Genomic DNA, 57,718 nt, shown 5'->3' on the forward strand with positions numbered 1-57,718 from the left:
GTACTGAATGCAGTTGGCAGCCTCAACAAAGATGGCAGCAGACAATGACTTTCCCACAACCAAGATGGCTGCCAGTCATGTGACTGCCCATGGCTCCACCCTCTTTATCCTTGACTCTACATGGTGGCCAGCCATGTGTTGTTACAGGCCTAGTTGGGCAATTTAAAAGCAGAGCCATTAGGTGTTGCGGCTTTTTACGGTATAGCACTATGGAACCCATTTTCAGAGTCAGCAACACAGTGGCTTGGTAATCTGAATCAATCTTTATAACCTTAAAAATTTACCAGCATATATATATATAGTATGTTGTAAGAATATAAATTTGAATTTATATATTAAAAAACCCATACAAATTTAAAGTGAGACTTGTTCTTTCTTAGTCTAAAAGGAGATAGGATGACAAAAAGAATTCATTATGACCAAGAGGTTTTGTAATTGTTGCCCTGTACCATGTGGCTGTCTCAGGATGGTAGGCTGCCATCTCACGTGACCAAGACACATGGAGTACAGTAAACTTGTGCATTTAGGCCCGGTCAGAAATGAACATGTAGTGGTCATGCACACGTTTAGAAGACAGAACTCTCCTTCCTTTCTCAGCTGTAATTTCGAGGGAAGAGCACTTGTTCTCTGTTGACTCCAGGCAGGGGTTGGGGCTTGCCAGCCGTGTTGCTCCCTTGCAGTGGACATGGCAGCCGCCGCCCCTGGCCTCTGTCCTCCCACGCCTGCCTTGGGAGCACGTGTTGACCCTGGGAAGAGAAGTAGGCACCAACACAGTGGAAGTTCGCCAGCTCCCCGGCCTGGCCGGGCTTGCCGAGGGCGGTGCACACTCAGTGCCAGTTCAGCCTGGAGCTCCCGTCCCCTCCCGAGGCCAGGGCCGCCAGGTGCACAAGTGTCACAGCCGCACAACCCTCCCCCTCAGCATGTGCCGTTCATTAGGGGTCTCCACACCCCAAGGGCATGCCTGGGGTGCCCTTGGCCCGGGGTTAGGACACGGCACCTAGGAGAGTGCCCACTCCAGCCCCTGCCACCACCGCACCCGCACTCTTAGCCTCCGTGCTGCCCAGGCCCCCATCAGGGGTGTGGGTCACATCCAGGGGTGAGGGAACACAGACGGCATAAGGGATAGATGAAGTCTGACCCATGACAGAATGAAAATTAATCTGACAACCGCAACAGTGAGACAGTTAAAACAGTTAAGACAACTATGGACAGAAACAACAAGACATTCCCGGGAAACTGAACCTGATGCCAAACCGGATGAGAATTATCCACTTCTCCCAGAACCTGACAAGGCCCTCAGAGCCCTCTCCGGGGACTGGGACCATCTTCCTTCGCCCCTGAATGCCGGACTGTGTGCATGTCTGCTGAGGCCCTTTTTGGCCTCTAGATTGGTCTTCCAGACCAGAGACACAACAGGCCTCAGGCCAGTTACCAAAACAGAGAGACAGCAGACCAGACACAGGGTGCCTAAAATCTTACTGATCAGTCGGGTAGAAAAGGGGGTCTCCGCAAATGCTCAAGCAGTCTGGGTAAGGGTCCTCAGCAATCCCAACCCCACACTCAGACGGTATGCAAAAACAAAACGTGTTTATTCTGTAGAGAATGCCAGCATGCTGGGGTCACCAACTTCACAAAATGCAGTGATCCTAAGGGGAGCTCACAGGCCCCTTTAAAGCTAAAGAGGGGCATTCCTACTGTGGCTAGGTGACCGAGATTGGGATTGGCTGGTGCCCATGGAGGCTACGTGACTTGACTCCACTTCGGACTACCTGGCTCTTTGGAATTAGGTCCTCTCACTCTGGCCAGCTCTCTTAACTACTGAGCCATCACTCCAGCTCCTGTGGCACCTCGTTGAATCTTTTATTTTGTAATCTGAGGCATAAGAGTAAGAAAATTTATCTTCTATCCAAATTCTAAGGATCAGCAATGAATACATACAAAGGCATAACTCCAGGGTATGATTCATTAAGTACTGGATAAATAATGCCGGGCGGGGGGCTGGAGGGATGGCTCAGTGGTTAAGAGCATGTCTTGTTCCTCCAGAGCATCTAGATTCAATTCCCAGCACCCACATAGCTGCTTACAACTGTCTGTAACTTTTTTTTTTTTTTTTTTTTTTTTTGAGACAGGGTTTCTATGTGTAGCCTTGGCTGTCCTGGAAGTCATTCTGTAGACCAGGCTGGCCTTGAACTCATAGAAATCCTCCTGCCTCTGCTTCCTGAGTGTTGGGATCACAGGTGTACACCACCTTGCTTAGTTCTGTCTGTAACTCCAAGTTCCTTCCATGGGTACCAAGCACATATATTACACACACTTATATACATGCAAGCTTATATACACATGTGCATACACACACACACACACACACACACACACACACACATACACACATACACATATACACACACAAATAAAATTAATAAATCTTTTTTTAAATTGTTGCCGTGCAGCTAGACATGGCGATGCCTTCTGACAAACTATCTCTTAGGTTCTAAGACTGGAAGTCTTGCTAATCCTCAGAGCCATCGTTAGCATTACAGCTTGAGGCCACTCAAGATTACAACAGCTGTCCTACTGTGTGCTCCGCCCATCTGTTTGCCTTTAAGAGAACAGTGTAAAAAAACAACCTTACATGTACCTTAGATTTTCTGCCTAAACAACTTTTACAACCTAGGCTAACTTACAAATACGATCTTATTTATCCTTCCATGCCCTTGACCCAGGAGTAGGTGTTCTAACAGTCATTTGCTGAAACCATCGAACAAGGTTGCAAGTAATCTTACAAAATGAACGCCTGTAGATGTTGTATGCAACATACGGATATTATTTGATAGTAGTGGTTCATTTGTTGTCTGAGTCAGTTGGGTGCTTTGGAGTCAGTGCCTTAATCCTTTGTAAAACTGGTAAAGTTTCTGTAGAGTGTCCCTCATTCTTTCCCCATGTGATGCGTTCTGTGCTGTTCAAGAAATATAAAGCAAAAGGCCTTTGTTAGGAAGGACAGAAGATAAATCATTGATGACTCTGGGCTTTATTAGTGGGTCAAACTGATGCACCGGGACTGTGTTTTTAAATGACACATGCATATGCATATATGCACATGGCACACATGGTCATGGCCACACATGCATGTATATGGCTTGCCAAATTTCTCATGAACATTTAACGCAAATTACCTTTTCTGCATAGTCATTCTCAAACAGACTTGGATTGTTGGAAAGAGTAATCTTTATACAAATTATATACCATTTATATAGACTCTTAATAAAATATCGTACATCATGAGATGTTTCAGTGCTGTACTTCCTTAGAGGGCACATTCCTCCCGAGGTTGGTGCTTGTACTGCCTTTTGCTTTCTGGGTCCTGTTTGTTTTCTGGCATTGACGCAGTGGCTGTAGATGTTACTGGCCTTTCACCCTACAGAATTGCAAAGCCAACTAAGTGCATTGCTTGAAGCTCTGTTGTCAGTAAAGTCCATTCCTGCTGTCTGGACTTTATTCGTTCATATGTATAATTATCTGGCGCATATAAAATTGAGTATTAAAGCCAAGCAGAGACTCCTCAAAGCAGGAGAATTGAAAGTTTCAGACTAGCGTGGGCTGCATAAGACTTTGTATCAAGAAAAAAAAACTGAGTGTTAATGCTACAATTTTTTTCACTCATACATCTTAGTGATTTTTGGTGTTTTCTGATCTGTTTGGTTTTTGGGTTTTGCAGTGTTGGGAATTGAGTACAAAGCTTTGTGTGTCCCAGCACGCATTTACCCTGAACTAGTCCCCGTACTCTAAACTTTAAATTGGATAAAAGTTCCAGAAAAACTTTTATAATTCTGATTATTTTTTTTTATGTAAATGTCAATTATATGAAATCATTACATGGTGTCAGACTTAAACATGATGTCACACACCAACGGCTCCAGCAGGGGGAGGTGGAGACAGGATCAGAAGGAATTTGAGGCCAGTCTAACTTGAAACCCTTTCTCAGCAGACCAAAAAGAGAAAGATTTTTACAAGTTAATATCTTCATACAAGTAAATTATCTTTTTGCCACCTTTTCTGCTAGTTACTTCCTGAAACTACATGCAAGAATATGAAATGGGAAGTAGTGATAACGAGATACAGTTAGAGGTTGAATGTCTTGGAAGCTTGAAAAAAAGAAAGTAACAGAAAGAGGTGACTGCAGAAACGAATTAGGGTTGCCAGGTCCTCTTGGCCCATTTCAGATAGCTGTTTATGTTGCCATGAAGGGACAGTGTTTCCTGGCAGCACTCATCTCTGTTAATACAAAGAACAAACTGTTGGTTAAACACTGGCACTGTGGTTAAAAGCCACAGCTCTCGGCTCAACTTTTCCCCTGGGCCTCTGCCTCAGCAACTGCAGCTTCACCAGTAGTTTCTCATGATTGACACACCACGTTTATCAGTTGTTTGTTTCCTTCACACATGGATCTTTTGAGTTCCTAGTGTGTTTATTGTTCAAATGAACTTTATATCTGCAGGAATTATTATACCGCCCCCCAAAAACCCACAAACCTGAAGAATTGTAAGGGAATTTCCAGTTAATGAGTTGTTAGTCAACACAACAGCAGCATCTCCATAGCTGGGAGGTGGCAATGGAAGGAGGGTGCCTGCTAACTGCTAACATTTCCTAAATTTTAAAACAGTGTTTGAAAATAGTGAAAGAAATCAGAGGAGCACAAGTTACTAGCTTTCCAGGCAGTGCAGAGACTCTCTAGGTGAAAATGTTGTGGAGAAGCAGTCAGATAAGGGGAGTCCTCCCAAGAGTCCAAGAAGGAGCTGGACTGACACCTCCACTATCTGTCCACTCTTTTCACTTCAGTTTTGATCTTGGGGGAGTGAACGTAACCCTCTCCTCCTGCCATGGTCTCAGTGTTGTTTCTAGAAAATGAACTACTTCTGGAGAGAGCAAAGCCATCACGCTTTTAAAACTACTATTTTAAAATCTGACAAGGAGACTTGTATCTCGGCATTTTTTCTTGTCTTTAGCCAGGTCTCACCATGTGGTCTAGGCTGGCCTGTAACTCAAGATGCCCTTGCCTCAGGCTCCCAAATGCAGGGACCAAGGGATTTGCCATCTTCCCTGCTTCTGCAGTACTTCCTGTTTATGAAATAGGGTGACATAGCCAAGGACACCCCCCCCCATACATCACCCCCTCTCCATGCACACCTCCTCACACACACCTTTTGCCTATGCTGGGCAGGGACTTTCTTCACTTCTTTTGGCTTTATTTTATGGTAGTGTTGGCCAGAAATCCTAGCCAGAGTCCGTAATTCTGAACCTTAACCAGATTGTCCATCTCTCTCCTCTTAAAAGGCAGGGGTACTTGACTGCCAGGCAACTCCTCACAATACAGGGGAAGCATGTAGGCTTCAGAGGTATGCTCACCTCAAACTTTTAAACTGAGGTATGGAGATCCAGTTTTCTAAGGATATTCCAAGCCACAGGAAAAATATAATCCATTAATCCTTGACTTTAATAGATTAAAAATATTAAGCAATCACTTTTTTATTAACCAGTAGACATCAAAGCAAAATGCAAAATGTGCTTTGTTTTCTTTTTGCCAGACTGGGGACTAGACCCAGGGCCTCATCATGCCCACCACTGACCTACCTCCTCAACCCCGCTGTGTTACTTTTATATATAGATGAGGAATCTGGAAAGAAATCGTTTAATCTTTGGGAAAGTCACCTTAATAATCCTCCTGGTACATAGTTTCTTAGGCGGGAAGCTAATACCTTCTCATATAAAGTTTGCTCACACAACAAATACACTAGGAACTAAAGAGATAACTGCAGAAGGACATAAAGGCCAGAGCACCCTCTACTTTTGCTTTGTGTTCTTGGAAGTGCCTGTTTGCATCTTATTATTCATTTACAGTCTATGCTGGTAAGGATTGTCTATGAGTATTATGAAACAAAGCTATACAGCTATTCCCTGCTAACCAGTTAAGTGATAGCAAGAGGAATTTTTTTGGTCTTAAAGCATTTCAGTCTCTTTGGGTTGTTTTAATAGTTTAAATATTGAATGTAAGTAAGTACAGATATAGGGAGAAACTGTACTTTAGCGTGGTTGACCTCCAGAATAAGGAAATCCTCATTTCAGGTGAACTGTGGTTCTTCTTTTTCATGTGAGTTACTTTGTTATGAATGAACTTGAAACCATAGAATTATTTGAGTGAAGATTATGGATTTTCTGAGACAGAGTGTCACTTTGTAGTTCAGGCTAGCCTCAGATTTACTTCCTTCAAGTACATCTGTGAACTTGTGGGTGGCTTAGGGTTGTAGAATTTTTTTTTTAATTGCCATTTAAGAATATTTCATGTTTTTTTTTTTTAACTAATAAAAATACAGTTCCTTGCTAATACAAAAGAAGTTGTTGTTCCACAGTGTGAACACTAGAGGGAGTTCATTTATTTTTGTGGTTTTTTATCGAAAGGAAAAAATAGCTTATAGCTTGAAATAATATCTATTGAGTCAATGTAACACAGTTTCCTTACCTGAAATTTGATCATGTGAAGTTTTAAATAAATGTTTATTCATGGTTAAGCCCTCCACAGAGCAGATGTGGTGTACACCTTTAATCCCAGCACCAGGGAAGTAAGGGATATGAGGATCTCTGTGAGTTTAAGGTGAGCCTATTCTACATACCAGGACAGCCAGAGCTACACAGTGAAACTCTGTCTTTAAAAAAAGAAAAGAGGGGGTGGACATATGGAGCCACGGAAGCGGCCTGTTACCCTTGAAGAATGGTGGAGGCAGTCTTCCATGTGCCAGAGAGGAAAAGAAGAGTGTTTGAGAGTTACAAATCACCACTGCTGATCTCCCTTTGCTTAGGACTAAGGTCACAGGAAGGAATTCCAACTCTTTCCAGCTGAAATGCTTAGCAGTAGCGTGGTGGTGAGTGGTACTGAAGACACAGAGCCGCTGTAGGAGAAGGGTTATTTTGGAAAAGGCATTCTTTCTAGAAGCTGTCCAAACTGGCTGGTGGAAAGGTGAACAGACCTCAAGAGAAGTATCAGCTTGGAGTGGCATGGGTGTGGACTCCATGTAGACAGGGCCAGGATGAGAGCTCTCTGCAGAAGACCTTACAGACAGCAAAGAACCACCAAGCTTCCTTGCAGAAGGTGAAAAGAAGGGATCTCACAGCATGACCACTGAACCCTGAGGCCTGCTCCTCCCTGGAAGGCAGAGTGGGAGAGGACAAGTCCATGACCACTGGAAGTGCTGGACAGTCAGATAGCCTGCAGGGTCCAGCACACACTCTGCCTGCCTGCAGCATCGGACCTGGCCATACACACTCGCTGTGGCTAGTCCATCTAGACATGTGGTAAAGGACACCACAGTTCTTCCCAGGTCCCTTGCCACAGCCAGGAAGCCTTCATTCCCCCAGGGTGGCCTTTGGCCTGACGGCAGTAGCCAGGCAACAGGAGAGAAAAGGGCTGCTCATGAATATGTGCTCAGAGGAAGAACTGTGTCATGTCCAGGAGGAGGTGGTGGCCCCGTATAAAAAGCTGCTGCAAAGAAAGAGACTGGTATGCAGGCCTTTGAGGTGGCCCACCTAAACATCCACCCCACCTGTGAACTGCTGGAGCACATGAAGGGGTCGGTCCTACAGATCCAAGCTGCAGGCTCTCCATGACACAGGGCAACAGCAGGATATCCAAGAGGAGTCCCAGTGAGGACCCAGTATTGATGGTGTAGCAGAAGCCGGAGGCCTTGAACCAGACCAATGACTCGTTGCAATGAACATTTGCAAGCAGAGATATTTGGACAACTTTTCTTTTTGTTTGTTTTCTTGGGAAGTTTGCAGGGGTGGAGAGCAGATACAAAGGGATGGGGATTTGAGTGGGATTGGGATGCATGATGTGAAATTCATAAAGAATCAATAAAAAGTTTTTTAAAAGAGAAGAGGAAGAAGGAAGAGAGAAGAAGAGGAAGAAGAAGCCTTTCACACCCAGCGTCCCATGGACTTCTGGGGTTAATAATGAAACATCAACAAAGGATGTGTATACGTTACTGAGCATCATTATCACTTGTGGAATCTGAATACAATTCTGATTCTCTAGACGTCACTTTTTGTTTCTTGAAGCTAGATGCTCTTTTGAAAAGTTAAATCTTGGAGACTTTATTTCTGTCCATCTTTCCCGTTCCATAACCAAGACAGTCTCATTTTATAACCCAGGTTCACCTCCCTCCTATCAACCTCTTGGGTACTGGGGTTGCAGACATACACCGCCACATCCTGCCCCCTACTTTTCTTGTTTTAAAAATCACTAAAGAGCCAACATAGTGCTATTTTCCTATGGTCCCAGCACTTAGGAGGCCAAGATGGTAGAATTGGTTGAGCACAGCTTGGGAAAAATAGGGAGACATGCTCCCACAGGAAAAACAAAATAAAACAAAACCAACTCATTTCACCCAAGCTGGCCTTACTAACTTCCTACTTGAGGATAACATTGGCCTGCCTGCTTCCCTTCCCATCACCTTCTGAGTGCGGAGACTGCAGCCATGTACCATCACGCCTGCTGTACGGCTGCTAGGGACGAACCCAGGGCTTTCTGAAGGCTAAGTGAGCACTCCTAAACTGTGCTACTTCCACAGCCCTCAGGACTGTTAACCATGCTTTTCTTTGACAATTATGGAGCACATTGAGAATCGCTGGCTGTGGTTTTACTGTGAATTGGACATGATGGAAAGTGTCACTGGGTTGGCCGTAGGAGGGAGGTGTAGGTGTGTGCCTTGCGGTGACATAGGTTCAGATGAGCTCATCTCTGCTTGGGTCCATGGTACACGTTCCTTTGCCCACAGGACGTTCTGTGAGTTACTCATCAAAACAGTGACACAATACCTAGGCGGGCAGGAAACCTGATGGCTGGGCTGTTATGTAAGAGGCCTTTGGAGGTGGCCCTTGCCCACAGAGTTTACTCCGCCGTCATCGCCCTGCCAAGTCCCTGCACTCTTCATTTGTTGAGCCTTCACTTCTGGGTCTTGTCAGCTGCTTTCCCCTTGCCCCTGCATGTTCTCTCTGGGTCTCAGCTTGGCAAAATGAAAACACAAAACCAAACAAACAAGGGGAGGCTTGTTCGGTGCCTGTTCCTTCTTCAGTGAGAGGCCTCTTCTGGGCCTTAGTGTCCTCACATTAAAGTAGATGAGTTTTCTCTTTCCATCTACCCTCCCGCTTAGCCACTTCTTCTCTTTCCATCCACCCTCCCGCTTAGCCACTGCCTTTGGTGCGCTCTACATACTTTCTTACCAATATTCTATTCCCTCTGCCTCCAGCTTTTCATCTTCTTAGGCCATTTCTCCTTGATCCCCTGTTCCTTTTTCTCCCATTCTTCTCTCCTGGCCTCTGATTTCTTCCTCACCTGGGAGTGAGGTTTTATTACTCTGTCTGATGCCACGGGCCTGGAGCTGCTGCAGGCCATGAAGGAGAGACTGGAATTTTTGTACATGCATAGTGTTTCAGCCATCAAAGCTCTTTAGTTCTCTTGTCAAGGGAGGAAGTTGTGTGTGTGATATGTAATTAAATGGCAAATGAGTGTGGGTGCTTTGTTAATCTGCCCTCTGACAGCTGGGGAAATGAGGTGACTATGATGGGTTTTCCTGTTTTTAATGTTGGTAAGATTGATTTTTTTACATTTCTTTTGGGGGTAGAGAGCCTCAGCACACGTGTAAAGGCCCGAGGACAGTATGTGTGAGAAAATTTCTCTACTTACACCATGTGAGCTCTGGGGACAGAACTCAAGTTGTTGGGCTTGGTAAGTGCCTTTACCCACTGAGACGCCTCCATCACTCAACAGTTTTATTGCATGAATCTTGATGGAGTCTTGCTGTAGTTAGCATTTCCGTCCCCTCTTGGTCAAATATTTGTCTTTGTGAAGGTTCAAGGTAAAAGAAAAGGTTTAATAATGTGAAGCTCATTAAATGTAAGATGATCAGCTAGTTGATAAATCCTTGTATAGAATAATTAAAATTCCTCATTAGGAAAACATGTTGCCTCTCAAGACTGTCTTTTGGCCCTAACAACAGTGGCATGCAGCAGAAATGGAGTGAGAAATTTCAGTTTCTGATCAGTCACATTATAGAAAGAAGTGTAGGGGCTAGAGAGCTGACTGAGGAAGAGCACCTGCTGTGCAAGCATAGGATCTCAGTTTGGATTCCACACACAGGAAAAGCTGTGTGTGCATACCTGTAGTGCTAGCACCGTCCAGGGCTGAAGCAGTGGGCTCACTGGGGCTTGTTGGCTGTCAGACTAGCCCTAAGTTTAGTGAGAGACACTGACTCAGAGAAATAAGGAAGAGCAGGGTAATAAAGCAGGGTAGGTGACTTAGTCTGTCTTCTGCATGTGTGCACATCTAATCATGTGCACCTGTTCCATGCTTAAACACACACAAGATGTAGGAAAAACCCATATCAGTCAATATATTTTAGAATATAGACTGTCATTTTGGCACATACATAACATCACAATTTCTTAACCTTTTTTCATAGCAGTCTTCCAAATCCAGTGGCTGTCTTCACTTACAGCTTGTAGCATGTAGGACTGACCTGCTTGCAAGCTCAGAAAGCACAGACGGCTTGAGGCTATTTGAAGTAAACTGCAAAATGTTTGAAATTGGCTTTAATAAGTGTTTTAACTGAGAAAACAAGTATATTTTACATGTGTCTCACCCACGTGTCTTAAGTGTTTCAGGGTTTTAGAAAATTTTGAGCTTACTGCCTAGTGACATCCTGAAAGTGGCAAGGAAATACTACGGAATTAAATGTTGCTTTGTCATACTCTTGAAGTCTGGTTTCGTTGTTCATAGAGTGCCAAGCTAGGTTAGACCCCAGATTTTTGAGAAGTACTGGGTCATGCCAATATAATGAAGTAAAAGTATTTAGTAGTTGGACTATAGAAACAGTGATGCCATCTAAGCATATGGAAATCTTTGCCTTCACATGATTACATGAGTTTTTCCTCCCTGTGTAGAGCTGTTTTCATTTCCACAAAAGAAGATGTGATTGGCTTAAGGAATCATTAACTCAATCCCTGTTCTGTGCGATGGAAGCTGTAGTTGAGTATCTTGTGATTGGGCAGGACTTAGTACCTATCAATGTAAACACATGGCGCAGCCTGCCCCATGCCCCTGCTTATCTTTGGAGAGATGGGGCTGAGGCATTTTGAGCAAATCTCATTGGTAAAGTTGTGTGTGCATTGCTTTTTTTTTTTTTTTTTTAAAGACCTGTTTGCTTTCAGTTTTAGCTATGTCCCTGTTTGCGGCAGTTAGCACTTGGTTGTCCCCAGAATAACTTTTGTTTGTTGGTGCCTTCACCTCTGTTGAGTCATGCTCGATAAGCTTCTTCAGTTCTAAGATGTTCTACCCAGAAGATAGCAGTGAAGATGAGGAGAAGGTTCAAGAAAGCTCGTTGAGTAAAACTGCAGGTGTTTATCAAGGCAAGGCCCCTCCTAGTATTCTGGTGAGTTCCGTTCACTCATGCCTCTTCCTTGCTTGAGGCTCAGTCTGGGTAGCACTGAGAAGGAACAGCACCTTCTAAATGAAAGTGGTGAATGCCCCTTATTTGGTATTGTTGTGGTAACTTTCCACTTTAAGAGTGTTCTGTACAACAAAATGCTTGGCTGCCTGCTGTTTGTCCTTGCCTTGTGCTGTCCTGACACTGTTTGTTGTTGTTTAATAATTTCCTGCCTAGAAAAAAAGTGGTTGCTTTAAATTGAGAACTTGTCTACAACTAGACTTCAGAGTAATGGGTTGAGTTCTGTCCTTGCATCTGGTAGTTGAGGGCTACTTGGTTTTTATTGTCCTGGCCAAATCTCTGTAAGGCTAAGCTAGTATTTTGAAACTGGCGTTTTGTTTGGGTATGTGGTACAGACTGTAGGCTTTCCCTTTTGTGACTGTAAATGAACAAAAATATGCTTAAATGTGTGTGTGGAGGGGATGCTTGCCTGAATTCTTAAAATCTAGTTTACTCTTGCTACAAGGTACCAAGTAAAACATGGCTTCTAAGTTTGAGTTCTAGAAGTCTGCTTTAAGGAAACAAAGTCAAGTGGTATAAAGATAGTATCATTTGACTCTGCCTGTGGACTCTTAGAAAACTAATGTGTTTAAGTACATACTTCAATTATTTTGCTTTTTGTTTTTGTTTTGCACCAGGGTCTTGCTGGTTGCTTACACTGATTGTTGAACTTACTATCCTCCTGCTGCAGCACTTCTGGATGTTGAGATAACAGGCCTGCACACTCAGCCCAGCTTACATGCTTAAAGTGAGGTAGAGGCTAAGTAACTTACGTTCAGATACTCTGGAGTTCCAAATGAAAGTCCTGGTGTCGTGTCATAACTAAATTACCTTAGTTACTTTTATTTTAAAGCAAATTAAGGTTGAATATTTTTTATGAAAACCAGCATGAGGTCATCAAAATAAAAAATAGATTATTTCAGATTTCTGAAATCTGTTTTTTTTGGTTGATTTAGTTTTAAAGGTATAAGAATATTTAAGTTGCCTTAGTTTTACCATATTCTGTATGATATTTGCTTTTGGGTCTGGTGTCACAGGTGTCCATATGTGGACTTTTCACTTACTAGTGACAACATTAATTGGGAATAGAAGAATGCTTCTGTGGGAGGCAATCTTATTTTGAAATTTCTATTGTAATATAAAGGGTGTGTGCGTTTGTGCACACTTGTCTTAAAGGCCAGAGGAAAAAGTGCGGACTATGTAATTCCATATGAAGTATTTCTGAAGTCCACTTAGTGGCACATACGGACTAGGCTATTGCAGTTCTTTGGGGCCCACTGCGGGTGTTTTCCAAAGGGAAGACAAAGGTGTTTGCTCAGGCTGCGTTTTCTTAACAGTTCCCTTTTGTGTCATTGATGTTCTGTGAGTCACCACCTCACCCTAGCAAAATTTCTGAATTAGTGGCTGGCATAGTAGATTTGATATCTACTTAATAAGCTGTAATGATTATCTAGTTTGACTTTCGAATGAACGTGGGTGTGTGCAGTAAAAAATCCTGACTTTTAGACTAACCAGAGTGCTAACTGTTGAATCTGGCTGATGGGCAGAAGGATGATAAGGCAAGAAATCCTCCCTTTTCCTGGCTACCAAACTTGTTAAGTGGGTTTGGAGTTCCATTTTAAAAGTGAGGTCTTCACTCCACTCTCCCCAACCAACACTGTGAGCAGAGGCTCTGTGGCTTTCTCCTCCACCTCAATCCCGGAGGAGCGCTGGGTGTTTGCAAGCCCCAGCAGAGGCCCGTGCATCTGAGAGGGTATTCTAGAATACTTACATGAAGTGGGCTTTGATAGAACCTCAGGATTGGTCTTGAAGGAATTGGACACAACTCTGTAGAGGGTCTAAAATTAAAATCTCGCCTTTCTTGGGAAAGCATTTATTTTATACCATTTATGTATTTTAACCCAATTCTACTGGGTTACAAAACCCATTCCGTTCTGGAAAAGAAACTGTAGGCCCACATTCTATAGTGAGTAGTTTCTGTGTGTGGTGTTGCTTTTTACCTAGTTGAAAATGGAATATTTGTTATTTTTCATTGTTTCATGTCTTAGTGTAGAACATTTTTTCCTCTTCCTCAAATCCTAGTTTATACTCCAGAGGACTTACCTAGGTTTCTTCTGTTAGTCATCAGTCCTAGCTCAGTGATGCAGTCATTTGTTACTGGCTGCTGTTGGTGGACCATCTAACATAGCTGCTGTCCTTCTGGAAGGGAGCTCATCTTGCAGTCTATATGGAAGTTTGCTGTGAACATCTCTAAGCATCTCCTAGGCTTCAGAAGCAGAAGGATGGGGAATTGGAGGGTAACCTGGGCTAATGGTGAAGCTGTCTTAAAATGAAAAGCAAAAAAGGAGAAAGAAAAAAAAGAAGACTCCACTAAAAGTGAACTCCGAGTAAACCAGAAGAGAGAGTTGTATAATCTCAGAAGTGTTATTACATGCACAAATTGACCGGAAAACAAGCGGCTCTCATCAAGGGCACAAGAGCTGGGATAATAGAGGGCATCTGCCATCTTGTATTCTCCTACATGTTAACAAAGCACAGCACGTTGGCCCTTATAGACTGATGCTCAGGCATAAGATTGAAACTATATTAGAAAAAATCCCTTCAAGGACAGTGAAGCAGGAAAAAAAAAAAAAAAAACAGCAGGTAGCATCACCTTCAGCCTTGGGAACTGATAGCTTGCCTCTGGTCATCAAGTTGAAATAAACTGACACTTTGTGGTCCCTTGAGGACTTGAGAACTACTGTACCTGGAGTGGGGTGGTATGCTGGTCTAGGGACTCCTCAAGGACTCTGATGTGCAGCCAGGGCCACAACACAGGACATGGAATCCCTGCTAAGCCCTGCTACGCTTTGCCTCACATATATGGATTTACAAAATAGACTATAAAGCAGTAGAGAGACCAAGAATTGTTTTTTTGTTTTGTTTTTAGAGCATGTGTGTGCAAGTGCACGCATGCACACGCACGCACACGCACACGCACACACACACGCACACACACACACACAGTACATTTTCTGTTTCAGAATCCCCCCCCCCCTCAGGTTGCCGTGTGTCCTCAGTCAGTCTCTACCAACCTTCTTACTCTTGGCTGTGCTTCGTAGTCTTCACCTTTCAGTGTCTAATGATCAGATATCTTGTGTCCTTAACTTTGGTTTCATCTGGTATCATCAGACAATTAGATGGGAGTTATATGATTTTAACACCACAGAAGCAATGAATCCTTTTTAGTGAGTTGTCTCTTGGTTATTTGATTATGGTAGTGTTGTAGGCCCCTGCATTTGTATGAAAGTGTGACTTGGGACAGTAGCCAGAGAATGTTGAGGTGTTCTGCTTTTCCTTAAGCGTGTTTTTAAAATACAACTGGGCCACCTAAACAAATGACAGACTTAGAACTTCACTAAAACCAAATTATTTTAATCCAAAGTATAGTTTTCTTTCTAAAGCAGATACTGTTCTATCAGACCTATTGACAACAAAGTCCTTAGCCTTGAGTTGTTGAAAATGTCACTGAACTTTGGGCCTGCAAGTATTAATCGTGGCTTTGTTAGTAGAAGTGCCATGACACCCCTTTAAACCCAGTGGTAATTCATGTGGCTCACTGCTACCTGAGCTTTAGCAGGGGAAAGTCCTCCAGCCCAGAGAATCTGCACAGTTGTAGTTTCTCAGCATCAGCTTCACTTAGCTGTAGCATTTAACTAAGGCTCTTTTTAAGGGGCTGAGAGAAGGCAAGAAAATGAAAGGGAGGAAGATAAATGAGATTTAATATCTTTCCCTGGCCCTACAATCTACATGAATATTAGACTCTTTTATAGTCAAAATACATCCTGGGTACAGTCTAATATTCATGTAGGCTATAAACCTAGAGGAAGCTTTGCCTCTGAAAGTCTTAGTAATTCTTAGAGGTCAGCATAAACAAAAAGAACCTGCACCAGAGAAGGCTGTCCCAAAGAAATTGCAGATTGTGCTCCCAATTATTGAGTGTCATCCCTGAGGTAGATGCTGTGGTTTCCATGGCAGCTTACTAAAATTGGGTGACTATGTGGAAGCCAAAAGAGCAGCCTTCTGCACATGCACGCACACATAAATAAGTACATCTTTTTTTAAAAGCACACAGAATGTACACTATGAAAGAAAAGTAATTTTATTGTATGTGAAGTCTGTTTTGAATAGCCCAAGGTACAACTATTTGAAATCTTAAAATTGTATTTCAAAACAGAATCAATATAAACATTTAACTAGAAAATTTCCTATGCAGTTAATCATCCCATAGGTTGACTTAATAGTAGTTGGATAGCTTTCAAAATCATCTGCCAGTAATTTTACTTCTTACATGTCTCCTTATTCATCAGCCAAATGAGATATCCTCTGTTCACCAGTCGCCTCATATAGTGGACATGAAGACTGGGCATATGTTATTTGAGAGATAAGAACTGCATTCTTACAAAGTTCATTGTAAGACATGGTTCTGTGGGTGGAAATGAGAGAGATGGGTGAGGGTCTAGGGACATAATTTATGGTGCTATGATGGGGTAAACAGGTCTGGTCATGTCAGTGTTGAGGGTCTGAGGAAAGAAGTTGGTACTGCCTCTCCTCCTGTACTGCTGGCCGTGCTGGAATTTGCCCATTATTTTGAAATCTAAAGAAATGTACAAAAATAAGCATTTAGTTTTTCCTATTCTATTCCAGATTTGGTTGCTAGAGGAAGTACCCTGGTATGTTGCTGAATGTTAGAAGTGTAGGTCTTGGCATTCTTGAAGCTGTATTCTTCAGATTTGTAATGTCGTGTGTTCAGATAAACCTAGCCTACCTCTTATTGTGATCTGTCTTCAGTCCTGGTGTGGGCTCTTGTCACCTCACTTCCCCACACTGACCCGAACAGGAACTTCCTTTTCAGACTAGCAGACTGTCTTGCCCACAGTTTTCTCCTGGGTCCCTTGGGGTTCTTCGGAATGACCTGTACAGATGTCATTTGCTCTCATGGGAGTATTTTAAGACTTAACATCCTGAGGTGAGTGTCTTGTCACTGTCTAAGTTAGATCTATGCAGGTTTTTTTCCAGGAAGTGTTTGCAGAAAAGCATCTGGTTTCTGTTGTATGAGCATCACGTTTAGGACTAGGGATTGACCAGTACTGGTATCTGAAAAGTGTGTGTGTGCATGTGGTGTATTATATATGTGCACATATCTTCATTTACCTCGTAGGTTTCATTGCCTCGTTGATAGTAAAATACTTCATATATGTATACTCCTCCATTTCCTTGCTGATTCTATTCAGTAGAGCTTCTTTTTGCATTCATTCACTTGTTTTTTTGGTACATTAATGAATCCAAAAACATTCAAAGCTAGGGTTGTAGCACAATGGTAGATTACTTGTCTCCTGAGCCTGGCATGGTGGCACATGCCTTTAATTCCAGCACTTTGGAAACAAAAGCAGGCAGGTCTGTGAGTTCAAGGCCAGACTGGTCTACAAAGTGAATTCCAGGGCAGCTGCTGTTACACAGAGAAACCCTGTCTCAAAAAACATAAAATAAAATAAAATAAAATAAAATAAAATAAAATAAAGAAAATTATGGGTTTGACCCCAACATACCCTACTCCAGCCAAATTGTAAATGACAGTGCAATGAAGACACGTAGCTCCTGACCCCACTGGTCAGTTCACAGCAGGACTCGGGTCCCCGACTGCAGACTCAGCTATAGGGAGCCTCATCCCTGTCTTTGAGAAGGTTCCTGGGTCTTTGTTTTTAATTTCTAAATTTTGTTACTTTTTATGTTTGTGAGTGTTTGCCTGCATGTGAGTGTGTGTGCCATATGCGTCCCTGGTGCCCTCAGAGGCCAGAAGAGGGGAGGGCACCTCTAGAGCCACCATGTGGGTGCTGGGAATTGAACTCAGGTACTCTGGAAGAAGTGTGTGCTCTTAGCCTATGAGCCATTGCTCTACCTTGAAGAGTGTTTTATCACTGTAGTTCGGGGAGCCAAGCCCTATTCTTACTGTATGTATGTATGTATTCTCTTATGGCTGGGTCCCAGCCCCCTCCCTCCTTTCCTCCAGTCTTACCCTCATGCTCTCTTCCCACCCCACTCTGCCCTCTCTTTTTCCTCAGAGAAGGGAGACCCCCCAAGGAGTGTCAACCCACCCAGGCACCTCAAGTCACAGCAGGACTGAGCACATCCTCTCCCACTGGGGCTTGACAAGGCAGCCCAGCTAGGGGAAAGGGATCCAGAGGAAGGCAACAGAGTCAGGGAGAGGCCCAACTCCCATTGTTAAGGGAGACCCGTCCATATGTTGACCAGACTACACGTCGGCTATATATGTGTAGAGGGTCTAGGTCCATGCATGCTCTTTGGTTGGTGGTTCAGTCTCTGTGAGACTCCATGGGCCCAGGTTAGTTGACTCTGTAGGTCTTGTGGTGTCCTCCCCCCCCCCCAGCTCCCTTAGTCCTTCCTCTCACTGTTCCACTTGCTTTCCAATCCAGCATTGCATTGTTCTTTTAAACTATGGTTTCTACTGGGAGGATGGCTCAGTGGATAAAGCACTTGCCTTGCAAGTATAAGGACCTGAGTTTGGACTTTACTCAACCTATGTAAAAACACATAAGCACACATGTATGTAATCCCAGCACTCCTGTGGCAAGGTGTGAGGCAGAGACAGAAGAATTTTCAGAAGCCCATGGACCAGCCAGCCTGGCATAAACAGCAGTGAATGGGAGAAGCTGTCTTAAATTAAGTAGAATGTCATAAATTAGGGATAACACGCAAGGTTGTCACGTTGCTACATATGTGCACACCTGTACTCACAGAAACACACATACACATGGACATTTTTTTAAAAAATATGTTTCATTTGTCCTAAAATGGTCCAGTCAGCCCCACTGAGGTTCAGCCAGACATAGAAGTCTAGAGCATACTTTTGAGGATGAGGTCTGCAGCCCAGAACTTGGTTTTCTACAAGCATAGTCATGAGTAAGAATGGAAACTTACTGGAATAGAAACTGCAGGAGGTTCTGGACCTGGATATTGGTCAGAATCCTGACAGACCCTTCCGGCCCCACTGCAGCTCAATGGTGGGCCAGACCTGGAACGCTGTAATCCTTCCCTGCTCAAACCTGATTCTTTTGCAGATGGCCCAAGAACCACTCTGAGAAATGAGACACAGTCCTTGTTGCATTCCCATCAGTTGGAGGAAAAAGGAAGTGAGAAGCTAGGAGGAGGCTGGCCAGGGCTGTCTGAGCTCATCTCGGGGAGGAGCACCTGGTGTCCCACACACTTTGAGAAAGGCACAGGACAGTGCCCAAGGCTGAACATGTCATTAGTTTTATGACAGAGTAATTGCAGAAGTGGCAAAGATTAGCAGAGATTCTTGGCTTTCACATGGGGCTATGAATCCATAACCTGGCTTATCTTCATAATTAGTTATTAAGCGCTTTTGTAATTGAAACTTCCATTTTAGAAAATGGCCAGAATGATAAAGTTTTGACCAGGGATAGTAATAGTGTTCTTTATATTAAACCTTAATGGGGAGTTCTTGCCACATGTGCTCTTCTGTTCATCTGTAAAGACTGGGTCACTTGGCAGTGCTTACTGCGTCCCAGCTCTGTGCCAGATGGTTTCCTGGCTGTCTAGATGGGCATGATCCGAAGCGCTGCTTCCTCTCCCTCAGTGTCTGCCTCAGCTGCCATCAGCTCCAACAGATCTAGTTCCCCGTGGGACTTAAACTGTTCTTTCTTAGGGCTATTCCATCTTCTGACTTTCCTTATGGAGCCCATGCTGCCCTGAAACTCACTGTGTCTCCCAAGAATGACCTAGCACACTTCATCTTCCTGCCTCTACCTCCAGAGTTCTGAGACTGTAGTTGTGTGCCGCCGTGCCTGGCTCTTGGCTCCTGCTTTTATGTTGCAGTGGCTTCTCTCTGGAGCATCCTCCCTATGTTGTCTGCTGGTGTTATCCAGATCACATCCAGCACCCATGGGTAAACTTGTCCTGGATCTGAGGTCACATGTCATCTCATTTTTGCCTTTCAAACTTCTTTGCCACATACAACGCTATTGTCTTTTCCCAGAATTACCTGCCAGGAGCCCCCTTTTCCCATCCCATTTAGCCCTTAGACTTACTTCTACACCTAGAACAAGTTTTGTTTTTTGTTTTCATCCTGAAGTCTTTTTTCCTGAAGTCTTTTTTTTTTTTTTTTTTTTTTTTTTAAGATTTCTGTATTATGTCTTTCTTGACTCTCCCAGACAGGTATTTTTCTCTAATCTAGCCTTAGGTCAGTAAAGGGCCAAGCAGTGGTGATGCTCATCTTCACTCAGGAGGCAGAGGAAGGTGGATTTCTGAGTTCTAGGTCTACAGAATGAGTTCCAGGACAGCCAGAACCACACAGAGAAACCCTGTCTGGAAAACAAAACAAAACAAAACAAAAAAGTCAGTAAAGGGACTGGCAGTGTGGCTCAGTGACAGAGCACTTAAGTTGAATGCTTGGTTACTAGGTTTTGGTTTTTGTTTGTTGAGGGGGTTGTTTTGTTTTGTCATGTTTTTTCAACACAGGGTTTTTCTGTGTAGCCTTGGCTGTCCTGTACTTGTTCTGTAGACCAGGCTGGCCTCGAACTCACAAGAGATCCGCCAGCCTCTGTCTCCATGAGTGATGGGATTAAGGGGTGTGCCACCACTGCCCGGCAGATGGTAGGTTTGATCCCAGCACCATCAAAGGAAAAGAAGACCACTCCAACAGCACTGTCACGGGGCATTCTGTAAGCTAAGACAGTATTTGTCTTGTTCTCTTGGTGGATCAAGGCCCTCTGGGGTGATGGGGGGGGGGTAGGGTCGTCTCTTTGGATCTTAAGGATTTGACAAGAAGGAGGCTCTCATATTTTAACTATGAAAAATTACCTTTTGCCATGATGAGGCACGTAGAGCATATATTTGGTTAGTGACTACAAATCTCATTATGTGTTTTTGTTTTTTTAAAGGAATTATAGTTGTGGAAGGCACACATAGACATCTACCCTATAACATCAGCCAGTGTATCTAAAGTTTCAGTTTCATTCTCTTTTAGAATACTTGAAGGCCAGGCATGGTGGGGCACATCTTTGATCGCAGCACTCTGCAGGCAGAGGCAGGTAGCTCTGTGAGTTTGAGCCAATATAGGGTCCATAGTGAGTACCTTTCAGGACAGCCAAGACCTGCCTCAAAAGAAAGTCTGAATTGGGGTGAGTGAGCTCTCTGAAATTCACTGCTGCTAGATTCGTTGTGTTGACAGCAGGTTGCTCCTGGCCATTTCTGGGAGTTAGTGCACACTAAGGTCCTGGCCTCCACATATTTCTGGTTTCATAGCCTACAAAATATAAAGCCAATGGCTTCATGTCTGCCAAGAAAAAAATAAAAGACAGCCTGTATTTTTCTACATTGAGCAACTAGCTTTTCACAGTCGATTTTCATGTGTAACAGCACCTCTTAACCACAATAATTAAAATCATCCTGATAGCTGTTATAAGATTTAATCGTGGATTGTATGCTGTGCTTGAAGTAAGCTTGTTACACGTTTAGAACATGGTTGTTTATGGCTTAATATAGATGTTTAAAAGTGACCATTTGTGGTGTTTTCCGGTCTATACCTTTGTGTGTTTTGCACAGATTGGAAGAGTGTTCATTTCAGCGTTATCCCTGTCGGTCAGTCAATAGTGTCGTGCGCATGCTGCTCAGCTAGTGTGGGGCAACAGGCAGGGCAGCACCGTGTGGGCAGAGTAGCTAGGAGGACAGGGATACGCAGAGTGTGCGGGTGGCAGAGAAACGGTTCCTGGGGAAAGAGGTGAGAAGGTGAACTACCTCCAAATAAATTTGGTTTCGGAGATAATCTTTAACATTAAACTGTTGTGTACCCAGACTACAGAAGTGGGAACAAATATTTGCATTTCCTCCCGTTCTATGTGAGACAGGGACACTGATGCCATAGACAGACCCTCAGGGGGCAGAGCAGTAAATGAAAAGATGCTCAGCATTGTTATCTGTTAAAGAAATGTAAATCTTTATAAGTTGTCATGACTAAGATAAATGGTAATGCCACATTGTGAGGATGCCAGATATATCAGCTTGTAGATGTTGTGGTAGGATGTAAAATGGGAGAGCTGCTTCTGAAAAGCAGTGTGACTGTGTAAAACAGCTAAGCCTGCCATTTGTTTGCAACTGAAAAGTTGCACTCAAAAAAAAGTTGTACAGAATATGAAAATCCACATTCACACAGACCCTGTATGTGGATACTTATGACTATGGCTTTATTTGTAATAGCCAGAACTGCAGTTACTTGTCTTCAACAAGAGGCTTTGCTTGCTGGCTGTGTTTTTAATGGTAAGTCTATACCGTGAAATACTGTGCAGCGATAAAATAGAATGAGTTATTGATCCAGCAATAAGTCTTGAGAAGGATATGAGGGAAAGAAGGGTGCCTAAAGGCTACCTGCTTTGCAGTGCCAGAACATCAGAAGTAGAGAGCTTGTTAACAGTTCTCCAGGACTGGGGAAGACAAAGAAAGAACAAGCAGAGTGATGCTTGTGCTGAGGGCCGTGTTCTAGTTCTGCCACGGACCGGCCCAGTCGGGCTCCCGTTGTCCACAGGAACAAGGCTTCGAACAGGAAGACACGGTTTCGGCGATGAATTGACAGACAGAGACACCTTGATGGTTTTGACTCTGCTGCAACTTTACTGAAATCAAGCTAGTATTTTTATAATGATTTCACAAAAGGCACCTTAAAATTGGCATACTTCCCAGAACATTCAGACTTTTACCAAGAATACAAAGTTTACATTTTAACTCAAAATGCAGTCAAACATAAAGCAGTGCCCACAAGAAATCTTGGCCTAAAAACTTTTTGATCAGAGCAAACAAAGAAAAAGAAACCTCAAATGTAATTTTATTATTGCTAACCAGTGAAGAGGAAAGTCAGGAGCTACGTCAGATGCCTGCCAAAATCTAACTACACCTTTGTTAACCATCCTCCCATATGTCCTGCTAAAGATTTATAATCTTCCCTGGAAACAAGGCACTGAAGGGAGGGGAAACTCTCGCCAGCTGCCCCTCTCATGCTATTATTTCTTAAGGAATCTATTATTTTTTCACTATTCTTAATGCTTATTAATACTAAATCTAATTCATTACTTTTCTTAAACTTATTTCTTTCACATATTATTTTTATTAAAGCTTTTAATAATCTACTAATAATAAATTTCTTTATAAAATTAGTTGTGCTATTTCAGGAGTCACAGAGAAAGATCAAAAAACTCATTAACCCAGCCCCAGAGCCACAACTGAAAAAGCGTAGAAATCTTAGAACACGTCTGTTTTCCAAGTGGGATGAGTCTGCCAGGGACCCTCCAGGGGGCGAATTTCCGGAGAACGCGTAGCACATGTAGCACGTGTAGCTACATCCCGCCCTGTAGCACGTGCTACTGTGGTGACACTGGCATGGGTGTTGGCATTCTTCAAACCACCCCGTACCAGACGGGGTTTCTCTGTGCAGCCCTGGCTGTCCAGGAGCTCACTCTGTAGACCAGGCTGGCCTTCAACTCACAGATCTGCCTGCCTCTGCCTCCCAAGTGCTGGGATTAAAAGTATTAGCCACCACTGCCTGCCATGTTCTGGTTCTTACCTGAGACAGTATTGGCATCCTGGTTGGGATATTTTGCTGGTGCATCCCAAGTACAGGACACTGAGTCAAGTGGACAATCAGTGGAGGCTTTGGAGGCAGCCATAGTTTTTCTCAGAGCTCAGCAGATCTGCACCGATCTCACAGTAGGAAGACTGGTTTGTTAATTTATTTCTTTATTTGGTGTGTTGGAGGTAGGATTCCATGTAGCCCAGGCTGTCCCTGAACTCCTGATCAAGAAATGTCAATTTTTTAAAATACAGTGAGCCAGGCCTAGTGGCAGCCAGGAGGCAGAGGCAAGTAGATCTCTGTGAGTCAAGGCTAGTAGGGTCCTCACAGTGATGAATTCCAGGCCAGCCAGCCAGGACTACATAGCAGGACTGTCTCAGAAAGAGAGAGAGAGAGAGAGAGAGAGAGAGAGAGAGAGAGAGAACATGAGATGATCCATGAGTATTCTGATGAAACAGTACTCCTGCTAGATACAGTATAATGTCTTTTTGTTTATGGTTCTAGCTTGTTTGGGGTTATTGGTAGTTCATTTGATCATTTATTCATTCAAGAAATAATTATTGTCAGATATAATGGCACACACTTCTAATATCAGCATTTGTGAGACTAATATAGGGTGGTCTTGAGTTCTAGGCCAGCTTGGGCTACAAGGAGAGACCTTGGAGAAAGAGATTGGCCCCAGGTGTGGTTGCACAGCCTTTATACCCAGCATTAAGGGACAGGGATGGGGAGATCACTTGAGCTCAGAAGCAACTTAGTCTACCTCTTGAGTCTTAGGCCAGCCAAACCCACACACTGAGACCCTATCTCAAAAAATAAAAATTTCAAAATTTAAGTATTTGTTGTGTTCTTAATCTGGCCTTGCCATCAAAGCCAAATCAACCATCCTAAAACCAAAGTTACCTGTTTGTAATTGTTTCATAATTATAAAGAACTCCACCATAGGCGATCATAGTAAATTTAGCTGCTGGTGTGCATTGTTCAAAGCCAGTTCTTTGGTATGTGCAGTTTGAAATTGGTTACCTAAGTACCCAGGGGTGTGGTAAGTTATAGGCCTCAGCTGCTAAGCAGCTAGACCCTGCTTACGTTCATCTGTGTAGACGGTTGAGTGGAATCTGTGCTGCCCACAGCACAGCCCATCCCTGGAGGGTAGGCAGACTGGACAATGTGCAGATGGGACCTGGCAGGTCCCCTCCATCTTCTCAAAGATCAGCACTTTGTCCCTGTTCCACCTAGGACTCACCTGACAACACAGAATGTCTCTCTAGAACTTTGCCGAGATGGAACTTTGAGCTTAGGGCAACTAGAGCTGATGTAGAGAGGTCAAACAGCTAATAACTTGGACTTCTCCCTTAGCCTAGAACTGGTTGTTTGTCTGACCCTGCGTTGGCGGAAGGACTTTGCATGGATTTTGCTTTGACCTAGCATTAAGGTGTCTATTGAGTGATGGTGTGTCCAACTGCTGGAATGAGATCTGACAGCCCAAGGATTAAAGGGTTTGTTTTGGTGTGGGTTGGGTTTTTCAGTGGAAGAAGGAGTAGGAGGGAAAGCCAGGGTTAGTGTACCTCCCCTCCTTCGAGTTACAGAGCTCTGGTGATCTTGATTTGAGTAGTGAGGTGAAGGAGAGGAACAAAAAGCCCTTTTGTGCCCTGAACATTGTGGGACACAAGCAAATGGCCCATTGGGGGGTACTAAGGTACTGAGGTGATCTCCCTAGAAAGTAATGTTAACATGTTGGTCCTGGAGCGGCTCACCAGTTTGTTTGATGCAGCATGTTTCTGAACCATAGCATCTCAACTGTCAGTATGTCCCTTGTTTCTCCTGGAGGTGATCCACTGAGCCTTTTCTGCTTGGCTGCTGTGGTCAGAGTGGATGCAGTAGATTCCAGACCACCTCGGGAAGACTGTAGCTGTGGCCATCCGTTCTCTAGTTGATTCTCTGCAGGTCGGGAGCTATTGGAGGGGGATGGACTTAGTGGAGTACATGGTGACAGCTGGCCCCACCCTGGGGCTGGGGAAGGAAATGGGACTTCCTCAGCCTCAGGCCCCACTTAGAGCCACCAGCCCGAGATGTCTGTCCTTGTGCAGAGGTGTGTGAACAAAGCCGCAGCAGCAAGAGAGTGATGGCTCCCAGCAGCAAACGAGAGTGGCAACTTCTTTTTTTTTTTTTTTTTTTCTTCTTCACTGTTGTCAGATTGAGTGCTGACATCCCGTTATCTCCCTGCAGTCGCAAACCATGAACTATGTGGGCCAGCTGGCCGGGCAGGTGCTCGTCACTGTCAAGGAGCTCTACAAGGGCATCAACCAGGCCACGCTGTCCGGGTGCATTGATGTCGTGGTGGTTCGGCAGCGGGACGGCACCTACCAGTGCTCGCCCTTCCACGTGCGCTTCGGGAAGCTGGGAGTCCTGAGGTCCAAGGAGAAAGTGGTAAGTCCCGTGTGCAGCCTGCTCCAGGCGGGGAAGGACATCAGTGCACCAGTCACCATGGCTCTCTGCACCCATTCTTACTATTTTTTTTAACTTGTGTGCTATTGAAGACAGTGGTAAGAAACCAGCTTTTAGGTACTGCTTTTGAAGTGGCTCCTAAATTCAAAAGACAGGAAGTTTCTCCAAATGAAAAAGAAACTGAAATTATGAAGATAATCCTACATGTTGAAACTCAGAACAAACTGAAGATAGTTAGAAACGAGGAAGTTGGGCTTTGTTTCAAAAAAGAAAATTTTCCTTTTCTGAATACAGTACTTTAAAACCATATAGGGGTGGGGCAGCAGGATGGCTCTGTCAGTCTGGCCATCAATCCTGATGACCCTCTGAGACCACAGGGTAGAACAGGAGAACATACTCAAAATTTATCCACTGACCTCCACGCGTGACTCACATGCACACTTTACACCAAAAATGAAAACTGCAGGCTGGAGGTGTACATCAGTCACTGTATGTTTGCATAGCGTGACAAAGCCCAGCTGAGCACTGAGGAGGAGAGGCAGGGCCAGAGGTCAGGCCAGCCTCAGCTCAGCCAATCTGAGGCCAGCCTGAGATACCGGAGACCCTGTGACAGACAGACAGCAGACAGGACAATACTGTTACACTGGTTATGAGTAAGTAGACTGAGCTCATGTAATCAAGTGTACATTGTGTTACACTGTAGCACAATGCCCCAATTGGATGTTCATATTTTTTCTCTTTTGTTTTTATAGTCAGGGAAATGCTGTTTGGGTTTTTTAAAATATCTTCTCCCTAGAGTATTGGGCAATAGGAAAGTTTTTGAAGAGTGTGTGTGTGTGTGTGTGTGTGTGTGTGTGTGTGTGTGTGTGTGTGGTGAGTTTTAAAATGCATTTGGCCACTTTTCACACACACATACTTGCTGACACAGGTGGAAATGTCTGTGTTAAAGGACCAACAAGTGTAAGAGGGAGTTTTTTGCTATTTTGTTTTTTCTTTTTTGTTTTTTTGATACACATTTTCCTCTGCTTAAGCTTAGATTTTTTTTGTTTGTTTGTTTTGTTTTGTTTTGTTTTTAAGTGAAAGAAAATGGGTTTTACCAGACTAGACTCTTTTTTTTTTTTCTGAAAACATATTTTTTGGGTGTTAAAAGTAATTTTCCTCTGGATTTTCCAGACTAGCCTTTGCTTATCATCATTTAGAAAGCAAAGGCAGCTACAGTTTTACTTCTTGACTTGGCAGCTTCCATTTTAGGGCAGTGTTGTGCAGCCATAATTACCAGTTAGTGCCTTTGGTAATTGTATTCTTTGTACTTTTTGTAGTGACACTATTAGTAATTTCAGATTGGAGCTGGTCCGAGGGGGCCGAAACCATTTGTGCCCTGCACGTTCTCATTAGCTGTTCTCCTCCCCCCCAGCACACCCCACCACTCCCTGGAGCCAGGTTTCTAGTTGATAGGTTGGCTCTGTCTTTGGGGCCTCTCAGGTGGGGCTGCGGTAGACGTGTCTAAGCACGTTCTCTGTGAGGAGGAGCTGGTGGGGTGCGCTCTCTGCTTGCCTTGTAGTCACCATTTGACTTCCTTACTGGTTAATTTCATTGACTAGGAACGGTTAAGTACCCAAAGTTAAATACCTTGTGAAGATGCCAGTACTTTTAGGAGCATAATACATAGGGCACAAGAAAAGAAAATTTCTTGTTTCCTGTTCCCTGAATCTCAGGGGGTATATTTGAGAAGAAACTAGTCCTATGATTTGCCAAAACACAGCTTTCTTATGACAGTAAAGCTTAAGCCACATCTACCTTAAGATACACTGATAATTCACATCAACTTCTTGTCTCTACTCTTTTTGGATTAGGGTAAGCTATTCATTTATTCTTTTTTAAGATTTATTTATTTATTAGTTATTATTATACAATGTTCTGTCTACATGTACACCTGCACGCCAGGACACCAGATCTCATTATAGGTGGTTGTGAGCCACGATGTGGTTGCCGGGTATTGAACTCAAGACCTGGAAGAACAGCCAGTGCTCTTAACCTCTGAGCCATCTCTCCACCCTTAGTCATTGATTTTTAAACTGACAAATTTTCAAATGTGGTGACACCCGAGAAACAGACCTGAAATCATAACTACCTTAAAACTACTGTTTAGAGAGACAATTGTTTTTGATGATGTAGTCTTGTTTGATAGACCGTCCTATTATGTAACTCGGGAGTTAGTTGATCATTCACAAAATTGATATTATGATTATTTATTAAAGGAAAATGTCCAGGGTATTAGAACTGACCTCAACATGGGCGATAAAACTCCACCTGCTGCTGTCATAAGCAGAAAAGCTCGTGAACCCAAAGTCCAGGGTCATCTCTTTTGGCCAGTGCCAGTTTAGGAAGGTTTTAGCGATGCTGCCAGGGTTTTGGTTTCCCACCTCAGAGTCCTGCCTCTGGTTGTTTAGGTTCTTTCTCATGCAGCAGTAGTGGACCTAAGTTTGATTCCCAGATTCCATATAAATGTTAGGCATGGTTGCGTGTGCTTCCTGTGTCAGCTCTGGGGAGAGAGGGAGAGACAGACAGACAAATCCCTAGGGCTTTCTGCCTTAGTTAATCCCTACTCCCAGTGAGAGGCTTTGTCGCAATAAGGTGATCAATGCCTAAGAACTTAGAGTCTGAGGTTGATCTCGGACTTCCATGCACACTCAAACACGTATACACCCTCACATACACAAAGATGTACATCTGTATACATGTATGCACGTGTACAAGCTAGATGTGGTTTTGGCTATATGCCCACTAAGCTTCACCGTGTGGCTGACTGAATAACAAACCCAGGGGCCACTCACCAGCAGAGCCCACGGAATACCAGTGATCGCTCAACTGGTCCTGACAACATCTGCTATTGCGCAGTGACCTGGATTAGAAGGTACTAGCAGGGAATATGCTCACAGCTCAGCACTAGGGTTACTGACACATTTGAGTGCGGAATTCTGCAAGACAAAGCTTGGGCAGTGCAGAAACGTTTCTCCCATTTCACAGTATTTGGAAGGTTAAGCTGGGAAGGGTGGCTCAACCATGCCACTACCACACTTGAAAAATCTGAGGCAGAATTGCTGCAAATTCAAGATCAGGGCAGGCTATAGAGCAAGACCTTGTGCTCCAAAAAGAAAAGAAAATTGAGAGATGAAGCAATACACTTTTAAAATGCTATGAAAATAAATGCAAAAACATTTTTTTCAGCCCCTGGTTACCTGTCTATCCCATTGCCCAAGTTTACTTCTTTTTCAGGGTGGGGAGATGTCTGTGGGGCTGATGACAGTGTTTCTGGGGCTGCAGCTCTAGAAACCCAGTGTCAAGTTTGGCCTGAGAGCCTAGAATTTAGGCCTAGGTCAGCCTAAATGAAACACTTTTTTTTTTTTTTTTTTTTTTTGCTAAATTACTTGTTTCCTCCTTAGATTGATATAGAAATCAATGGCAGTGCTGTGGATCTTCACATGAAACTGGGAGATAATGGAGAAGCCTTTTTTGTCGAGGAGACTGAAGAGGAATATGTAAGTTCTCAAAGCCCCTGTGCACATTGTGTCAGGCTTCTAGAGCATGTCTCAAAACAACTGCTCCTCTCTTTTCATGATTGTGTGAATGATTATTGGCTAACCAAGCTTTCATCGTATGTTGAACTTATCTTTCCCAAAGATCTCACACCAGCTTTCAGGGTATGGAGAGCATGCAGAAAGCTGCTGATGTACTATCAAGAGGCTTTCCTGCTTCATGCCCATCATTGCTTATGGCTTGACTTGAATTTAGTCAGTTCTGCCTCAAGGCACATCTCTTTAGACTATGTCTGACTATGTACATATGTGACTTTTAAATTTAGAAGACCAGAGAGATAGCTCGGTGGGTAAAGGCACATTCAACATAAGCCTGACAAGCTTGAGTTTGTTATCTAGAGCCACATAAATATGGAAGGAGGAACTTCTCCACAGAGTCGTTCACTGATGCTAGGCTGATATCATGTTGCCCCCCCCCCCACAACCCCTGTACACACACACACACACACACACACACACACACACACACACACACACAAATAACAGTTTTAAAGAATGATTCCCTTTGGTTAGGAATATTATATTCATGACCTTAAGAGCCACTGAGTTATGATGACAGGAGATTTAAATTAATTAGCCTATGTGTTTTCATATATTAGTGCATATTTGGCCTCTTCTACAAGACGGCATAGTCTATGTAGGTCCCCTGACTTGTGTGCTCCCAGGCACACACAACCTACTTTGAACAAAAACAATGTTTTTATGCTGTCAGTGTGGCTCTTTTCTAAGAAAAGACATAAGCATCATTATGTCTTTTTCCATATGAAGTTAAATCTTACAGCAAAAATAAGAAGCTTCAAGGTATTAGGATACAGAGGCTTTTTGGCTTTGAAGGTCAGCTACTAATTTGATGTTGTGAATTCACAAAGAAAAGAATGACACTAGATGAAAAATGAGTTTATTGTGTTTGGTTTTTAGCTTGGGCCAGAGTGCCATGCAGGTGCTGCTCTGGGACACCTCATCAGCTCCTGTTCTCCTGGACAGACCTCTCTGCTATTACCTCACTGCATGTGCACAGCCTGCACAGAATTTCAGGAGCAGTGAGAAGCATAGTAACTAGTAGCTGGTATGAGATAAAAGTATTTTTGATGTGTTTATGAAAAGCAAGCATAATCCTTATCTTTTATTAGACCTGGGTTGTGCCTTGCTTGGTGGCAGGTACTGCCAATATTCTGTTTAAAACCTGCCTTAGCAAGGGAAGAAAAACTTTAACACTTTATCTGTTCCATATGCAACTGAATTGACCAGATTTCTCTGCACTATAGTAAGTTCTAGGACAGCCAGAGCTACATAGTGGAGCCCTGTGTCAAAAAACAACAGTAATACAATAAAAATTATAAAATGTCATAATTCATCCAGCAAATATTAGAATTGCTAGTTTTGACACATACCATGGATAAAATAATAATAAAATCCAGACCTGCTTTTGAAAGGGATTAAAAGTTAACAAACCCTTATTAAAGGCACAGTTTACTTAGTTTTTTGTTTCTCTGCCTTTTTCTTAGTGACTGTCCATCATCAACATCCCTTCTCCGTCAGAAATTCTGAGCAACCCCTTTTTAACGGCTGCACAGTTTCCATCGTGTGCATTTACTGGTTTATTTCACCATTGTCTTATTGGTAGATATCTTTACTGGATTTCTAATGCTGTGATCGATACCGTGAATTTATTTCACCTTATAGCTTACTTCCTGATGGGAAGTCAGAGCAGGAACCTGGAGGCAGAAACTAAAGCAGAGGCCATGGAGAATCACTGCTTACTAGCTTGTTCCTCGTGGCTTGCTTTCCTGTATGACCCAGGACCACCTGCCCTCCCTGGGCCGGGCCCTCCCACATCAGTTGTTAATGAAGAAAATATGATGGAGGCAATTTGTCAGGTATTCCTTCTTCCCAGATACTTCAGGTTTGTGATGAGTTGGCAAAAACCAACCAGCATAGACATGCAGGAGCTTTCTGCCTCACCCCAAGCACTCCTGTGACAAAACTAGAAGATACAACCAAAAGCCAAAGCAACCGGTATATAACAAAACCCATTAATGAAACCTCTGGAAGTCAGGGCACATCAGCGTCATCCAGGTGCCACAGTTGTGTGTTGGTGGTGAGCCTGGTAAACAAAACGTGCAGCTTCAGGGTGTTTACCAAATCCAAGTTGAATATTTTCCATATTTTAGTGTGTTCAGTTGTTTTCTGAACTGTTGTATAAAAATTTGACCATTTTTAAATTATGAAGTTAATTTATGCCATCTTACCTACCTCTCCTTTCTTCTTAGTATACAAAAGAGTAAAACTGAAACAAATGGCCAAGAAGTTCACTAGATTTAATTGATTTAGTACTAAGTTGGAAGTTTAGTTATTTTAAATATTGGGCCATCTTTTCTTCCTTTGAGTCCCTGAAAGGCTATTTGGAGTGAAATTCACTGATCTCATTTATGGTAGGGTCTCACATCTTTTGCAGTCACTTTTCTCACCCCCCACTTGTTTGGCCACTTGGCTCTAAATCTTACTAGTTCGTGTCCTCCCTCACCTGCCCTGCTGCCCCTGTCGGGTGTGTCCTTGACTTGGTCCCTGGTTCATCACGTTCTTCCCGTTGTATCCAACCTAGTAGTACTTGGCATGCTGTTGCCGCTTTGCCAGCCTTTGCACAGAACTTAGTTGGCTCTGCTTTCATTGCAGCTTTTGTGTGTCCTTTGCTGAGTTGGCAGAGTAGTTCCTGCAAATGTACATGCTGGAAAAAAAAGTTACACACTGAAATGAGCTAACGCTTGCTTGACCCGGCAGGTGACAGCCTTACCTATACACACAATGCCTTCCTACCCCTGTGAAAGTTGTGTTCTCGAGGAATTAAATATTGCTTTGGTAACTGTCCAGTTTGTCATGGATAACTTCTCTCTTATTCTTTAAGGAAAAACTACCTGCTTACCTTGCCACCTCACCAATTCCTACTGAAGACCAGTTCTTCAAAGATATTGATACCCCTTTGGTGAAGCCAAGCAGAGATGAAAGGCCACCGCAGAGTGCAGACATTTCTCACACCTTGGAAACAGAGACAGTTTTCACTCCAAGTTCTGTGAAAAAGAAGAAACGAAGGAGAAAGAAGTGCAAACAAGACAATAGGAAGGAGGAGCAGGCAGTTTCTCCTGTTGCAGAAGATGTATTTGTGGGTGTGAGCTCTGATGAGGAGAAGGGGCCCCAGGCAGCAAGGTGGGTTCCCAGACTGGACAAGGGCCTCTATGGGCCAGTGCTTGCTGAGCCCTGGGTACGCAGTAAGAGGCCGGGGAGCCTGGAAACTGCTGCTGTCTCAGGTGTGTATAGGGTCTGTTTATTGTGGAATCGAGGGAGAAGCGCCACAACACCCTTACTGTTCGAGCTTTGGGTATGCTACTAAAATGTTCGCTGCAACATCTTCCCATTGTCTGCTCGGTTTCGTTGGGTGAGCAGATTCAAGTGAGAGCATTATATTTCAGTTGGGCAGCTTTCCAACCTTTGCCCCCCCAACTCCCTCCACACCTTTCCTGTCCCTTTCTTCTCTCCCCACTTCTCCCTCCCCTACTTGCCCATCCCTCCCCTTCCCTTCCTCATCCCTTCCCCTCCCTCTCTTTCCTTCCCTTCCTACTCTGTTCTTTCTCCTCTTTCCTTTTTTACTTTCTCTTCCTTTCACAGAGTCTCTTTGTGGAGCACAGGTTGGCCTCAAACTCATAATCCTCCCGATTCCAACTCCTGAGTACTGGAATTGGTGGATGTCACTATACCTGGCAACCATACTCAGGATCTTGTATTTGATATTGAACCTTTTCCTGAGAAACTGGGAGTTTTGTTTTGAGTTTATGAGCAAAATACCCTATTAGGTTAAAGACTTTCTTTTTTTAATCACCACTTACATACCAGTCAATAGAAATTTCAAATTATGCCACTTTTCAAGCGAGCACTGTCCAGAATTTCAAGGCAGCAGTTTATGGCAGACTGTACAGTTTTTCTCACATGAGACAGGATTTTCTTACACCTGTATGACCCAGTGGTCACCCAAACACCGGCTCTCTTGATGGCAGCTCTTAGACAGAGGTTGCTGCCCACAGGTGGCCTGCATGTGGCATCCTTTACTGAACGGGGAAGGACTGAGAGCATTGCTGACCCATGTGGGTATTTCAGCTCAGCTGCTGGAAGGGTATGACCCACTTGTCTGGAAAGTGGTGCTAGTGAAGTACTCCTGTCAGTCAAAGAAGGGAAGGGGAGGCCGGTGCCCACCTGCGATCCCAGCACTCGGGGAGGCAGAGGCAAATGGATCTCTACAAAGTGAGTTCAGGACAGCCAAGGCTACACAGAGAAACCCTGTCTCGAAAAACAAAACAAAAATTGAAGTACAATTTATAGGCATTTACATTTACAGAGACAGAGCCTCAGTCCGTAACCCTCCCCCTCTGATCTGGGGCTCACTGTAAAGACCATGCTGACCTATTACTCAGAAATTCACCTGCTTCTGCCTCCCAAGTCTGGAATTAAAGGTGTGTGCCACAGTGCTTGGCTTAATTTTTTTACCTTTTTTTTATTTTATTTTCTGAATTTAGTATGTGTGTATCAGTATTTTGCCTGTGTGTATATCTCTGCACCACATGCATGCCTGCTGCCCATGCCCAGAAGAGGGCATCAGATTCCCTGAAACCATAGTTACACATGGTTGTGAGCTGTCCTTCATATGATTGCTGGGAATCGAACCCAGGTACTGAGCCCTCTCTCCAGCTTCAACTTTCTGTTTCTTAGAGAAAATTTACCATTCGATTTATTTATTATTAAATAATGATTCTTCCCTGGTGTCTGTGTAGGAATGTTTCTTTTCCTCTTGAGTGAGATTGTGTGGAGAGTAATCCTAGAGGAAAGATTTCATTAAGGAGAACCTTTAATGAACAGGACGCTCTTAAAAGATGCATACATTCATATATCTTAAGTGACATATCTATACGTGAAGGCTGTGTCAAAGAAGTAACAAAAAGGATGTTACCACAGGGGAAGTAAAACTGAACAACAAAAGGCACTTTTCCTTCTCTGCTCTTAGCCCAACAAGCTAAGTGGTGTGATGCTGATCTGCATTGAGGGCGCTGTCGGAGCTTGGGTGCTCTGTGCTTTTCAGAGTGTTCAGTGAGTCCCACATGCTCTCCCTTATAACCTCATTGACTGAGGAGTAGACAGGATGTGTGATACATTTTCTAAACATAAAAATTTAGGTTGTGGCTTTTTTACTTTGAACATAAACTTAAACTTCGGGACCTTTTACTAACTTATTTAAATGAACTTCTACCGCCTTAAATTTTAAAGAACTCATGAATGGCAGCCAGTGAGAAACACTGCTGTGTTGTCAGCATAAGCATAGTGGGGAGGATTGATCCCAACATTCATGAATGCCAGGCAAGCACTCTACCATGAAGCCATACCCCCACCCTGTCAGGAATTTCTAATCCGATTTCTTTTCTGTCCTTCTATTATATACCACTGATTACTGTAGTGAGTGGTGGGTGGCTTTGGTTACTTCTCGTTCATATTAGCCATTTAAAAACATTCTACTCTTCTTGCAGCTTTCTATTAGGAGATTTGTCAGTAGGTTGGGGACCCATTTTAAAGCTGACCTATCATTCCTGCCCCACTGTTTTCCCCTTCAGAGGATCTTCAAATGCTTCCTTAAAGGAAGAAGACCATAAGGAGCCTACCATCTTCCGTTCTGGGGATCACTACCCCTTATCTGATGGAGATTGGTCCCCATTAGAAACGTGAGTATCTTTGAAATTTCTGTTTGCTTAAGTGAAGGGGGCCACATATCAGTGACTTTTATGTTACTTGATAGTAATACCACTTTCCATTTGTGTAATAGTAAACATTTGGTAAAATTTAACATGAAAATGAACTGTTCGAAGCAATCATTTGATCCTAAATTTAATCCTATTCTAATGATGTTTACCAGTTGTAAATTTGAATAGTCAGCAGAGAATTAGTAGATAATTGTGAGCTGCCGTGGGGTTGCTGGTAATTGAACCCAGGTCCTCCAGCTCTTTACCACTGAGCTATTTCTCCAGTCCCAGATTAACTGATTAGTAAGCCCACCTTCCTGCGTGTTTTGTGTTTTCTGTGTTATGAAATTGCCTGTATCATTGGTTTCCTCTGAGAAACAAACAAATAATACATACCATGAAGGATCTACAAGGGAAGCTCCTTAACAATCACTACCTGGCATTTTTATTTTATTAAAGAACTCAGTGGAATACGTAATTGATGTTTTCTTCAGGGGAGTGTTTGTACCGGTAGCTGACATATTCACACTTACATTACTTCTCTCTGTGCTCTGACGCTCTCCAACAGTGAAGCCTTGTTTCCCCTTGTGTTCACAGCACTTATCCCCAGGCCGTGTGCCCTAAGAGTGATTCCGAGCTGGAGGTGAAGCCAGCTGAGAGCCTGCTCAGGTCTGAGTCTCACATGGAGTGGACCTGGGGCGGGTTCCCAGAGTCTACCAAGGTACTGTGGTTTGCTGGGGAGATTGGATGTGTCTGATTAAACACTAGCAAAGAGTATTTACCTCTGTTCAATGAGGGAAGTGGCGTTGCCCTCTTGTGGTTGAAAAAGTAAATAAAAATTAACATGTCCGTAACATTTCCACTGTACATTTACTTGTAACTGGAGGAATCCAACATTTTTTTTTGTTTCTATCTAACAAATAATGCTAATTACAGATAAATAGAGAAAAAAATAAAGATACTTAAAGGAAACTAGAGCGTCCACACTGTAATCTCAGTCACTGAAGTTAGGGTGGGGCATAGTTCGGTTGGTAATGATTTGTCTTCCATGCTCAGGATACTGGGTCCTGCCTGTCCCCAGCATCTGGGCAGGAAGAAATTCATAAAACATTTCAGCTGTTCATGCTGAAAGAATAATATACTGAAAGTTCCATTTCGTGAAAGGAAATCATTTAAATCCCCTGTTGAATTCAGTTTTGTTGAAACAGAAATGTTCTTGATTGTTTAAGTTGCTGTAAGAAGCACTGTGGTCTTGTTAGTAGAATCAAGGTCTCATGTATACTATAAGCTCTCAAGGTGGGCGTTCTCTGCCTTAGACTCTGAAAATTGTCTAGATTTTTCCAATGTTTGACTCTCGTGCTAATAGTTATGAATGTAACTGTCTTATAAACATCATGACATTGATCAAATTAGTTACTCTGCCATATGTGGCCTATTTCACATATAGTCAGCTAGTGTGTTACCATATAAATAAAATAAACCATAACAAATACGTATGAAGTTAAATTTTAAACTATTCACTTTTGCAGGTCAGCAAGAGAGAAAGATACGACTATCATCCAAGAACAGCTACAATTACGCCATCAGAAAACACTCATTTTAGGGTAATTCCCAGTGAAGACAGCCTCATAAGAGAAGTTGAGAAGGATGCTACTGTTGAAGATACCGTTTGTACCATAGTGAAACCCAAACCCAGAGCCTTGTGTAAGCAACTGAGTGATGCAGCTTCTGCTGAACTTCCTGAAGCACCTGTGGAGGCTCCTCAGATTTCATCTATATTAGATGCAGACCAAGTTCCCTGCTCATCCTCAATAGAGGCTCCCGCAGAACCCAAACCAGCTGCTAAAGTTGACTCTCCAACAAAGAAGAGAGGTAACTGCTTGACATTGCACACTGTCCAGTGTAGATAGGGCATTGTTTCACTGTTTCGTGTGCTAGGTGATAGCTGCCTGTGTATTTGTGATCTCCAGACAGAACCTGTCCTGATTTCATTGTGGATTCTTTACTCTCTAAAGTCCACCAGAACAAAACTTTAAACTTTGTTACTTTTGGTCTTCTGAGTCAATACTCAGTAGGTCTTTAAAGAAGTGTTTATTAGAGCTGGAGAGATGGTTCTGTGATTAAAAGTCCACTGAGTGCACTTTGAACAGATTGGGTTCAATTCCCAGCACCCACATGGCAGCTCAGAACTAAACTCCCAAGATCTGACACCCTCACACAGACAGACATGTGTGAAGCAGGAAGACACTGAAGTGTATAAATACAAAATAAATCATACCCAGGCGTGGTGACACACACCTTAAAAAAAAAATTACTAAGAAGTAAATGAATGAGTTCCAACCAGCTGGTGAGTGTAGTGACAATACTACAGTTGTCAACACAGAGAATTCATATGTGCATATGTGTATTCCCCAAGTATACTCAGCATCTCTGCAAACTCAGGTCTCACCAACATTCATGTGCTGTCTTGAATTAACTAAGAATGTTAGTGAGTGAAATCTTAAATGGCCGTTTGATTAAGTAGAAGTAAAAAATGAACAGAGAAAAAAAAAAACGTTTTCTTGACACCTGTTAGCTGAAACAAAATTAAATCTCTTGTATGTTTTGTATGATTTAAAAGCAAATGTCTACCAGAGGCTGATTACTACCACCCACATGGCAGCTAATAACCATCTGTGGTTCTAGTTCCCGGAGACTCAACACCCTCTCTGGCCTCTGTGGGCACTAGGCACATAGTCATATATCAGGCAGAATGCCCATACACCTAAAATAAATAAAAATAAAAATATTTTTTAAGTCCACTAATTATCAGTGCTTGCCCCCCACACACTACTTTTCCTCCTAAACTGGTGTGGAAAATGAGGAGCCCAGCCCAACAAACAATGCTCTTAGTTGTTTCAGATCAAGCTTGATACTAAGTGACACACAGTTACCCAGCTAAAGCCATAGACTACACAGTCTGAATGCTGTCTCGGAGTCTATCTCGAAGGAAGTAAAACCTTACCTTAAACCACCTATTATACTCAGCTACTACATTTTGAAGGAGGGAAAATGAAAAGGAACACCAAACGTTCCATTATCACAAAATGATACAGGTTCAAATCATTCAGAAATAACTTGTCCAGCATAAGAGTGTGGCTGTCAAGGGTGTTTGTGCCCAAATCTGACATCCTGCTGAAAGAGGTTTTCACTGAAAGGCTGCGTACTGTTTGTTCTGTTCTCAAGACTGTTAAGGAACATAACCAGTTCTGGTATGGTGCGTGCAGGAATTCACAGGAGCTTAGAATGGTTTCCTGCCATCTCTGGCTTTATTCTCTCCACACACACCCCCCCAAGCTTTATTATGAAAGTTTTATACATACTGTGGTGCATTCCTTAATGGCAGGGAGGTTGTCTGAGAAGTACATTACTAGCACTTTAGTACTGTGTGAACTTCACGGTGTTTTTATACAGTGTAAATCAATTGACCTGGCCCCTTACTGCACTCAGGAGATGAGGGAAGAGGAAGTGCTGTGGCCAGTATAGGACGACACTTGGGATTTCAGTAGGTAGATGGGAGTGTGCCTTAAAGTGATGATAGATAATTTATAACCCAGTCACTTTCGTCATTATCAAGCGTATTCTGTATGTAATTGAATTGCTGCCTAACACAGGGCTAGCAACGCCATGCAAGTGTTTATGCCGCCATCATTGCAAACATGCTATGTTACCCAAGATGCCTTGCTGTCACCAGGTGGGAGAAATTTTCAGGTGCAGTGTGATATTTGGGACTAGCATTGTGTATGCATCCACAAGTGTCATTGTGTGGTACAGTGCACAGCTGTGTCTCCGTGTCCTCTCTCGACTCCCTCCCTCCCTATCTCTTGACTTAGAAACAGGAAGCCCCTGGACACCTAAGTATAATCTGTGGAACCACAGTCCCATCGGCAGACACAGAGGAAGGGAGAAACCGCATAAGTGAGGACAAGGACAAGGCAGCAAGCATGCTAGGGGCCTTGCTGTAGGCACATAGTGGCCCATCTTGTTTAGAAAACTTTATTTTATGGCAGAATTGTAAACAGAGAATAATTCTTACCTCTGATGTGTCTCTCTTTTAATAACAGGTGTTCACAAAAGAAGTCAGCACCAGGGACCTGATGACATTTACCTCGATGACTTGAAGGCTCTGGAGCCGGAAGTGGCAGCGCTCTATTTCCCTAAGAGGTGTGTATGCTGCGCACCGAGGAGACAGCTTGAGATGCTTGTGCACTGAGGAGGGGACAGCTTGAGAGACTCCAGTAGTGTCATCTGAGCAAGAGGAGTGATTGTCTTTCAGTTAAATCTGTTCATTTCTTCTGGTTTGGGAAGCTCATAAATAGTGTGTGTTGCTTTGACTGTACGGACTGGAAAGTACTTGTTTACGAAAACATTTGGTACAGTAGAGAGAGAGACAGGTGAAAGTGCTTGACATTAGAATTTAGTGCTCCCTGCCCCGTGTGTGTGTGTGTGTGTGTGTGTGGTGCCCATGCACAGTGCACATTCACAGAGGTCAGAGGACAGTGGAGTCAGCCCTTTCTCCACCATGCGGGCTGCAGGGACCAAGCCGAGGCTGCCAAGCTCTGACGGCACTTTTACCTGTGCCGCCCTGCAGCAGTGGCTTAATAACAAACTGAACATACCTGAGGAAAGTCTTTGGCGTTTGTTTTATTTAGGTATGTGCTTTAAAATGATACATTTCAATTTTCAAACATTCTACAAAGAATTTCTTAACGCCTTGAAAGAGTGTAAAGCCAGTTCTGAACTTGAGTCTTAATAGGCCCCATTCTGGGGGACGCTGTGGCCTCATACAGCCTGCAGTTCTACCATGTCACAACACCATTCTACCCGTCCCTCGTTATGTTAAAGCAACTTGCTTGTGAGCTTCAACACGCTGTACATTTGACTGTCTTCCCATAGTCGCGTTAACCTTAGAGGAATTACTACCTAATACACTGGCTATAAAACCCAGTTTATTTTCTTCTCAGAAGGAAGGGGCCTTCTGAGCCTTCTACACAATTATATTCTTTCAAATGAGTTACTGAGAAAACAAACTTTATTTTTACCTGGAGTGGAAAAATTAGATTGACATAAATATATTTAATATTTTTAACAGGTATTTTTGGGAGGTTCTTCAGGTTTCTTCCTAACTCTGCAACATAAATTATCTTAAAATACCACCATGCTTCATTGAAGTAATAGGTTTTTAAAGATGAAAAATTGGAAATTGCTCTATTTTTTTTAAGGGTAGGAAATGTAATGTCTTACTTTTTCTCATGTTTCCCAGACCTTTTACTTTACTTTTATACTAGATTTTTTAAATACCCCTTTTAAGAAATAGAGAACAAGGCCGGGCATGGTGGCACACACCTTTAATCCCAGCACTTGGGAAGCAGAAGCAGGTGGGATCTCTGAATTTGAGGCCAGCATGGTCTACATAGCTAGTTTGAGGACAGCAGACAGCTATATAATAGAGAAGGTCCGTCTCAACAAGCCGAAAAGAAAGGGGGGAGGGGTAGAAAGACACAGTCACTGTCGCAGTCCCGGCTGTAGTTTACGGGGTGGGACCCTGTCTGTTCATTAGCCACACTCAGCGAAAGGACTGACCGTGGGATGTGTCCCCGTGTGCTTTGGTGTGGTTGTCCCTCCCTCCCTGTTACTAACTGTCCTGGTTTACCCAGCTACACTTTGACACGTGTCCCATCGTCCTGTGCCTCTGGCAGCGTGCTGAGTCAGATGCATCCCTCATGACACCAGCTGCCGAAGCTGATAAGCACCGTGCCTTACTTAGGGCAGCGTCCCAGCACTAGCGTTAGTGGGAGCCCCCACACAGGAGCAGAGAGGGACAAGAGAGAGGCTGGGGGGGGTGCAGCTTAGTCAGGTGGCTCTGGGAGACCTCGTCTGGTCTGATCCAAGTGTGGGTGTTGCCTCTCTGCCCTTCCCTGCATGGGTTTGCTGCACAGCCATATCTCAGGGGGCGTGGCTTTCTAACCATTTCTAAGAAAGAGACAATTTCTCCATCAGTTTCATGTCAGTTTGGAAGTTATGTGCATTACTATAAAGAGGAAATTTCCCCCAACCTGAAACTACTTCCTACTAGGAACATGTCTGTGTGTCTGCACTTTGCTGTTGCCTACCACTCAACTTTTAGATGGTTTGTTGTTTTTGTTTTTTTTTTTTTTTTTCAGAAGTTCATGTTAATTTCACCAGATGTGCTATGTTTTGTTTTGCTTTAATAAAACTTAAAAAAAAAAAAAAAAAAAAAAAAAAACATTCTTGGGTTAGGGATGTGACTTAGTGGCCGATTACCTGTCTCACACACATGAGGGTCCTGAGTTCAATTCCCAGTATTAAAAAAAAAAAAATTCCTAGCCTTTAGGAAGAATTTGAACATCTCAAATATTATACTAAATATTCACCAAAGTTTAAAATCCTTAATGTTTGTGACAAAGAAGTGGAATGTGCCATTTCCTTGTTCACATGTAGGTTCCTTTACAAAGGCTTTCCAGACCTTCTGTGCGTTGTCTAGAAACACCCACATCACACAGGAGGGTCCAGACCTCAGTGCTACAGATGGTCTGTTTCTCTAGATGCTTCAACTCCTGAGTGCTTTTCTCTCGAGTAATTCCCGCCTCTTAAGTTAGTTTTAGAGTACTATCATGAAGTTAGAAAAAGCCTTGGGGTTTGGAGGGCCGCTGTTTTCAGAACAGCCTTGGACCCAGTCATTTTCTGCTTGGTATATATTACCATGCCTTCTTTCCTAGAATGCAGCATCAAAGGGCTTCCAAATGTCAAATTTTTAACTGTCCTGTTATTTCATCATGGCAATTTAAGTAAGTGCTTGTAATTCTTTTATTCCTTTAGCTATAGTCACAAAGCCCCAGTTTAATGGTTGGCACTATCGTGAGTGGCTTTGTGAAGTGTTTGCAACATTCACAGTTAATTTTTTTATTCTTTAGAATTCAGATTTTCACTGATGTCATTTAAGATCTGATTTTTAAGCACATTACTTTAAAAACCTATAGAGAGTGGGGTCATTTGGGAAGACGGCTTGGTGACCAAGAGTGCTTGCAGTGAGAAAGTGTAGGAACCTGAGTTCAAATCCCCAGCACCCACATAAAAAAGGCGTGACTGCTTCACATGCCAGCAACTGCAGTATTGGGTGGTGGAGATAGGCAGATCTAGAGCTCCCTCTGGTTGACCAGCCTGGCCCAGATGCCGAGCCTGCGGTTGAGGGAGGGAGGAACCTGATTTAAGGCAGATAAGTCTGAGTGAGAGAAGACACCTGACACCGTGCTCTGGCTTCTCCAGGTGTGTGTGCTATCCCGTGCCCACAGGCATGCACATACCCTCATTCACCCCAAGTCGGGTTTCATATCTAGCCCTCCCTCTCAGGGGATAAGCAGTTTTGATCTGAGACCCTAGAGAACCATATACTAAGCCAATAATAATAATAATAATAATAATAATAATAATAATAATATATGGCTATGACAAAATAAACACCTGTTCCTGCTTTCTTCCCTCTGCCACAGTGACACTGACCCAGGCTCTAGGCCGTGGCCTGAGGCTGACACGTTCTCAGGCTCTCAGTCCCCACAGTCTGTGGGGAGTGCAGCTGCAGACAGTGGCACTGAGTGCCTCTCTGACTCTGCCATGGACTTGCCGGACGTCACTCTCTCCCTCTGTGGAGGCCTCAGTGAAAATGGAGAGATTTCTAAAGGTATGCTGGACAGCTGGGCCTGGTCATCACTTGGTTTAAAGTCTGTCCTTGTGCACAGACCTCCGTTCAGTAAATTACTGGTGTGTGGGGGGGGGAACTACTGAGAAAGCTAGCTTTAAACATTTAATGGTGTTTAAATTCTCCGCCGGCCTTGTGTGAGTGTGGGGTACTTTTCCATGAAGCCACACCCTTAGAACCTCACCCTTAAAGGTTCTGGGTTATCTCACTGTGCCTTTGTGTGGGATAGTTTTGTGAGCACCTCTACCCTGAAGCCTGAGTCACTCTCAGAACTTGATAACTGACAAGCTGTGCTGTCCGCAGAGCACTGGGGTGGGGTCACAATGCATTGACGCTGCTTGCGTGTAAAGTTGCTGAAGTATCTGTGGGGGTGGGGGCCCCCACTGCCTTCCTGACAAACATGAGGACTCTGTGTAGTGTGGGTCGTGAGGCTGTGGGACAGCGGCTGTCCACTGAGTACACAGTGCCAGGATTTCTGGCAGAAAGTAGGGTTACCTCTGTCCCATGTTGCTCCACCTTTTGTTTGCCCACCTCCTGTGGGTAGAGTGAAGGCAGAGCCTTGGGCTTGCTCCACAAGTCGTGCATCTTAGCTACACCTAATCCCTCCTTACTTTAGTGTCAGTAACAACTGAGCTGCCTAGGTCAGCCTGCGTAGTCCAGGCAGATCTGCTTCCCTCGGTTTTCATGCCTCTTACAACTTTATATTCATTTTAAATTAAGCTTTTTTCTCAATTTGGCCACTGGCCTGTTGTAGCTTTTTCTAAAAGGCAAGGTTTCCTTCCCAAGAAAAACACCATCACTTCAACACTGTCCTTGCTCTCCTCTCCTTCAGAGAACAAAGACGTGAAGAAACGCTAGGTGAACAGAGCCCTGCAGCTGCCTCAAAATGGCAGCTGGGTGCAGTGAATGTTAGAACATAAAGGGTTGTGGGGTTTTGTTTTGTTTTATTTTTGTTGGGGTTTAGTTTGTTTGAATCCTAGCAATATGATAGTGTCTTTACTAAATATGGAAAATATAGCTTTTTTAAAATTTAATTTATTTACTTATTACAGTTTATTCACTTTGTATCCCCACAGCACTACCTCGTCTTCTCCTGGGTCCACCCATCCAGTCTTCTCCCTCTATGCCCTAGTCTCCTGATAGGGGAGGTCCTCCTCCCCTCCTATCTGACCCTAACCTATCAGGTCTCATCAGGACTGGCTGCATTGTCTTCCTCTGTGGCCTGGCAAGGCTGTAAACCCCCCCCCCCCAGGGGGGGCGGGGAGAGATAATCAAAGAGCCAGCCACTGAGTTCATGTCGGAGACAGCCCCTGATCCCTTACTAGGGAAACCACTTAGATACTGAACAGCCTGTGGGCTTCCTCTGAGCAGGGGTTCTAGGTTATCTCTATCCATGGCCCTTGGTTGGAGTATCGGTCTCTGCAGGACTCCCTGGGCCCAGGATTTTTGGCTCTGTTGTTTGACTTGTGGAGCTCCTGTCCCCTCCAGGTCTTTCTAGCTCCCTATTCTTGTGAAGTTCAAGGTTTGCTGCAGCAGGCACCTTTACAGCCTGGTCATCAAAGACAAGGAGAAGGCAGAGAAGCTGAAGCAGTCCTTACCCCCTGGTTTGGCAGTGAAAGAGCTGAAATGAACCAGTCCTGCCTCTGCTTTTAACTATTAAAAATTCCGGAAAGTAGGAAAAAAAAAAATAGCTTTTCTACAAAGCCTTTTTTTAGGCTCACAAGTCCTTTAGCGCAGAGCGCTGTGAGCGCTGTGGGGTCTGTGCACTCTCACCACGCTGACCACTCCTTTGCTTTACAGAAAAGTTCATGGAGCACATCATCACTTACCATGAGTTTGCGGAAAACCCTGGCCTGATCGACAACCCAAACCTCGTAATACGGATATATAACCGGTAAATACCGTTACTTTGATCATTGCTAAGTACTCTCCAGTATTTAGCCGTCATGGTTTTCCCTGCATTAAAATTTGTGATCCCATAAATGAGCCAACAATGATTGGTGAGATGGAAGCTTCAGCTTATTTTTACCTAAGTCATTGAAATGCTGTGTGTCTGTTTCATGGATATTCTGTTTTCTGGATTTTTCTCAGCTCAGAGAAGTTTGGTTTAAAGCAAATCTTCAAAATATAGTTGCTTGTCTCTTTATTGGAAAGAATAAGCAATCTGATCTGTATTTTTCCACTTTCCCTGTAGTCTTTCAACCCTCCCTCTGCCTCCATCCTTTCTTCCCAACTCTGCTTTGCTTCTGACACCCTGTGTCTGATAGTTTTGTACATTTTTTTGTTTTTCATAGTTACTACAACTGGGCTTTGGCTGCTCCCATGATCCTTAGCTTGCAAGTATTCCAGAAGAGTTTGCCTAAGGTGAGTGATGTGCATTTGAAACCTTCAAAGTAGCCATAACATGTGACAGTCAGAAAGTTTATATTCTATATTATTGGGCTCCATTCAAGGTTTTGAGTTTAGTACTTTATATCAGAGGTCCGAAGTGCTGTATTCGCCTACTGCAACCGAGGTAATAACCTGGCCTGCCACCTACCTCATATTTGTTAAGTATTTATACCAATTTATGATGTTGTATGAAAATTCAGAGATAGTGACTAAGAATGCTCATTGATAGAATACTTTCTTGAATGTGTGGAGGTCTGAGTTCAGTCCCCAGTAACACAAAAAAGAAAAGGGGAGTGGTAGGTTTTACTAAGTCATCAGCTAAAAACCAGTCAAGGGATGAAATGTCTTTTCAGCATGGGAAGAAGCAGCAGAGTATGGGTGACTTCATCAGAAAGGTGACGTCAGTGTGGCCAGACTGTGGCTGAGATGCCTGTTAAACAGAACTGCCCACCACCAAGACATTTGTGTAATCAGCCAAAGACAAGAGATGAGATTGTCTGTCTGCTAACAGAACCTTCTGGTCCATGGGCCTCACACCACAAAACTGCCCTGGACCTGTCATTTGCAAAGGAGTACACTGCCTTTCCTTCTGAGCTACGTAAAGCACTAGAAGGATTTGGGATGTGTATAGCGCATTGTTCATTTTAGAATAAGGCACTGTTCTGCAGGATAATGGTAGTGAGGGATTGGTGATTCACAGCGACTAGGTTGTATTGACCTATACTGTTTGTAGGCCACAGTTGAGTCCTGGGTTAAAGACAAGATGCCAAAGAAATCTGGCCGATGGTGGTTTTGGCGTAAGAGAGAAAGCATGACCAAACAGGTAATGAATCTGGTTTATTTTAAAAACAGCTCTTTTTCTGCCACTCATAAGAGAGCGGGCTACAGGCAGTGGCCTCGGCCAGCAGCTCCACTGGTGCTTTCACAGTGATGTGAGGGAGGTGTTTGGACAGCCATTTTTTAGGAAGGCTGGACTTAGAAGGTAGAGCTGGGGGAAGCCGTGTAGGTAGTCAGGGTGGAACCTGGGCAACTCTGACCCTGACTCTAGAGCTGTGCTCTTTTTCCTTCCTGGGTTACTGTTCAGGTGGGCAAGAGCTGCTAAGCCCGCATAGATGTCATGCAGACATGCGGAGCATTCCTTTTAGCAAAGTAACAGGAGAGCAGGTTTGTCCGGAGACCCGTACTCAGCGAGTCGTTTCTCAGAGCCTTCTAAAAAGAGGGTTCTGGGAGCTTTGCCTGTTGTCTCCAGAGAGCAGAAGGGGGGCCCTGCCTCACCCATTCCTATTTCTGTCACTGTGGTTTCTGACTGACCCTCTCCCTTCTGCAAGTGCCAAGCAGGGGACTTCAGGGGTCTACCAGAGACCTGGTATTGGGCCATTTCTAGTTTGTGGTTTAAATGGTGTTCTTAAAGCTTCCTGCAGTTCTGTGAAGATTGCTCCTTATAAGCAGCATATGATTTCTGCCCTTCAGCTACAAGTAGAAAGTCTCAAATTTCTAGTCATGGGTTGAGGTTTTTGTTTCCAAGCAAGGACTGCAGCTGAAGTCTGGAGAAAATATTGTACACTGACATTGTCATTCTTCTTTCCAGTTGCCAGAGACCAAGGAGGGAAAATCTGAGGTCCCATCAACAAATGACCTGCCTTCCAGTGCTGAGGAGCCAACGAGGGCCAGGTGGGTGCCGTCCTTTCTCCTAGCTCAGAGCACTTGGGCAATCCCTGCTTGGCTGTTAGGGCAATCCTACTGAATTTGTAGCCAGAAATACGTTTGTCCTACAGAGAGACCTGACATTAAGTGATTGGTAGGGAAGAACTGCCTTTCCCAGCTTAAATGCACACCTCAGCACTTGTAGCTGCCATGCCCATCACAGCCTGGCTGTAGGAAGGCAGGATTAGGGAAGGCTCCTGACACAGTCAGAGCTGTCGTCCTGGCATCTCCGAGGGGCATGCAAACACTTCTGAAGGGAGGCTTGGGTACTGCCCTCTCCTCTGGACATTCGAGTTGGCTGGGCCTGAGGAAGACTGAACACACTGTGTTTGCAAGTGCTTACATTCCCAACCCTGTTCTCCACTCACTCCCACATGGTAATCCTAACGTGGGAGTTTATCTTCTCACTCTCCCTACGTTCTCTTTGAAAAGGTGTATAAAGTGAACTTACTAACTCTACAACTATTTCCTGCTATGTCCAGTGAATGCCTTGGGCTCCGTCTACCTGCTCACTTTGCTCATGATGTTTTAAAAGATACAGATGCAAAAGTAACTGCCCTTCTAAATGTATGGTGTCGGTGGTTACAGCATTGTTAAGTGGATAAGCAGTGGAAACAGCTCTTGCCATCCTAGAAAGGGTGGAAGTCCTGATGTTTCTCTTTGTTTTGTTTTGTGAGACCAGCACTTCCTATGTAGCCCAGGCTTGAACAGAAGCTTCTGCCTCAGACTTCTAGGGGCAGGGATTGTGGACATGTGACACTTGTTTATTTTGTCCTAAATGATAAAAGCCCTCATCAGTCAAGTTCCGCGCATCTTTGTAACTATTTGATGTTGGATAGGCCTGCAGAAGATGACACTTCTAGTGATGAGGGGTCACAGGAGCTGGAAGAAACAATCAAAGTTGACACCATCTCCATGGAGGCGGCGAGTCACTGTAGCACAGCTTCATATAAGAAGTCTCTCCGGCTCTCCTCGGACCAGATAGTAAGTGTGACCAGTAGAGCTATGCTCATATAAGTGCTCCTCTCTAGGAGAGCAGCACCCCTAGACCCTGGTGAGCAACCGGGGCTACTCAGAGCATGTGGCACGGGTTTCTTCCCACCCACACCTCCTACATCAGTGTCTGGAAGTGAGCCAGGGAAAGGGTGTTTTTAGCAGGCTTCTTCATGAATCTTCCTTCTCACTCAGCACAGGACCCCATGCTGCCTCTCGGGACTCAAAACAGCAGAGCAGAAACATTCTAAATGCAGTTTCCAACATCTCACTTTGACATGTTTTTACTGTGAAATGGCTTTACTGGGGTGAGCATGAGGCTGTGGTCAGGGCAGTGATTAGTGATTTCAAGTGTGGTGAAAGACAGGGAGGTTTTGTTTTGTGTGGGTGTCAGAAAAACAGTACTCAAGCAGTGTGGCTTCCTCAACCATTGTGACCATGTTTGAGTTTGGGCTAGGCTACGTGCTAACTCCATGAAACCGCATGCCCTGAGTTTGTTGTAAAGCTTTAAACTTTGTTCCAAAGTACATATTTTCAGCTTTCTTTAATGTTATGTTTTTTTATAAAAGGCAAAATTGAAGCTCCATGATGGCCCCAATGACGTTGTATTCAGTATTACAACCCAGTATCAGGGCACCTGTCGTTGTGCAGGTACCATTTACCTGTGGAACTGGAATGACAAAGTCATCATTTCTGACATTGATGGAACAATCACCAAGTAAGCTTGAGCCTGCTGTGGGTTGCAGGAAGGATATGGGTTGGGGAGGCAGTCAGTCCTCAGTAATAAGGAGAGTGTCCATATGCCTTAAGATGTCCTGCAAGCAGCCCAAATGCAGTCATTTTTATGGCTGAGGAGGAGGCGTGTGGAACCGTATATACAAATGAATTCTCAAAAGTACCTTGGAAAGATTTGGCTATTTGATCCCTAAATTGTAGCGTTCAAAAAAGACAAACTTACGATTTTAGGGATAAGAGAAAAAAAAAAAGATATGCTAGTACCTTATCTCTGAAAATAAAGACTAGCTCTCCTGTCACACCCCAGATAGGAGCCCTTTGGGGTGTATTATTGCAGGGCTGCTATGCAGCTTCATGGAATCAGGAGAAAACCAACTTGGTACCTTGTCCCGCGTTTGCACCCCACTTAGTGCTCATTGGCAGCTAGGATGGAAAATGGAAAACGTTTGGCCTTATGTGTTAGGTTTCTGGTATTTGTTTCTGCCCTCTTCCCAGGTCTGATGCTTTGGGACAGATTCTCCCTCAACTGGGTAAAGACTGGACTCATCAAGGTATAGCTAAGCTCTACCATTCTATCAATGAGTAAGTACCCTCTGCATATGTCCTTTGCCTCATTTTTGCTTTGACTGTGAACTAGAGAAAAACAGATCATCCATCTGTATACGTTGTGTTTATGGCCTAAATACTTTTTTTGGCTTTGTTTTCCAGAGAGTGCTCTTGATAGCCTATAAATGGGTTTCACCTGCCTCAGCCCAGGTTTAGTTACCACCGGCACCTGTGTAGTCAGAACTGCAACTATTTTTAGCTAGAATTTATCAAGAGCTGATTATCATATTGTGGTTTATTTACTGATAGCATTAGGCATTCATAGAAAACAGTTCCTTAAGGGAAAAACTAGTCATCCTTTTTGGGTTGCTAAGATGTCCCTGTTCCACTGACCCGGAGATGCATCTTCAGCATGAGTTGAGAATACCATAATATGGAAATCAGAATGTGTCATTGTGTGATGTGATTTTACTCCCTGTCCTACAGAATGGTGTGTGTCTAAAAAATGTTCTTAAAATAAGACCTCTTGGATAGCTCCTTCACAGCAAATATTGTACAGGTGGCCCGGGGCTGTCCATTTTGGATCTTCCTCTGAACTAAGTACCCCATGTATTTTGTCAGTGCTTTACAAGTTAACATAATTCATTTTTGCATATACCTCTCTTTTTGTCCGTAGTGTGTAACCCTAACCTAAGTTCAGTGATTTGATTTTCAAAATAAATAAGAGGAACTTGATTTGAATCTGAGAAAAGAAAAAAATGTTGTCTTGTCTTTGTCCAGAAGATGTAGTAACAAGGCTGTGTGTGTGTGTGTGTGTTTGTGTTGTTTTAGGAACGGTTACAAGTTTCTGTATTGTTCCGCACGTGCCATCGGCATGGCCGACATGACCCGTGGTTATCTGCACTGGGTCAATGACAAGGGCACCATCTTGCCTCGAGGCCCTCTGATGCTGTCTCCCAGCAGCTTGTTCTCTGCCTTCCACAGGTAGCCTGCCCGTGGGGGCGCTGGGTCCTCCTTGGTGATGGGGGCTGGGCTCAGGCCCAGTGGGATATGAAGAGAACACTGACCTGGTCCCCCAGGCCATGCCGTGTCTGTGCTTCTCTTCGTTCATTGACTATCTGAAGTGCTCAGTCAGGACAGTAAAGTAAAGCATGATCACTCAGATACTCTGTCCTGAGACTCACTAGGATGAAGGCTGACAGTGCAGAAGTACTGAGGAAGTGGGTGGCTGTAGCATGAAAATCTTTCCAAGAACATACTGTAGGAAAAACTGCCATTTCTAATTTGGTGTCTTTTCTTGCTTAGGGAAGTGATAGAAAAGAAACCAGAGAAGTTCAAAATTGAGTGTCTGAATGATATTAAGAACTTGTTTGCCCCGTCCAAGCAACCCTTCTATGCTGCCTTTGGAAACCGTCCCAATGTAAGTGTCGTTGGAGTGTGTGCTTGTGTGAGCCAAGTTCAAGAAAAGGCACATCCTGGGGCAGGCACAGTCATGCCGTAGTTCTCAGGCCAGGTCCACAGGCAGAGTCAAATCTCTAGGCCTGGGGACTGGACCTAGAGCCTTCACATTCCAGACTGCACTCGACCATTGAGCCTCGTTGTCTCAAACTCTTTGGCCCTTTTAATTTTTTCTAAAAATCATTTGTATGAGTACTCTGCCTGTGTGTGTTCGTGCATGTGTGTATGCGAGTGTTCATATGCACGAATGCATGCGTATAAGTACTTTGCCTGTGTGTGTGCGCGTGTGTTACCACATGCATGCCTGGTGTCTGGAAGTCAGAAGAAGTCATCACATGTCCAGGAACTGGAGTTAGAGATGGTTTGAGTCACCATATGGGTGCTGGAACTTGGACTCATGTCTTTCTGCAAGAGCATCAAGTGCTCTTAAGAATGAGTCATCTCTAGTCCCTTTTTAAAATTTTTTGTTGAGACAAGACTCAGTAAGCTACCCAGGCTGCCCTTGAACTCATTCTGTAATGTAGGGAGCCTTTGAACTTGAAACCTGGCCTCGGCCACCTGAGTAGCCGGGATTACTGGTCTGTATTAGAGACCAGGCTTATTCAAATTCTCTAGCACTTGGGAAGTCCTGCAGTTCCCTGATGACCCCAAGACTATACAGAAGGATGTCTTTCTTCCCCTCATCCCCCAGCCCCCACCTATTTTCTTGGGCAATTCTGCCTACATTCCAACTGATTCTCTGCCTTAATTCTAACTCATTGGTTCTCAGCCTTCCTAATGCAGTGACCCTTAATGACAGTTTCCATGTGGTTAACCCCCAGCCATGAAGTTATTTTCATTGCCACTTAACAACTGTAAGTTGGTTACTGTTACGAATCATAATGTAACTATCTTGATATGCAGGATGTCTTCTAATCAACCACTGTGAAAGGGTCATTTGACCCCAAAGGGGTTGAGAACCACTGTGGTAACTGTGATTCTGAGCCATGCCCTTGCGTCCACACCAGAATCTTGGTGTGAGTACCCCTCTGCTTTGGCAGGTCTCACCCTCCGTTCGTACTGCATCCTGAGAGGGTGAGGGCGGGAGGTCTTCATATCGTGGGTGTTTTCTGCTTCCCCATCCACTCTGGGTCTGTCGTGAGTTGACGCGGTGGTTCTGGCTCACCGGGAGCCAACTAAGTTTTCGTTTCTTCTGCAGGACGTCTATGCTTACACACAGGTCGGAGTTCCGGACTGTCGAATATTCACCGTGAATCCAAAGGGTGAACTAATACAGGAAAGGACCAAAGGAAACAAGTCATCGTAAGTACATTCAGGTTGCAGCTCAGGTACAGCTGAGGACAGATGAGAACGGGGCCAGGCCTGAGGAGCAAAGCTATACCTCTTTAGTGGGTTTTCCCTGTGGATAGCAGCGTAAGGACTGTCTGGTTACTGTGTGGAAGACAGCCTGGTCCCTGGGAGGGGCTACCTCTTGGTGTTGAGTGGCCCTCTTTATCTGAGCCAGCTTAGCAACCGATGGTCCTGTGCTGGGCAGCAATTGTAGTGTAACAGCTGTGTCTTTTCCCCGACTCCTCCCAGGTACCACAGGCTGAGTGAGCTTGTGGAGCATGTGTTCCCACTTCTCAGTAAGGAACAGAACTCGGCCTTCCCATGCCCAGAGTTCAGCTCCTTCTGCTACTGGCGAGACCCAATCCCTGATGTAGACCTGGATGACCTCTCCTGAGCAGGGCCTGGATGGTCCCTCATTTCCCAGCAGGGAAGGTCACCGGACCTCTTACAGATGAAGAACCAGGCTGTCAGGAACCTGCTTTCCAGAACTGGGACAGGGCCCCGAAGCTGGCACTGCTGCCCTCTTTCTGCTTCCCAGGCCAGCGCTCAGCACCTGGACAGAGGAGTAAGGCCTGTGCTTCATTACCTGGGGGCTCCCACACGCCTCCTGGACAGTGTGTGCTGTGTACCACTCGGCTCAGAGTTTAAAAAGGAAGAAACCACAAGCTTAGAAGACTGGAGCAGCACATTCCTACACCAAGTAAAGAGTTAAAATTTCCACCTCAGTTGAGACCGTTTCTCTCTGTAGCCAGGGCTCTCCCTGGAGGGCCAGGTGGTGTTGCCGGCTCTGTTCGTGTCCTCCTCAGGACCTTTATTCTCCTCACTGAACCAGGACACCTGCTTCCTGTGCCAAGTTGGGCAGCCCCCGGCACCTGTGTGCCAGCACCGTGAGCCCAACTGCACCAGCATGGGCTCTGGAGGGAGAGCACCCCACATCGCCATCTCCTCACGCGTCCCTGCTGCACCCTGAGAGAAAGTTTGTTACTGTTGTGACCTCGCCAGAAGAGCAGGCTCATGTGTCATGTCTGCAGTGGCAGTGAGAAGTTGGTTTAAAGCACAGAAAAGGTGGTGGCAGCTTCGCCTCAGAGGTGTAGAAAGGCAGCTGCACTGGGTCCTGGGAATAGCCCTGTTCTCTGGCACTGTCACCTGCCTGAAGTGGCCCTTGGTAGGTATTTCAGAACAGGATTTTTGAAATTGTAGGCTTCAGATTTGCCAAGGAAAAAGCCTTTGGCTAGTGGCATTGATCAGCTATTTGGATTCCAACCATGTAATGAAGTCCATGGAGGCATGTGAAAGGAGTTCTGATGTGCCTGTTGAGAGCCAGCATCTCAGCAGCAGCTTCAGCCCATCACTGTGACTCTCGTGCAGATGAGGGCCCATGGGGTGTGAGTCCCCCGGCCCGTCCTTGGCGGCAACACGCTCTGGCATGGGTAAGTGCTCTGGTCAAGTGTTGGAACGATGGCACCGGGGAGTAATGTCCTAAAGTCTGCAGAGCCTGTGGCCATCTGGGTGTGGGCAGTGCTAACGTCAAGAGAAGTGTTGGAGGAAGGCACTCCAGTGACTGTCAGTGGCTCTTGGTCACGGCCCTGCACCGGGAAGATGGAAGTGGAGCTTCTGAGCAGAGAGGGGCTGCACCTGAAGATGGTTCTGCTTCAGCTCTGCACGCCCCTGCAGAGGATGGCCGGCCATCCTGTGCTTTAGTTCGCTTCACCTAGAGCTGGCTTTGGAAAGGGGTGGTTATTTTCCAGATTGGAGAGTTGAGTGGCCCTGCCTCAGCTTAGTATTGCAGTTGAATGCAGAGACCTGGTAGTAATTTTGAATAAAAGAAGACAAACCCTTTGAAACATAGTTCTAAGTGGTAAAACCTGGAGACACATACTCCCATCGAAGGGCAGCACAGGCCCCCACGGTGCTGATATCCCTGTCAGAGTTATTGGTGTCAGTAGTCGTGGGGAAACAGTTATGTTTATGTGAAATAAGATTCTGTGGGCTGGAGACATGGCTCAGCAGTTAAGAGCACTGTCTGCTCTTCCAGAGGTCCTGAGTTCAGTTCCCGGTGGCCACATGTGGCTCACAACAATCCATAGTGTGATCTGATACCTTCCTCTGGCATGCAGGTGTAGAACGAGAGTTGTGTGCACTTAACCTGAGCTTAGTCGGCTCTCTGTGTTACAGAAAATCTTTATCATGTTTCCTCCTCAGACCATTTCTGTTTGTCCTTTAGGGAGTTTTTGCTGAGGTAGTCTGTTTCCTTTTCCTGACACTTTCCCTTTGGACACATGGGCCTTTTCAGAAGGTCCCGTATCGGCTCGGGGTCTCCTGGCCTGTACTGAGGTGGCTGATCTTCTTTCCCCGTGTCCGTTAGCCCTGCACTTGTCACTGCAGATTGCTCAGTGGGTATTTAGGCTAATGAATGTAACTCTTCTTCCTTACTTAAAGGAGTCTTCTTGCTGAAAGGACATGATTACTATTACTGTAGTGTTACTAAGTATTAGGTGTGTGCTGAAAATCCATTGCCATTTGTTACAAATGACATTTGTTCTTTCTGTGAAAGAGAGATGCCCTCAAGTGTGTTTGCACACAAACCCTCAGATGGCTTGTTGCAGTATCACCCTTGTCATCAGTGACAAGTGATGTTGAAGGGACACTACCGGCTTGGTGCATCTGTGGACCTCCCCCTGTGTCTTTGTCTTTGCAGTTCAATCTAATTTTAGTGTTGGCTTTGCTGTTGATTGTTGAAGCTTGCACCGCTGTGGAATTGATGGCTGCTCTCTGTCAGGCTGTGTAAGATGTACCTGCCTGGAGTCTGCACACATAGGCCTGTGCTCAGTACTGCATTTCCTGTGCTCTAACCCATCTTCAAAGTCAGCTGGAAAAAGAAATGTACCATTGTGATGACCCAAAACAAAAGCTGCTAACAATCATAGACCAGACAAGGACCAGAACTGAGCAGCAGGGAAGCTCCCATCTCTGCAGCCCCTTGCCCATGGGGCGGGGCCAGCCTTCTGTAGTGCTCCTCAAAGCCCAGCGTCCAGAAGAGAAGAAACGGTTAAGGAGACAAGAGCACCCTCTTTTTGCAAGTTTATCATAGAGCTCTGGGAAGCCTTGTTTCTATGTTTGACAGCACACTGGGGTTTATTTAAAACCGGGTGAAGTAAGTGCTCTTCCAGGGAAAAAAAAAAAAAAAACTTTGACATGAAGGCAGAGGAAAGATTTCTTTTAAAAATTAGGTTCAGCTGATGAAGTATTGGATTGTTAGACAGCAATGTGACTAAGCAGCTTTAAGCTGTCAGGAATTGTAAACATCGCTGCAATACCTTCAGTTATGGCAAAGATGTCTCCAGATGAATGGCTCATATTTTGGTGCAGTGTTTGATGTTCACAACACAATGTTACGATAATAAACTAACATAAACTGAGTGCATTGGGCTCCTTCCTTCAGGGACATTTGACCATAGTGCCAGAGGTTGACGATCACAATTGCTGGTATACCTGAACCGCACATTGCCTTTGCTGACATGTTTGTCTAAGGAGGGGCCTCTTCCTGTTGCTCATTTGTAAACCCTGGTTCTAGAAGTGAAACTAATGTGTCTGCCTTGTAGGTTCTGCCCAGAAGAGGTTTACCCTTCCATCACTTCTCTTACAGTCTGATTACCCACCGTCCCTCAGAGCCTTTATTCAGCCCTTCCTGTGGTGTATGTGGTAGATAATGGTCCTGATGTTTCCTTCGGAGTAACAATAGACGTGGTCTTGATCACAACCCCATATCATGTAGCTGATGAGCTAGTATTCCATCATCCCTCAGATCACTGGGCAGCAGTTAGTACACCTGTTGGAGCACAGGGGCTATACTTTGTCCTAGAAAGGGTCCGATTATAAAGGAAATGGGGTTTTCTTCCAGACAGTTTTAAGGGCTGTGGGAGAGGAGCAGGCATCCATGCATGAGCCCAGAGGCCCCAGGTTGGCAGCCCTCAGCTGCCTGCATGTGTGCCTCTTTCCATCGAAAGATGGCACACAAAAGCACAGGCGTGTGTTTGGGTAAAGCCACTCGAGACTGGTAGGGCCAGGCTTGAGGAGCCCACTTCCCCTTCATGCTGCAGATAGTGTGCAGGAAACAGTGATCGTCCTGGGAAGGCTGGCTGTGTGCAAGTCTGGAAGTGGTTTGAAATAACACCTGGGGCACTCCTCCTGGCAGGTTCCATTTAGCAGTAGTCGTTTAAATGATGCCATTCGCTTACGGTACGAATGGGGCAAAATGTTCCAGTTTTTAGGAAGTACTGCCTTTTTCTCAGTAACCAACAGCTCCATGATTTCAGAAGTTGCACCCTGAACCTGGTGGCCCTGTGGTGCATACCAGTCAGCCCTGCTTCTTGGGAGGACTGCTTGGGAGCAGCCTGGGTGACGTAACCAGAGTCTGTCGCAAATTCTATAAAAGCTAGCCAAAACCTTTAGCCTGAGTAAGTACTTAAACTCCATTTATGCCTCTGACTCATGGGCACATGACTTGAGGGGTGTGGCAACTTAGGAGCCCCTCCCCCAGACAAGCTCCCTTTTTAAACCTGTGTCCTGCATGGGCTGCGTTCAGCTTTCATCCCCTTGGTCCTGCAGTGAGCAAGGCTGCTGAGGCTGGGCTCACTCTCCAGAGAGCTGAAAACACCTTTGCCAGTAGCAGACACACACACAGTGGAGGCCGGGGTTCTGTTGGCTCCTCTAGAGACCCATCTAGGAGTGGGGAATACAGTGGCCATGGGCCTGCTGTGAAGTCCTGCCCTCCACCCGCTTGACCGCTTTGGCACTGAGTAAGGTCTTCAAGGAAGACTGTGAGGGAAAAGGGCAAAAGCATGTGTGTGAGCCAGCTGGGTTTTCCTGAAAGCACTGCTGCTTTGGGTTTTTCCATGAGTCATTTCTAGGACAGGCAGGGGTACGCTGACCTCTGTGGCCAACTCCTCGCAGGGAGAACTCTAAAATGTGCAGCCCTTGGCCATCCTTCCAAACATCCAGTAATTCTTTATCAGACAGTCCTTGAAATCCAATGTGTTTTTTACTGCCTTGGTCTCTTCTGCCAACTAGATTAAGAGCAAGACGAGGGTTTTCCCTGTCTGCACCTTCTACTAGGGACTTGAGGGACTGCTTTTCCCTACAGGGACTGGCTGACCAACAGTTTTCCCCGAAACCTGGTCAGCAAAAGCTTTCCTGAGCTGAGTGTCCCGTGTGCCTATAGCCTGTGGGGCTGCTGGGAAAGTGTTACTGTGCTAGGCTTCCTAGACCCAAATACGCCCGTCTTCCCAGATGATCTCAAGTTCCAGTCAGCCGTCCGTTTTCTATTGGGCCTCCTGTTGCTTAGGAACCAGAGTTCATAGTGCTGCTGCCTCTGCCAGTGGGCTGTGCAGGGGAGCAATAGGAAGTCAGTCTCATTAGCCTGCAACCAGATCACCTCCCTAACATGTTGCTCCGGCTGCAGGACCCTAGGAGGCCCTGACCTTGAAGGACATCTGCTCTTGGTTTACCAGCCAGTCAAAACCTAAATATGCATGCAAAGCCTGGGAGCCAGCAGGTGTGCGATTATCTTACGTAATAGTTGGGATTAATTTACCCAGCCATAGAAAGTTCTCCAGTTTGCCTTTTTTCTTTCCCAGTTCCCCATCTATAAGGCACCAGATCCAGAAAAGCGATTTTGACATCTTTATTGATGCTCCCTCTCTTTGCACTTATATCGCACATGTCATTTAAGGAGCCCAACAAGTTTTATAAATAATGTCTCTTTCGTCCCTCTCTGTAGCAGGGCCCAGGTGAGGAGAGAGGAGTCCTAGTGGTAACAGCAA

The 57,718-nt window shown here is 44.5% G+C and overlaps 1 protein-coding gene across 5 annotated transcripts; it reads left to right on the plus strand.

Moving 5' to 3' along the window:
- Window positions 1-11,225: 11,225 nt before the first annotated feature.
- Lpin2 (lipin 2) lies at window positions 11,226-55,316 on the plus strand. 5 transcript variants are annotated; one of them, XR_008720521.1, is made up of 21 exons: window positions 11,226-11,477; window positions 25,396-25,596; window positions 29,058-29,153; window positions 32,113-32,411; window positions 34,859-34,966; window positions 35,582-35,705; window positions 36,514-36,856; window positions 39,088-39,187; window positions 42,535-42,722; window positions 44,541-44,634; window positions 45,035-45,104; window positions 45,865-45,954; window positions 46,720-46,802; window positions 47,675-47,819; window positions 48,398-48,546; window positions 49,059-49,145; window positions 49,941-50,093; window positions 50,415-50,529; window positions 51,766-51,869; window positions 52,146-53,326; window positions 54,595-55,316. XR_008720521.1 is itself a non-coding variant. In XM_055610104.1 (20 exons), the coding sequence occupies exons 1-20, from the start codon at window positions 11,373-11,375 to the stop codon at window positions 52,288-52,290; spliced, it is 2,799 nt and encodes a 932-aa protein (XP_055466079.1). In that variant the 5' UTR covers window positions 11,226-11,372; the 3' UTR covers window positions 52,291-55,316. The 5 variants fall into 5 exon arrangements, 4 of the variants coding, with proteins under 4 accessions (XP_055466079.1, XP_055466080.1, XP_055466081.1 ...); XM_055610104.1 differs by having other exon boundaries at window positions 52,146-55,316; XM_055610105.1 differs by lacking the exon at window positions 11,226-11,477 and adding an exon at window positions 12,210-12,284 and having other exon boundaries at window positions 52,146-55,316.
- Window positions 55,317-57,718: the final 2,402 nt, after the last annotated feature.

The sequence above is a fragment of the Psammomys obesus genome, unplaced genomic scaffold (assembly GCF_907164565.1).
Source record: "Psammomys obesus unplaced genomic scaffold, mPsaObe1.curated_primary_1811, whole genome shotgun sequence".
NCBI classification, from domain to species: Eukaryota; Metazoa; Chordata; class Mammalia; order Rodentia; family Muridae; genus Psammomys; species Psammomys obesus.

What these genes read in the sequence shown, in the direction of transcription:
- Lpin2 (XM_055610104.1), top strand. Translation starts at nt 11,373, where the DNA reads ATGTTCTACCCAGAAGATAGCAGTGAAGATGAGGAGAAGGTTCAAGAA. An exon ending in GGTTCCCAGAGTCTACCAAG is followed by an intron (nt 35,706 to 36,513) that starts GTACTGTGGTTT and finishes TCACTTTTGCAG; the next exon opens with GTCAGCAAGAGAGAAAGATA. An exon ending in GAGGAGCCAACGAGGGCCAG is followed by an intron (nt 46,803 to 47,674) that starts GTGGGTGCCGTC and finishes GATGTTGGATAG; the next exon opens with GCCTGCAGAAGATGACACTT.